Source organism: Homarus americanus, unplaced genomic scaffold (assembly GCF_018991925.1).
Source record: "Homarus americanus isolate GMGI-L3 unplaced genomic scaffold, GMGI_Hamer_2.0 scaffold36088, whole genome shotgun sequence".
Lineage (NCBI taxonomy): Eukaryota > Metazoa > Arthropoda > Malacostraca > Decapoda > Nephropidae > Homarus > Homarus americanus.
In genome coordinates this window covers 180,769-252,857 of record NW_024714488.1, presented here as the reverse complement: position 1 = coordinate 252,857, position 72,089 = coordinate 180,769, and the positions used below count along the sequence as shown (strand labels likewise).

Sequence of the window (72,089 nt, the reverse complement as noted above, 5' to 3'; positions counted from 1 at the left end):
ACTATTGATGTTAGACTGATTGGGCGGTAGTTAGAGGATAGTGATCTATCCCCCTTCTTGAAAATCGGTATTACATTCGCTATCCTCCAGGATTCTGGCACGACACCTGTTTTTAATGACATGTTAAACAACTTTGCTAAGGGCATACTAAGCTCATCCTTACATTCCTCTTTAATACTCTGACAAATATCTCATCGGGATCAGGTGACTTATTAGGCTTCAGTTTGTTTATTTGCTTATTAACATCGTTACTAGTCACTACTATCTCGCTTAATTTGTTTTCTTTACTATCTCTGAATAGAGTTGGTGCCTCAGGTATCATGTTTAAATTTTCGGTGGTGAAAACTGTTAAAAAATATTTATTCAGATTATTGCTCATTTCTCCGTCGTTATCAGTTAGCTCGCCGGTATCTGAACGTATTGGTCCAATCTTATCTCTTGTTTTAGTTTGATACATTTGGTAGAATCCTTTGGGGTTTGTCTTCACCTCCCCTGCTACCTTCATTTCTTAGTTCCTCTTGGCTTTTCTTATCTCGGTCTTAACCCTACCAGCCAATACCTTATAATACTCCCGGAGGTAAAATTCGCCACGATTTATCCTTCTACCTATAGCCTTCCTTTGGCCAATAATGTTCTTTAAATAATTATTTATCCATTTAGGGTCATTGTTGTCTGATCTGAGTTTTTTGTTTGGTATGTTCTGCCTTTGTGCATTAAGTAACTCGTTATTTAAATTGTCGAGGAACTCGGCAATCTCAGATCTCGTTATCAGGTCGGTGTCATCTTGGTTCACATCCAAGCGTGATACCCCCTCTCTCAGCTGCCTCTTTAAACTATCAAAGTTTGCCCTTCTGAAATCTGGGACTTTAATGGAATTCCCTTTACGTCTGACCTGAAAATCTAACTGGAATCTAATTTCTTTGTGATTGCTGTTTGCAAGTTCGTTCCCTACCTCGACATTGCTAATGAGGTTTTCTCTGTTCGACAGAACTAAATCGAGTATTTTATTACCCCGGGTGGGTTCGGTTATGTGTTGACTTAGGAAACAGTCCTGGATCGTTTCGAGGAAATCCTCTGATACTGAGTTACCCGTAAGGTTAGTCCAATCTATTTGGCCAAGGTTAAAATCGCCTACTATACAGACTTTGTTGTGTATAGAAGCCCTGCACATTTCATCCCTACTGTCGATTAATTCTATCCAAATTGTTTCTGTATTCCGCTCAGTTTTTATTTCCTTATTTATTTCGCACTTCAGATTATCCCTGACATAGATGGCTACTCCGCCTCCTTTCCTGGACGGCCTATCAGTATGGAACAATTTGTAATCCGCAATTTGGTATTTGTCCGGTAACTCACGTGAGTCTAGGTTGATCCATGTTTCAGTGAATGCTATTATATCGATTTTTTCGGTACATACCAAGGCCCTAATATCATCCATTTTGTTTCTCGTGCTTCTACTGTTCGTGTAGTAGACATTTAAGTTAGTCGTGTTCTGAGTCCTCCCTTTACCGCGTTTAGGTTTAAATTCCCTGTTTAATTTAGTTTTTTCATCATTCCTAACACTATTTCTTTGTAATCTTTCACTTGGTTTACCCGCTACCACTGCAGTCTCCTCCACCCCCGTGCTCTTATGCTCCCCTAGCAGTTTAAAGACTTCGATATCTTTTGAACTGCCCATTCGAGAGACCCAGCCAGGGTTGCCACCCCCTCCCGAGACAGGTGCACCCCATCCCTAGCATAGAGGTCCCTTCTGCCGTAGAAGTTGTCCCAGTTGTCAATGAATGGGACTGATATTGACTTGCAATATCCGTCAAGACGGCCGTTGACACCAACTGCCCTTGACAACCATTCACTGCCAACTCTCCTTCTAGGCAGGACACCACATATGATAGGGATCCCTCCCTTAGACCTAATATGATCTATAGCTGTCTTGAAATTATCAAGAAGCTCCTCACTTCTACACCGGCCAATATCATTGCCTCCTGCACTGAGGCAGATAATGGGTTTGTTCCCATTACCAGACAAGATATTGTCCATCCTGTCAACTATATCCCCCACCCCAGCCCCTGGCAAACACACCCTCATCCTATTTTTATTTTTACTGCAAAAGGCTCTGTCCAGGTACCTTACCTGTGAGTCACCAACAATTAAAGTTTTTATACCTTCCTTGTCAGCCCTGTCCCTGACTGTACTAACGTCCATTTCATCTATCAAGGGACTGAACGAGTTGGTACACTTAGCTGTTGTTGTCGTTGTTGTCGTAGCCTTGGTGTTTTTCTTCACCACCAGTTTAGTCGTCCCTCTCCTCACAACCTTCCATTCCCCAGAGTTATCGTCATTCACTGGCTTTCCTTGTCCGGTTTCTTCCTTCAGCGTTGCTATCTCTTCCTTTAATCTCAAGTTTTCTAACTCTAATTTCAGGGTTTTTTCCTTGGATTTCTGTAACTCTGCCCACAGAAGGGCGTAACCCCATTCACCAGTAGCACTAGCCATATCTGATAATTATCCCCGGGAGCAGAGCTAAGCAGCCGTGACCTTTCCTCTAGTGAGGTCAGAACACAATTGAGTGGGGTCAGAACACAACTAGTTTTTGCGTATTCAGTGTTAGTTGATAAAAATCACTTTAATCGTTGCTGGTATATAATTATTCACATTGAACAGCTTACCCTTAGTACTCCCATCTCAGTAAGATAAAAATGATAGTGGTGGAATGCTTGTCCGACGGTAGCTTATGTTACCAGTATGACAACTGAATATGAAGCACGAATAGGCAAGGCTATTAGCAACTTAAAATGATCCCAGGATGACTTACAACAAATATATTTGTAGTGTTAGTTGACTACTATACGTTTCTAGAATATGGATACTCATAATCAGATTAATTCTGATGTCCGGGAGGATCTGATATATTGCCAGACTGGGGGTCACTAATACGAAGGGTAAATACTTAACTCTAATCTTAATTTCTAAGGGTGGCTGCCACCAGACCCCCTCTGGACAGCATGTAGCTCGTTGGGTAGCGTGCAGAGTGGACTAGGCATTGGGTTAGGTTTTCCATTGACCAGATCGATAAGGGGAAAGAAGGGTGAAATCATAATATGTCTTAATTAATTTATTCCTCATAAAGCATACTGGTAAAAAACATACAAATGAATTGGTCTTCCTCAGAAGAATAACGAAAATGTTGGTTACCCAGATCGGCACCAGACGTCTTACATTAATGGCGTGTCATCCACATACTTATTGCATAACAATCTGTGACCACCTTACCTCGGTCATTCCTTCTTACACTACCCCTTAACACATCAGACTGCTCCACCTGTATGGAATATAGCACCGTCGGTTATCATACATAGAAGCACCATCTCAACACACCTGTTACACTCCACACCTGCAAGTATGGGACTCCTTGTAACATTTAGGTATACATAACAGGCACCTCGTTCGCACACCGTCCTCGGTGGGTAAAGATGAGGGCTTCACCAAGAGACAGCACTGACCCACATTGTGTTCACAGAAGAGGGTATTAGAAATAAACTGTCCAGGCTAAAGGTCCATAAGAGTCCCGGACCTGACATGGTGCATCCTAGAGTGCTAAGAGAGCTGTGCAACGAGCTTGCAGAGCCCCTGAAGATTCTGTTTTGTAAATGCCTGGATGAACAAATGGTCCCCAGTGAATGGAAAGTGGCTTATGTGAGTCCTATCTTCAAGAAGGGCGATAGTCACTCCACGAACAACTATAGACCGGTGAGCCTGACCAGCATAATATGTAAAGTACTTGAGAGTATTATCAGAGATGCCGCGATGGAACATCTACTACGAAACAACCTTGTAAAAGATTGCCAACACGGTTTTATGCCGGGGCGCTCTTGCTTAACACAATTGCTTAAGGTATTGGATATTTGGACCCATATTCTAGAACGGGGTGGTAATATAGACAATATTTACCTAGATTTTGCCAAGGCTTTCGACAGTGTACCCCACGAAAGGCTGAAAATCAAACTGGAAGGGTACGGAATTCGGGGAAATGTCCTAGCGTGGATAGAAGACTTTCTACATGACCGCAAGCAGTGTGTGGTGATTAATGGCACGAAATCGTCATCTGTACCTGTAACAAGTGGGGTACCGCAGGGTAGTGTATTGGGCCCGCTGTTGTTTGTTTGTTTCATAAATGACATGCCTGACGTTGTACACTCCTCCATACAAATGTTTGCCGATGATGGCAAGTTATTTCGGGAAATTAAGAACCAAGCGGACTGTGAAGAGCTGCAGAAGGACCTCTGTGGGCTCCAGGAATGGTCGAAGAAATGGCTGCTGAGATTCAATGTCACGAAGTGTAAGAGGATGCACCTGGGGCGTACCAACGGTAAGGAGGCGTATCATATGTCCCAACGGGATGAAGAAAATGCACTAGTTGAGACTGTGTGTGAGAAGGACCTAGGTGTGTATGTTGACAATGAGCTGAAGTTCTCGGGCCATTGTGAGAAGAAGGTAAATCAGGCAAATAAATTATTGGGTCTTATAAGAAGGTCGTTCAGATATCTAGACGGTCCGTCCCTCGTGACGATCTTCAGGAGTGAAGTGCTTCCCCATCTGGAGTACTGTCACCCCATCTGGTCCCCGAGATATGCTAGGGACTGTCAGTTGGTTGAAAATGTTCAAAGGAGGGCCACCAAACTGGTGCCTGCACTTCGGCACTCAGCTACCCTGAGAGATTGGAGCGCCTGAACTTGCCTAGCTTATACTACAGACGGCAAGGGGACCTAGTTGAGGTGTATAAGCATCTCAGGGGCACTACTCAGTTGAGTGTCCTTACTTGGAGCTGGCGGACGCTCGCCCCCAAAGGTCACAGCTCAAGATTGAAGAAGCCGCAAGTCCAAAAACCGTGAGGGCAAACTTTTTCGGAGTGAGGGTTGTAAACTCTTGGAACAATCTACCAGAGAGTGTTGTGACGGCACCGAGTGTGAGCTCTTTCAAGAGAAGACTTGACCAACACTGGAGCGGGTTCAGGTACATTCAGGAGCCGGTGCATGCCCAGTATTTGCCAACAGTGCGTGACAGAGACGTGACCGATCGCCCGGGCGGCTAGCGAGCCGATCTTTTGGTGAAGAATATAAATGAAAAGAGACGTGACCGATCGCCCAAGCGGCTAACAAGCCGATCAGTGGCGAAGAGGATAAAAGTAAAAAAGTAAGAGACATACCAGTACTATTTCTACGCCTTGTATTATACGTCGCTCTAAGTCACGACCGCGGAGTTTCTCACAGTCTCCTTATTTGTTACTACTCATTTGGAGTGGTGTGCTGGGAATCCACAGGTTCACAGTAGATTGGCATAGCTGGGAGTAGTCACCACCTGGTGGGACGCTCATAGGGATAATGGCTGCCGCGTAGCAAGGCACTCCGACCGCATGGGACCTGAGGTGACGGTAGAACGGAGGGTACTGAGAAATAATGCCTGATGGGCGGTTATCACACACCCTAACACATTACTATTACACTTATACATCAGGCAAAGCTTTAAACTGTGATAACTTCTATATAAGCCTTAATTATAGGGCGGGATATAGCCCGATAGGACACTGACCTGAGGTGACGGTAGAACGGAGGGTACTGAGTGCAGTGCCCCGCCGCTCGTCACCGCGTAGGCCTACAGTTTCCAATCTTTAATTTTTACTTTTGTTTCTTACGGTTCTCACCTGAACACTTTCCGGTATATGGTCACGCATGCCTTATAAACATATATTTTAATCCTAAATTACACACTAAGGTAAGGTCTTGGTTTGCTAGTTCGTGGGTAAATTCATTGGGCTATAATATCAACGCGGCACTCACTCTCGAGGCAGGTACAGGACGCTCCCCAAACAAAGGCCGAATGTTCATGGCGTGGGTATATCCACTTCACTTAAAACTGTAATTAGGGATCCTCCTCTCACACATTGCACTATTTGAACACAGACATAAACTTCTCTGATCACTGTATATGTCGTGGGTATATGTCACGTGAGGATACGAGGTGTATTAAGTTCACACCGATGCATACAAGATATTTCCTTTCAAGTATAGTTTCTGGATCACTTCCAACACCTCATATAGTACTGATGCATTTATCCTTTTTCCAGATCATTGTTCTCATGTATTTTCATATGATATCTGTGGAAGTTATGTTCGCTGCACGTTCACAGACGTAAATAGTATGACCCTCAAACCATGATCCACACTTAGTCCTACAGTACACTAGTCCGGCTCAACTGAACTTTAACATTCATCTTATGGATACCCTGAGTTCTCCTTAATGCTATGAATACATACAATTAATATTATATAACTGTACCTGGGTACAATACAACACATGATCTAGTAACATTGAGTAGGTGAGTTATCCTAAATCAATGTTTCCCGTTTTCTGAGATTCTACAAGCGCGGTGGATTTGAATATTATATAGCTTAATATGAATTAAATGGGGTTTTTAGGAATGACAGTGATGTGCGCAGTACACTGACACATTCGAATGTCAGGTTGGTTGGGTAAAAATGCCCTATGGACATCGTTTACCATCATCATTACCTGCAAGATGATCATATCCAAGCTGAGTTTGTGTGTGTGTGTGTGTGTGTGTGTGTGAAAAACTATCTGAGTGTTATTCATTTAAGAACACCTGCATGGGATCAATAATACAGAACATCCACCAGCATAGGGTCTCATCATTACAACACTCAAATTAACTAAATATGTCCACGACACAACATTTAACATAACGTTTATGTCGTCAGATGGCATCGCTGGTGGTGGTGCTGGTGCTGGTGGCAGGATCGGTTCAGCCCTTCAATTTCTTCAGATACAACTATTTCCGAAGACCCCATTTCCCAAAGAGGGACGAACTCAATGTAAGTATAAGACTGTCTGGAAGAGGTAAAGAGGCACTACAGTATCTGTTAAAAGAAACTGGTTTGTGTGTTATCTGGATAGATACAATTTAAATGTAAACCACCGCCTCCGTCTTCCGTGGACTGTTTATCTTGGTAACACAATGTCATCGAAAGTTTTAAAAAAAATTAATTTTCGCAGTAACTCTGAAGGTGACCATCGTACAAGGTTGAGACTAGTTGTATTTCTCGACGAAAGTCACATGAATTAATTATGTCATTTATATTTTTCTCTGACTTCACATTTCTACAGAATATGACGTTAATGGTGAATTTAAAATATCTTATGGATATTATAACACATGTTTGCATGAATCACAAACCAAATCTGCAATAAAAGTGAAATGGTGATCCCCTAGGTGCTAAATTAAAACATTTCACTTTGATAGGTCAACCGTTAAGCTTACAATAACCAAACCATGAGCGATTTTCTTATCATAAACACACTAGAGATATGGTACGAAAACGTGAGCCAAGCAATGGAACACCACATACCCAAGACCACTCACCGAACAATGCCACACCCTCAATACTCACAGCAATCCAGAATTCTACAGACACAATTCAGTAACTTAATAAAATGGGTCATAAAACAAGGATAAGCGCCAGAATACAGAAGACAATATAACACGCGAACAATTGAGAAATAGATCCAAAGAAGCCTATAATAACAACTAGCAGAAACTAATAACAGACACAGAAGCAAATTACCACATGGCAGCCGAGAAAATGGAAAAAGAGAGTTGGTGCCAGTGCACATCCATGTTTTATCCCTGTTTAGATGGGGAAGAACTCAAATTGGGTGCCATTGTGTAGGAGGCTAGGATAATTGCCGTTCATGCCAGCGTGGAGATGCTTCACATTGGCAATGAATTTTGGTGGGCAGCCAAAACGACTGAGGGTCTACCGGAGAGGTTCCCTGTTGACCGAGTCGAAGGCCTTAGTAAGGTCGATAAAGGCGATGTACAAATCACGACTCAGTTCTTTGCACTTTTCTATATCTGGCTAGCAGCGAAGACCATATCAGTGGTGCCACGTGATGGTCTAAAGCAGGGGTGTCAAACTCATGGCCCGCGTGCCAAATGTGGCCCTTGGGATGGTCAGGTGTGGCCAACAGGATGACGGTAAAATTTATCTTCCCGTAAAATTATGAAAAAATTTGATATAATCATGTTTATTTAGTAAAATAAATTTTACATACTTAAGATCAGACAAACCCAAATGAGGTATTCCTGGTAAGCCAGGTAAGGCAATGTGTGAAGCTGTAAACTTCAATCCTGCAAATATGTGATGTAGCACTTGTGTTGGCCCTGAAGAGGGTAACTAAAATAAGAAATGGCCCTCGAAAGGTTTTGAGTTGGACACCACTGGTCTTAAGCCACATTGATATTCTTGGAGAATGTTTTCTGCTTCAAGACCGTCTGGCAGTGTACACTACCAGAGATCCCTGTTCACTGCCAGACACTAGCTGTACACTGCCAGACACTCCGGTACACTACCAGACACTCCTGTACACTACCAGACACTCCTGTACACTGCCAGACACTCCTGTACACTACCAGAGATCCCTGTTCACTGCCAGACACTCCTGTACACTACCAGACACTCCTGTACACTACCAGAGATCCCTGTACACTACCAGACACTCCTGTACACTGCCAGACACTCCTGTACACTGCCAGACACTCCTGTACACTACCAGACACTCCTGTACACTGCCAGACACTCCTGTACACTACCAGACACTCCTGTACACACCCTGTAGAGATCCCTGTTCACTGCCAGACACTCCTGTACACTACCAGAGATCCCTGTTCACTGCCAGACACTAGCTGTACACTACCAGAGATCCCTGTTCACTGCCAGACACTCCTGTACACTACCAGAGATCCCTGTTCACTGCCAGACACTCCTGCACACTACCAGAGATCCCTGTTCACTGCCAGACACTCCTGTACACTACCAGAGATCCCTGTTCACTGCCAGACACTAGCTGTACACTACCAGAGATCCCTGTTCACTGCCAGACACTCCTGTACACTACCAGAGATACCAGAGATCCCTGTTCACTGCCAGACACTCCTGTACACTACCAGAGATCAGACACTCCTGTACACTACCAGAGATCCCTTACACTACCAGAGATTGTTCACTGCCAGACACTCCTGTACACTACCAGAGATCCCTGTTCACTGCCAGACACTCCTGTACACTACCAGAGATCCCTGTTCACTGCCAGACACTCCTGTACACTACCAGACACTCCTGTACACTACCAGAGATCCCTGTTCAGACACTCCTGCACAGACACTCCTGTACACTGCCAGACACTCCTGTACACTACAGAGATCCCACTGTTACACTGCCAGACACTCCTGTACACACCACCCAGAGACTGTGTACACTGTACCAGACACTCCTGTACACTACCAGACACTCCTGTAAACTACCAGAGATCCCTCCTGGACACTGGCAGACACTCCTGTGCACTGCCAGACACTCCTGTACACTGCCAAAGCCCCCTGTACACTGCCAGACACTCCTGTACACTGCCAAAGCCCCCTGTACACTGCCAGACACTCCTGTACACTGCCAAAGCCCCCTGTACACTGCCAGACACTCCTGTACACTGCCAAAGCCCCCTGTACATTGCCAGAGGCTCCTGTACAGTGCCAGAGACCCTTGTACGCTACCAGAGACCCCTGTACACTGCCAGAGACTCCTATACACTGTCAGAGACTCCTGTACACTGCCAGTGACTCCTGTATACTTCCAGACACTCCTATACACTGCCAGAAACCCCAGGAGCAACAGACAGCAGCGAGATTCCGCGGTAGTTGTCACAGTCTGACCGGTCTCCCTTGTTCTTATAAATATTGACGATCTTGGGGGATTTCCTCCTTCTCCCTCATATTCTCCATGAGAGAGTGGGGACGGCTGGTAAGCAGAGGTCCTCCTGCTTCATACACCTCGGCTGGAATTCCATTAAGCCCTGTGGTTTTGTTATTTTTCTTCGACTTGATGGCAATAGTGTAATGGGCCACTGTCTCATCAACAGAACATATTATATAAATGGGTCAATACATCTGATATTATATTCAGATTCACCACCCTGTAACTTTCCGCTAGCTATGAGGTGACATGTTCAATGCACGTGATAAGGTGTGCCCACGGGAAGCTGCGTCATACTATACTGAGTAAAGGCATAAGTAGCCGGCTCTCTGGCCACCTGAAGCGAGCAGTAGTTTGATATCCTTGACTAGAGGAAGACGTTATTTGAGAGCCGCAGTGGATGGCTCCGTCTTCCCTCGAGGGGGAACGACGTACCCATACCGTTCTCCCTCGATGGGTCACTACTCATGAGTCGCTCACAGAAAGTTATATCGTAAGGACGTGACCTAACGTTTATAATACATAAACGTCGTCCCTTTCTCATTCACTCCTATACAGTGGAACTTACGGTCGATCTACACTCAGGAATTATATATACAACCCTTTTATAGTGTAAACAAGGAACTACAGTTTGGGTTTCGTTATTTAAACCCAAATAATAAATATATGTGAACGGCCTGGTTAATTGCACAAGTAGCCGATTCAATAGGTACCTCATCCAGGGATGGAGGATAGTAGTGGTAAGGTAGTGTAATGGTAAAAATATGTTATGGTAGTGCTGATGAGGTAGTATTATGGTTGTTATAGTCTATGGATATCACCATTTTACACAAACCCTATAACCCATCAACCTTTGTACCATATTTGCCTAATTGTCTTGCTTGACATTTTTTGTATACAATTTAATGATGCTTTTCGGGTACACATGTACAGAACTTAGTCTTTTCTTAATAATATAAGTAAATAAGTAAGTTCAAAAGGTGTTGAGTTCCTAGTTAATCATGACTGTGTTTTGTTTACAGTATCCTCTGCCTGGCCTGCTGCCGCTAGATACAGAGGAGTTGTGGTACGGCTTCGATGAAGAGGGATACTCGAGGTGAGACCTTCCATGCGGCACGCAGGGCCGGATTTACCTACCTGTGGGCCCCCAAATTTATAGAAATGTTTATATATTTATATATATATATATATATATATATATATATATATATATATATATATATATATATATATATATATATATATATATATATATATATATATATACATATATATATATACACCTGTATATAAATTTTAATGTAATTATTTTGCAATGGCCAAATGTTATCAAATATTACATAATATAATATTATAATGTAAGAAATAAGAATTTCAACACAATGTGACACATCATTACTTTTAATCAAATTTGTTCTATATCATGTACATGTGGGGTACGAGATGTTTGGTTCGGACTCAGGATGGGATGGAGAAAGGAAACTCACAATGTGCTCTCTGTATACATGTTGTACTGGATGTACAATGCAGCTTGGTGCTGGGAAGTAGGGGCAGTAGGGAGTAGGGCAGCAAAATATAGCAACCATGCATTATGGGGGATTTCAACTTTAGAAATATTGACTGGGACAACATTGTAGGTGACTATGAATCTGAAGACTGCCTAGACGCAGTACAGGACAATTTTTTGAAACAACTAATTACAGAACCAACTAGAGGTGACAATATATTAGATCTAGTATTAACAAATAAAGAAAATATTATCAGAGATATCACAGTACACTTGAAACAAGGTTATACGCTGGCACGCTGCGCGACAAATTAGTTTCAGTGGGCCCCCAGATACCGGTGGGCCCTAGGCCAATGGCCTACTTGGTAAATCCGGCCCTGGCCGGCACGTTTCCCTTACAGCCAAATTTACTCCAACTTAACCCAGTCTAAATTAACCTAACCCAACTTAATCCAGTCCAATTATACTTTTTTCTAAGGGTAATTAATCACTGGAGTATTATACCTTCTGGCAGAAATGGTCGTGATGTCAGCCACGTGGCGCCTGACTTCAACAATATCCCGATAATGTGAACCCCAAATACCATGCTCCTTCCTGCAGGTTAGTAGTACTTCACACCCTAGACTAGACTACCATACAATCACCCTTGGACCATCTTAGTCATACTAGGACCATCATTAGTCACCCTAGGACCATCATTAATTACCCTAGGACCATCATTAATTACCCTAGGACCATCATTAGTTACCCTAGGACCACCATTAGACACCTTAGAACCATCATTAATCAACCTAGGATCATCATTGGTCACCCTTGGATCATCACTATACACCCCCAGACCATCATAGTCACCCTAGGACCATCATTAGTTACCCTAGGACCACCATTAGACACCTTAGAACCATCATTAATCAACCTAGGATCATCATTGGTCACCCTTGGATCATCACTATACACCCCCAGACCATCATAGTCACCCTAGGACCATCATTAGTTACCCTAGGACCACCATTAGACACCTTAGAACCATCATTAATCAACCTAGGATCATCATTGGTCACCCTTGGATCATCACTATACACCCCCAGACCATCATAGTCACCCTAGGACCATCATTAGTTACCCTAGGACCACCATTAGACACCTTAGAACCATCATTAATCAACCTAGGATCATCATTGGTCACCCTTGGATCATCACTATACACCCTCAGACCATCATAGTCACCCTAGGACCATCATTAGTTACCCTAGGACCACCATTAGACACCTTAGAACCATCATTAATCAACCTAGGATCATCATTGGTCCCCCTTGGATCATCACTATACACCCCCAGACCATCATTTGTCACCCTAGGACCATCATAGTCACCCTTGGATCATTTTACACCCTAGGATCATTATACACCTTAGGACCATCATAGAGCCATCCTAAGACCATCATCCTAAAGGATAAAGTAAAGTAGTGGATATAATGTGCTTTTTGAAGGTATTGTGATCATAATGAGTTACTAAAAGGTCACAGAGTTTTTTTTATAATTATTACCGTCATAAACTTTACCGCGAGTCAACAGGTGTTTACTGTTTTGTATAATGGTGGGGAGTTCCTTTTGTGCTCATTATTCCCACTCCATCTAAAGAAACTGGTTCACCTAAGGCTAGAATGACTGAACAAATTAAGATGATTTTGGCATTTCAATTTTGAGACCTTTATATCTTTTTCTTTGGGTGTAAAGTAATAGGTCATATGTAAGCATTCAAAAGTACCTGAGCTCCAAATTCAAACTTTTCATATACAATACAGTCACTCCAAAAGGTATCTTTACGATTTTGTTAGATAATATGACACAACCGACGAAAGATTTTGATAACCCTATCGAGACAACAGAAGCCGCAGTGTTCCTTCTGAAATTCATCGGACCCCTCGGTAAAGATACCGTTTGTAGTGACTGTACATCAATACTGAGTTCATTGTATAAAAATGAGCTGTCATATATTATTTGAGGTGGTATCATTTTTCCTCAGAAGAGATTTATACTTGTTATTATTGTGAATAAAGTTATTTGTTAATATTGTCAACATCAACCTGTGTCCAGGTGGGCTAATCCCCATAAAAAAAAGAAAAAAAAGAACTATTTGATAAATTTCATAACCGAATGACAGAACACATATCGAATGACAATCTAAAATAACAGTTGGTGGTATGTCATTCTCCAATTGTCACATTCTCAAACTATATGTAGACTGTCGATTTATTGTTCACGTCTGTCAACTTCATAACTTATGTCAATCACCTCCGTTAGCATGAACGAACAGTTATCTTAGATAGTCATTCGATATGTGTTCTGTCATTCGGTTATGAAATTTGTCAAATAGTTATATAGCAATGTCTCAACGGATATGTGAAAAGGTGTATTTCCTATTACAGTACTCTGCACATCTACAGACAAGAGGTGTATGTACAGTACAGGTATATGTATACCAGATGATACAACCACTGGCCTAGACCTGAACAAAATACATCATGAAGCTCTCTTCAACAGGTTATAACCGTTATAACCGAGTTGTCAATATCTACATTATAAAACAACTTAAGTAGTTATGAAAGATATGTTATCAAACTGTCAATTGCCTTCTGCTGTCTTTACATGAGTGAAAGTATGCTATAGAAGCATTATATAATACTATAGAAATATATCAGCATTAAAATTCACATCATATTAAAATAAATAGATTTACATTACACTAATAAGCCAAGTGGATGACAATCTTTTTGGACACCTAAGATGATTTTAGAATATACCTGACTTTAAATATGGCTAGACTTAATATAATTACTAATGTCTTCAATGAAAATATTGTTACTTACTATACTAAGTCTTTTTCAATCATACTTTTGAGTTATAATCAAGACATTTTATTGAAAAGGGTACAAATTATAGTAGAGTGTATTTTTGCTCTCTAGATTAGCTCTCTATGTGAAGAATCGAAAGAACCCTCAAAGATATGTCTAGGGTCTTCTGTATCCTTGAGTGATAAATTCGTTTAACATGTTTTGCCAAATACAGTATTGTATACACATTATAACGACTAGGTTTAGTAAAAACGGTGTGCTTAAATAATGTTGTTTTTTCAATTCTCTTTTGAATAATTTGAAATTAATAGAATTAAAAAAAATACAAAAATGTTGGGGAAGAGAAATAGCTACCATGATTTGAAGAAAGTTCAATAGTGCATAAGATCTAACTTTACTAACAAAATACTCGTGCTTAGACTAAGAGTGTATGAAAGCCTAGAATGTACAAAACTTTTAGAATTCAACAAAATAAATCCAAACGGCCTCAAGTTATTAAGAGTACAGCAACCTATCCCAATTTCTTCAACTAATGTAACTAATCAAAAAATTACTCTCATGCTGGGAAAAAAACAGCAGATGCTTCATCAAACATAGAATCTATGGACTGGATGTCCCATTTGTTACATCTGTGCTCTGGGTATCCTATCACCACACCCTGGTCGTGCCTTTCTGCTCACTCACGCTGATTTTATTGACAATCATTATACATAAAAAAATATTATATCATTTTACGGTAAGTAGCCCATAAACAATGTCGATATATATATATATATATATATATATATATATATATATATATATATATATATATATATATATATATATATATATATATATATATATATATATATATATATATATATATATATATATATATATCATCAATCCAGACAGCACACAAGACTTCCATAGACAAACAATACCTCACTAGTCGGGAGTCGTACCCAGGACCTCTGCATGTGAACGGGGATCACTACCACCTCGCCACAAGGACAACAAAAACACACACACACTACCTCACTAGTTGGGAATCAAACCCTGGTCTTCTGCGTGTGGACAAGCACGATGAACAGGTTTTGTGTAGAATATATAGAATGGTGTAAACTACAGTATTGGATGTAAATTAATCACTTAGTAAACATAATAGATTTTACAGTTTTAGGTTGGGGGAAGTCAAACTATTTTTATATATTTTTTCCTATTCCGTACTGTACAGTGTTCATATCTTGCATTTTAATATTTACTTTGCTTTGTTCACTGTTAATATACATTTTGCTTCACATACTTTTTGTGGTCATTTTATTTGATATTCATCTTTGAATATCTATTTGACAGCCACTAATTGCAACTCACTCCATTTAAAGAATCACCATTTCTCTTATACTCAAATGTCTTTGTCGTTAGCATATACTATACTGTATATTGTATTGTTTTTGTGTAATTGTCATTGCTTTCACTTGTTTTTCTTCTTATTTTCATTTTAAATTCCCATCTTCATTCTAGCTATCAAAGGGTAATGTACATTAGTGTTCACTATCACACAGTATTACTTGTTCCTCTGTGTTCATGGTCATCACTAGTACTGTCTCCAATACTTGTAGCATTATATTTTCATTGTGTTTATAAGTACAGTAAAGGGTACCTCAGTGGCAATAAATTTTCCTTTTCTTTCATCCTTGGTTGTGTCGACTTATAATTTGCCATTGTGTTTGCCCTAAACCTGTTTATGTACAGGATGAACCAATGACATGGGAAGAGGTCGAGTGATGTGACCTCAAAGATAAGAAGCTACTAAGGAGCATTGCCATCAGGTTATCACACAAGCATGAAAAATGGTCATAAAACAGTGTGTGTGTAGAGGAAGGTCAGAGTTTTAGGATCACAAAACCAACAGATGAAATTTTCCATTTTATAATCAAGTGTATATTCTTTATATCAGATGATTTTATATAAAGGCAGATAAAACTAAATATCTGTGTACAGTATTCCCATGTAAAGAATTTCAGAGCAAACACAAATAAACAGAAGCAACAATATAATGTACAGTACTGTACATGTAAAAAGATAAGTATCATGTACAGTCCTGTAAATGCTTCATAACCTTTTATTCTACTGGTAATACAGTACAGGTGCTCCTCTACTTACGAACGAGTTACGTTCCTGAGGCTTGTTTGTAAGTCCAACTTTACTCTTGTAGACACCAAACATATTGTAAAAAATTAAAGGATTATGGATATTTAGTACAGCTATACCCTATAGTACAGTATACAGCCTTAAAACTTGGCTCACTCTTCTCCTCTTAGGTAATGCTTGTTCTATCTGGAATTTTCTTCAAAATAATCCAGTCTCATCCACATTAAACACCTGTTCTGGCAGGTAACCCCCCCCACCCCTCAGTGCAGATGCTTATCTCTGATAGTTTGTAAGTTGAACGTTCTTAGGTTGAGGAGCACCTGTACTCTGTATGTTCTATCTTTCTACTCAACAAAAGCCTATTTCACAATATATAAAAAAATGATTCTCTTACATAGTATTCATCTTGGATGTGTTCCTTTACTGTACTATACAGAACCTTTCCCTTGTGAGACATAGACATGATATATACTGAGGTCAATCATACATATGGATACATACACAAGATACAAATAATTTACAACTATGCTAGCTCACTATAACTAACTTGACAATACCCTTATCACATGCTTATATAGGCATAAACACACACTCCAAAATACAAATATAGTCATGTGTGCTCCATACATATAAATACCGTAAAAACTAAGGCACAAAGAAAGCAGGAAAGTATGCAAATCTAAAACACTGAATTTATTTAGGACTTCTCATATACAGTCCAGTAGGGTAACATCTTGTCTAAGTAAACAACACAACGAAGCAGTAACAGGTCACAGTTTCACAGCAAGGGCTGGGTGTGGTGTTTATTTGTGATGATCACTCAGTTTAGTGGTATATAGCCATTACGGGTAATTGTAATTCATTAAAAAAAAATCATGCGTAATATTGGTTATTACAACACTCAATCACTTTGCCAGAATAATGTAGAGAGATACATGTTTGAAAATGTCATAAGCATACAAGTACAACTGCACTGTAAACAAAGGAAGTGTAATCCATGAAAGAAGATGTACACTAACTAAAAAAATATTCTGCAGCCTTGGCTCTGAAATGATCACTACGACAGAAGTTGTGAAGAGTGATATCAGATTTCTTGGTCCGGTGTGTCATATTGTATAACCCTGTAGAGGTGCAAAATAATCTTTTAGCGAGTGTACAACCTGAACCAACCAAATATTACCTAACTCAATTGAGAAAAATATTACTAGTCCATTAGTACAGGTTAGGTTGATAATTTTTTCTGTCTTTAAAAATATTACACTTACCGTACCTTGTTAACAGGACCATGACCCATTTATGTAACCTGTTTCTACTTTCACTTTTTCTATATTCTGGTATAATAACTTAATCTTTCTAAAGAAATATATATAATGTCGTTCTTTAAAATAAATTCTGCTAAACATTTTACTTGGCTACTGCCAGATTTTATTCGGCACAAGAGGGGATCCCAAACACAAGAAATTAATGATTTCAAATGGAGTTTAACTAATATGAGAATAACCTTATTCAGAAAACTTGAAAACTTACAAATTAAACAAGGCTTTGATTTCAAAAGGGCCAGATTTCTCCAATTATACTGTACAGAATACATTAAATAAAATCTATGAATCCTCCTCTAAGTATTAATTACAGAAATAACCTCAATAATGCTTGGTAATGACATGACAATTTTAAAGCAAGTTGATCTCTTGACCTTAATTAGAAAAAAAGCAAACCTGAAGAATAAAAAAAAATTCCAACAACACTTTCTATTATCCATCATTTTTTTTTAACACGTTGAAATTTCTTTGGCAGGTTAAGTTGATAAAACTCTACTGCTCTTTGCAGGTTATGTGGTTTTACACAAGTATTCAGTAGTTTACATGGGTGAAACTAAAACGTTCTTTGCAAAAATACTCGAAGGTTGTAAGTTACTTTTACCCAAGAAATTTCCCCACTTACTTGTTTCTACTAAGTTTCCTTCCTTCCTTCTAAAGCAACTCTCAATCTGTTTAAGACAATCTTAATTTCCTGTGTATCCAAACAACCACCGACTCACTGTATACAGTATAATAACTTAACCAACATGCTGAATTCAGTATGGTTTTAAAGTTGGTACTTACCAGAAGGTGTGGCAAGAGTTGGTAACTTAAGGAATATACTACATGTGACCCTGCTGATCTGTATCAAGAAACATGTAATGTGAAGAGATAAATTGCAATGTTAAATAAAAAGCCTTTAAATATAAATCACATATTGAAAAATATAGGGGGAAATATTATCCCCATTAGCAGGAACAACTGGTGCAGAGCACTTCCGGGGATGAGAGATTTCCGGCTAACCAGATGACTTTCTCAAACCCAGAAAATTTCCTTATCCCGGGAAACCTTTCTGGTTACTGGAAAACGTTTCAGTGTCTAAACTAGACATCTTGCACAGACAGACACTAGTCCACTTCCCCAGAATGTTTCTGGGTGCTGGGGATGTTTTCCTCGAATCTAAACTACCAGAGTCCATAAATGCAGTTCTAATTAAGTTAGAAACTCCATTTCTTTAATATAATAATCCAGAATAGTTTATCTAAATGTTTGGTTAAATAAATATATTTAAAAATTAAAAATCTATGTTATGGGCAGCAAAGTCACATTTACCCTCCAATGGACCCTTCCCCCTCCCTTCCTCACAGCATTGTTACAAACTTCTATTTGTGTTAGAGAGATTAATTTGATACCATAATGATCCTGAATAAATTATCTACGAGACATTTCCAATATGATATCCTTAAATGACAAGCCAAGTAGTAAGGCAAAAAATAAATATTTACTGTACATGAAAAGTACTTGTAGGAATTAAAAATTAATGTACAGAAAATATACCATAAAACTAAAGATACAGGAGTTAAGAAATGAAAAACAGAATGAAGGTACAACGTTTAAATAATGAAATAAAATAATCATGTTAAGGCATTACACTACTAAATAAAGCCCGGTTAACGAGCACAATCCATTCTAGAAGGTTGCTCGTTAACCGAAAACTCATTAACCAAAACCATTGTTTCAATGGGTTTTTGGGTAATTGGTTCCAGCTCACCGAAAATTGCCTAAATTCAACAAAAAGGGTAGAAAAGTACACTTACTTTGAGGTGTGTATGCAGAAGGCTCCTGGATGATGATGATGATGGGAATTAGAATGGGGGTGGTGAAGGGAGAAGAGAAGGCATTGGGGTGGAAGAGAAGTCACCCCATGGTGCCATTTCACCCATAAAATTTTAGTTCTCTTGGTGTAATTCAAGATTATTTTCTTTAAATCAACACTGCACTGCATTATATATTATCAATATGTAAAATAAATTTCAAAATGACCAATAATTTGCTTGCAAACACAGAAAAAAAGCATTTAGTTGAAGAGAGTCTCAAGCAAGATGTTACCTCCACTGAAAAGACAGAGATTGGCGCCTGTTTGGTGTGTTGACAGGCTGGATGGCGCGCATAAAACTAGTTTCCTTACCTTCAATTATGTTCAATAATTGTTAAAATTACTAAAAAAATTAATATTAAACTTTTAAAATTATTGAATAATATAAACTTCTTGATATTTACTAAAATGGTAAGGAAAATAAGCAGTAGAACCGATTACTGTATTGGCAGACTAATACTACAGCTGGTGGGCCGCCAAATGCAAGCAAAAACGTGTTGAGGTCGGCCCGTAAGAAACTCGTTAATCGAGGGATTGCTCGTTAACCGAAGTTAAGAATCTTATGGAAAGTAACTCGTTAACCGAGGGACCACTGTATGGAGTTTAAACCTTTTCTAAATAGATCACGAAGAGTTAACCCCTTCAACATAACTAATAACCTTTTATAGAAAAACATATACGTATAGGTATATAGAGCAAATCAAACACAAATTATCATCACCCCCACCACTTTATGGCCATCTCCCACACTTGCATGGGTTAGCCATAATTACCAGATGGTATGGTGTCTAGTTGCCATCATACAAAAGTACTATAACTACAAAAATCAACCAACTGATCATATCTAGTACAGGAGGTCCCCGGGTTACAAATGGATTCCGTTCCCGAGGATGTTCTTATGTCGGATTTGTACGTAAGTCGGAACATGTGCTATGTGCATACCGTGCTTACAGAACAATGTTTAAACCCCCACTATATTATTTCCTAAGTCCTTAAATACATCTAAAATCACTTAACTTAAAACAAAAGAAGAAGTAGAATGACAAATTACAGTAAATGTAAGTAAAAAACTAAGTCATCAGGGAAATAAAATACTGTAAATTTAAAGTTTCACCCCTTTCGTATTGGCTGGCATTCGTAAGTCAGGGACCCTTTGTACATTACTGATGCATGAACACTTAATTGAAAAATTTACATTTCTTAAGAGACCCAACCAAATAAGCAAAACTCTTTGAACACATTCTAAGTATTTTGGGGCTTGTACAGTATATTCGTATGTGTGGATGATCAGTTGATGCTAAAATGTTTGCGATACATTCATCTACATTAATACAATTCTGTTTCAAAAGGGTTCCATGCCTTACTTTGTGCTGAAACTGATTATGACTTTTAAATTTATTTGGCAAATAATCCAGTCATACATGTGGAGGGTTACTGGGAACCTTTGGACTCAACTTGCAAACTCAATGAAACAAGTACACAAGTCCCCTAATCCATGTTAAAATTTTACAATTCATTAAAAATATATACCACAGCAGGATACAATATGGTAGTTTAAAATCTTTACATACAGTATCATTAGTTACAATATATTTCTTCAACGTCTATGGGAAGAAACTAACCCACATTTCTCAAACTTACAAATGCACAAGCTGAAAGAAACCAATATCTTGACTGGATCAAGCATAAAGTATACCATTAGAATGTTTAGGAATACATATCATATAACAACATGTATTGCATAAAGTAACTTTAGTTCAAATCACAGTTTGCTTATTTCATAATGTTAGTAATGCAAAGTCCTTAGAAAACCAACAGGTACTGTATTCTCCTATTCAGAAGCCTCTCACACATACATCAATATAATTATATTTAAAATAGAGTAGCACCTCACTCTCTCCAAATTATTTCTCTTTAGTGTAAATCATGATAGTTTCATATCGTTTGAGCTGTGAAAATGTGGAATCAGATGTTGCAGGCCACTTAAACTTCAAGCAAGAATTTCACAAGTATTGAGGAATTACACATAGTAAAGTTTTGAGGAAATTAACTTCTGTCTGTCCATCCTTGTAGCTTCAGCCATAACAGCATCAGATGGACCTTCTTCGCCACTTGATGCCGATGAGGATGTCTCACTGTGACAGAGATCATGAGAATGTACTTTAGCCCTGGAAGAAAATAAAAACCCATTAAACTAGGAAGAATAGATAATTGTGATGAATGGAATTACAATGAAAGAATTATGAAAAGTGTTAACCCATTCACTATGGGGATGCCAATTTTAAAATTTTATTTGGCTAACGCTAGACAATTTTATTCAGCAGAGAGGGGACCCCGTACACAAGTGGTTAAAAGCTCACACTAATCAGGAATAGAATCATAAGATTAGGCTAGTATAAAAACATTTAAGAGTGTCACAAGTAGCTGAGAATATTTGAAGGTGACATGTGATAAGATAAAAACATGTAATTTTACAGTGATTATGACAATTGTAATAATTCCTTGGTGAGAATTTGTGAATCATTAGTTTATTAATTGTTAATGTCCTAACTACTGAATCCTTAGATACATTTCATTCCAATTTCAAATCAGATTTCAGAGTCATTCCAGAAAACCTACACTGTACTGTAGTTTTTAATCGTGAAACATTAAAGATCAATGGTTACACAAAATATGACATGGAGGATATAGCAAAAAATTCCATTTGATGGTCAAGGAGACCTACTAGATGACCACCACCAAATGGCTCTAGGTTGAGCTTGCTAGTGTCTACTAAGCATGAATGATTGGCAACAGGTTGACATTATCCATTCAGTGTTTCATTCCACATTATATGCTAAGCAACCTTCTCACCCATTTAAATATAGATTCAAATCCAGACTTTGTGGTCTTCTCTTGGAATCAGTGAGGATTCAGGCCAAGAGTTATGACTCTTGGGGGTTTACTTTGGAATACTGATCCCCAACACACTCAGATCTCTAACGATTTAGCATCTATTCTCACAAGAAAGGAACAGATCTGCAGTAGTTCTCTCATACTGTCCCCTTGATCAAGGCTGGTCCTGGAGGGGTGCTGGGCCAGGTAAATGTCCCAGTTTGGCCTACCCTGAGCAAGGGCGGATCCAGAGGGAGGAGGGGTTCTGGGGGTCGGGACCCCCCCCCCCCTTTTTTTCACCAGAAAATTCCAGTACCTATTCTTTAATGCAGTATTGTACTCAGCCATTTTTGTATGGTAAAAAGTATTTACTTTTGACTTCAGAATATCCCCTAATATTAAGTGCGTATGGCTTCAAAATGTCCACCTGTCCAAATCCCCCACTTCTTGGACACCCACCCTCCTTGATATATTCCTGAATCCGCCTCAGCAAAGACCAGCACTGCCCTTGGTTATAAAATTGAATTTCATGCCTTAGACCTAAATTTATGACCTATGGATCTATATGAAAGACCTGTGAAACTTGATCTGTTTCAGAATTAGGAGGATAATATGTAATGTGAATGTCACAAATACATCCTAAACTAGGAAACATACAGTACACCTTCAATGGGAGAAGCATAATATGGACAAACCTAAACTCACTCAGTATACAGTATATATGTAAACTCTTTCTTCAAATATATCTTTAAAAATATTAAAGATGAGACCTAATTAATCTTTTGTATAGTACTGTATGACCTTTCTGTACAATCTCCTTAAGAATGCTAAAAAGAGACCAAATCAACGGACTCACATGTTCTGGTAAAGCAGGTGTGATCCAAAAACAATTCATGTGGATATAATGCTTAGAAACTTCAGACTTGGATATACAGATAAGAATACAATTTTCCCTTAGTTTAATGGTTAGGGCAAAGATCCTACATATTATTATTTGTCTTGTTGTGGAAAAAGCTATGAAAGCAATGGCTTAAAACCTGGATTACTATAAAATCATATAACCCTAGAATAAGCATCGTAATCTACTTGTTAATTATAATGGTAAACTCACAGTTGCATTTGGAAGACTAATATGTGAGTCACCAGAGCCAGAAGATAGGTTATAAAAATTAATATGCAAAGAGGCATGCATCTTACCTGAATGCAACTAAGTGTGCATAATAGGCTGGTGTGGGAATAGAGACTGATCGAGTGCAACGAGAGTACAAATGGCACATGGCATAGGTAAGGGTTTGCAGATCATTCATTGTTAAATCACTGTCATCCCACAGTATGTGATAGTGTGTTGGTTTGCTTGTTCCTTGGATACCCTGAAAAATTTTAACACATTAATCTAAAAATGTTTCAGTTAACATTATTTTCATTTATGAAAAGACACATGCATACTATTTTCATTTAAGTAAATACAGTAACACACACAAACATACTTTACATATAAATATACAGTATACAGTCCAGTAATATCCATTTTTTTACTATGTGGGTGGCATGTGGCCCGAACCATGTCTATGTGCGGCACACTGTGTGATTGAGAAATTCTATTTAATGTGGCCCGTGGTTCAGGCAGATGCAGCCAGCTTATGGTGAGTACAGCAATATTTGTTAAAAGAATAATCTTTACACACAATTCATTACTTTCATCACCTAATAGTAACTACAAAAATGTAACAGTGAAACAATTATAAATACAGTCGACCCTCGTTAATTCAGACCCCTTTAATCCAGATTTCGGATAATTCGGACAAAATCTGAACGAACTTTTTTTTTTTTTTATAGATTTGTAGGAATATTACCTACGCGGACCTAAAGCTAAAATGCTGGTCCACCCACTGCTGGGATAAAACACCAGCGTCTTTTTGGTTAAATGTAACATCTCCACCACTAGTGTGGGGGGGATGCAACTTTTAGCTTCAGACATGAAAAATATTTACCATTTACTGCCAGTAAACAATGGAAACGTAAAATATGTACCAATTAGTAATGAAAAGTTGTGCAGTTCCTTCAGCAAATGAAGCTCACCAACTTACAATAGGCTAAATTACCTTACAACGTGTTTTCAGTAGTCTATGTTGAAGTTCTTAGCACAGGCTAACTTATCATATCATATACGGTATCACAGTTCTCATTGATCTACAAAAAATACCAGTAATAAAAACCTTTTCGATATTTCACACTTAATATAATACCCGGTAATCTACTTCAACCTCCTATTGTTTACAACGACGCATGAACGCACCACCAGCTGTTGAGTATCAATCAGCTAGACGGTACACGTGTTTTTCGAATCGTTTTCAGTTAAAAAACTGTTACATCACATGTATATTTTACCTTAACTGTGCCTGAATGAATATATTCTTCGGAAATAAATAGTAGTTTTGCTGAAACGTGATGTATTTTAATGTAAAATAGGATAAAATACATGACGAAAACAAAAGATTTTACCTAACCTTCCGATGTTCAAGAGAAGTTACTCGTTTTTTTTAATAGTTTTTGGTTAAAATACTGTTATATTACAATGGTATTCTATTCATACTGCGCTTGATATAATGCATTCACGGAAATGTAATATTTTTGCTGAAATGACGTACGTATTACAGTGGAAAGTGGGATAAAATCGTGACGAAAACAATGACAATCGCTTTCTTTCGTTCAAAAGATGTTACCGTAATCGCTTTTCGATTGGTTTTCAGTTAAAAAACTGTTGTATTACAATAATATTCTATCCTAATTGACTTGAATAAATACTACGATACCATATTTCTGGATATTTTCATTAAAATCCATCCAAATCATTTTCCTTGTCATCGTCTGCAGCACCAAACAGCTTCTCCCAGTCCTCTCCTTGAACAGGGCTGGAGGGTACGTGTTTTCCGAATCGTTTTCAGTTAAAAAAACTGTTACATCACACGTATATTTTACCTAAACTGCGCCTGAATGAATATATTCTCGGAAATATATAGTAGTTTTGCTGAAACGTGATGTATTTTAATGTAAAATAGGATAAAATACAGGACGAAAACAAAAGATTTTACCTAACCTTCCGATGTTCAAGAGAAGTTACTCGTTTTTTTGAATAGTTTTTGGTTAAAATACTGTTATATTACAATGGTATTCTATTCATACTGCGCTTGATATAATGCATTCACGGAAATGGAATATTTTTGCTGAAATGACATACGTATTACAGTGGAAAGTGGGATAAAATCGTAACGAAAACAATGACTGAAATATAATGCAATATTAACCCCTAAATCGGTTAATTCGGACAATCGGCTAAAACGGACACCCTCCCCCCCCCTATTAGTCCGAATTAACGAGGGTCGACTGTAGTCAACAATATAAACATTTTAACTTGTTTGAGTTTACGGGCCAAGTTCGGCGCGGTCTGTTTGATGGAGTATCTACTGTGTGGCAGTGGCTCAATTGGGAATTAGATTTAGATTTAGAATGCCCCAGAGGGAGCTAGTTTATTGGGCACCCCATTACATCCTGTGCAAGGTGAAGCACAGAAGCGTTTACAGTTCCCATCTGGGAAGCATACGGAGTTCATGCTTGCCTTTATGACTCATGCATTAAGGGCGTAAAAGCCTGAAGGGTCATGGGTTTTGTCAGCAAGTTACATAAAGTGACAGAATGATGAGTGTGGGGAATTACCCGGTACAATTTATCTGTTTATGGCAAAGCGTGGCAGGTCCCCAATAATGTCAAGTGCCAGGCCACTAAGGTTAGGTAAATCCAAGTGGGGTCAAAGGTAAAGGTCTCTTCCTTGTTGACAGACTCACTCTTCATAGTACCTCATCCTCCATGCCTTTCATGCTTGGCTGTCAGTTCTGTCTACTTCAAGTTTATAAGGGACTCATTTGTCCTAACTTGGAGTATTGCTCTCATATCTGGGATGGCTCTTCTTCTGTTCAACTGTTAGATTGGGTGGTATCAAAGGTATGTCGTCTAATGGTGTGGGTCCAATTTAACCCAATAACTGCAGTATTTGGGGAGTCAAGGGTACACCTATGCTGGAAAAAACTTATACTGTATGAACAATTTTTTAAAATTTAACACGGTATATAAAATTTAGAAGTCATATAAAAACTTTCTACACATTATGGGTGGCAAGTTTAAGGTCTGTGAAGTGAGGCAGAGTGCAACTGGCAAGTGTTGAGGGCTGGTTGTTGTTGTGATGACATGGTGGTGGTGGTGATGCAGCAATGGGTTTGGTGGTGAAAAGTGGGTGCTAAGCCCTTGCATAGGTGGTGAGCCAAGCTATGATGCGGGTGAGGGGCCACTAAGGGCAGGAGGATGAGAGAAGAGGAAAGAGGGTGAAGTGGCATAAACAATTCCGAATCAATCCAGGTTGATGACAGCATGTTAACCAGAGACTCCACCAGCCTTGTGTCTCACTCTACAGGGTCTACCAATCATCACCTTTCCATTCTTAAGATGATGATGATAGTTTTGGGCAAAATCATCTGAAGATGATGATAGCAGTTAAAGGATTAAGGAAGGTGCACATCATTTTTTTTTTCCAATGCATACCTGATGTGAACACAGGTAAAAGTCTCTCTCTGTGGGATGAGTAATGAATGTATCCACTGTAGTTCCTGGGGGAATATTCTTTGACCTGCCCACTCCATCACGGTCTTGGCAGAACAATCTGTAAAGGAAATTATTAATACTACTTTATACAGAAAAATGCATGGGCCTTACAGTTCTTAAGACTATTCACATATCTGAGTACTGTATAAGGGCAAGCCTTTCACAGAATAAATTATTTACACGACTTAATTTTGCATTATCTTCCCTATAGAGAAAAAATAAATATAGACTCCTGAAAATATATATCTCTACAACACAACTATCAACTCATAATTTTTAACTAATAGGTCACTCTTTTGCTATTCTTGATATGCATTCAACGCCTCTCCCTTAATGAATATGTTCTTATATTCCAGGATCCAACCACTCCATGTCTGATATAGAACAGTACAGGTATTCATAATTCACAATATCTAGTCTTTTTTTCTCCACTATATGAAAAGAACCTTCTTCAATACAGGTTAGCCATCTAGTTATAAACTGATATTTACAAGGTTTTGACCACAGGCTTTTTCATGACTAAGCCATTTCAAAGCAAGGTGAACACTTTTGAGTCAATGGCTTATGACCTGAGATCTCAATGCTTCCTGAAACTATCTGGAACATGAATTTAGCTTTGACTGGATGAGCCGATTGATTGTATCCAGCTTGTGATGTAACCACTAATTGTATGTTTAGTGGATTCTTCCACTGTGCATACCATGAGCTTTCTCAGCAAGTTAGAACTAGTAGGCCCTGAAGAAGATGTTCAGTGGTGGTATGCAAGGACCAGATAGCCAAAAGAATATCTATCATGTCTCTCTGACCTTGGAGGAGCAATATTAGTTGATCTCTTACCTTGTATGGTGTCTTTTCTGAACAACAATAAATGTCATTGCTGGAGTATAGCCTTCCTCCAACTCCGTACAAGCTGCACGCATAGCCTTCAGTTCATATGACAATACTTCTAGGAACTGTGACTCACTGACACCATCACGAAACATGATAATCCTATCTGGTTTCCGTTTTGTAGATTTATAAAATGATATCAGAAGGTTCCTGAAAAAAATAAAAAATAAATTTAGCATATTTGGTATTATTTTCTTCCACTCAACTCAAAAAGCATCACCTATCATAGTAGCAACAAAATCATGTACAGTGGGGTATGCTATAATGAACGGATCCTACTACGAATATTCCTATAACGAACGGTTTTACCTATAAAATTGAGAATGCTATAACGAACGAAACTCCTACAACGAACATTATTTAAAAAAAAAAAAAAAATTTTTTTTTTTTTTTACTAATTTATTGTTTTTTTATTACAAATATTAATGATATTCTTTATTTCAGGGGTTTAGATGCATATTTATGCACTTTTTTACAATTTTTACAATTTTATATTATATTTTTCAGTGTTAAGTGGTTGTATTTGGGGGCCTGGAACGGATTAATCCTATAACGAACGAATGCTATAACGAACAAGGTTCTAGAACCAATTAGATTCGTTATAGCATACCCCACTGTAAATTTAAACTTTCTATAATTACCTGTACTGTACTCATAAATAAAGGGAGGTAGCACTGTACAGTACTGCGTTACAGTATTTGTCACATACTGTACCCTCATTAATTCAAATCCTTGTACAGAAATTCGGATTTTGGATTAATTCATATTTTATTTATTTTTTAATCAATTGAACGATTTGAATTCGGAATGAATCTGAAATAAACGAGCGGTTCCAAAACATCAACTAATATTATAGGAATATATTATGAAATAGATTAAGATGAATGAATTATAACAATATACTGTAATATGAATCATAGTAAGATATTGTACAATACTACAATTGGGTACTTAGCCCAGGAGAGGAGGCAGCGGGTGGTGGAGGAGGAGGGAGAGCAGGGCAACTCACCATCCATATTAGTCAGACTGTGATCCCTTTATATTGACAGTACATTATGCAATTTCACCACAATTCCCAAATCATTTAGGTTCATTTAATGCCGGGTCAGTAAAACATTATCGAAAAAGAATCAATTTTCCCCCAAAAATCACATACTCCATCCCAGGTGAGGTATTGCACAGTAGTATATTCCAGGTCTCTTGTTTACAGAGTGGTATCAGCTGATCACTCCTGCTTTCCCTAACATGTTGCCAGCACTCACCATCTTTCAAGCACTATTGTTGTCTCTGCTCAAAATGGTTGGTGCTTACCACAGTATCTGTCTTGAGCATTAGTAATTAACATTGTAGAATATTTATCAGAACGTAATAAATATTATTGTACTGTAGTGTACAATACATCTCTATATGGCCTGGTTTAGTCACCGATCAGTCGTTAAGTGCAAAAGTAGCCAAATCAAGCCATTATGTATCAATTATTTTTAAATTAGAAATTAAAATGTTAAAAGACAATAATTTAGTAGTGCTATGTAAGTGCCTTGTTACCTCCTGCATCATCACCTATCTCTCACCTCGTCAGCTCACTTAACGGAATGTTTTGCCATGAAGGTATATAATGAATCACTTTAAAACAGAACAGTCGCAATCATCATATGACAGAGACTCGGAGCATTTGTGAGAATTCTTTGTCCGGTGTGTCATTTTGTGTAACACTGGAAAGGTGACAAAAGCAGATACCCTTTTTGCTGACCTACTCAACAAGCAGAAACTAGTAACCCTTGCACCAGCAATGGCATTAATTTTCATGATGTAAGCCCAATTCAAATACTGTACAAAGAACAAACCACTTACTTTGTCATCTCCTTAAGGTCCTGTATCATCTCAGTGCGATGTTTCTGATGACGGACCTCCACAGCATACTTGGAAGCAAACTTATCAGTTGTGGCTACAACTGCTGCTAGGGAAGGAGTTGATATATCAGATGCTTGAGGATGATTAACATCTGCACCCATGATCATTACTGGATTACTGAAAACCTATAAAAGAAATAACAAGACTGTACAAGTACTGTACTCTACTTAACAGGGATCTCAAAATCAAAGAATTTACAATATAGCAACCATATTAAAATCTATTGCAAGAGACTCAAAAGCATATATGATACATTGATATTAACTTTGATTTCCAAGAGGAGTTACTACAGTGCAATCTATACCGATATATCAGGACAGCATAGCTTGCCATTAGAACTTACCAAGCCATGGCAAGCACTACCTGGGTCTTTTCACACAGGTCAATCTTATCCTCCCTTTAACTGAAAAATTTGATTTTTTTCTTTACTATTAATAAATGATAATCAACTTACAATAGGACGAGAATTTACTCCAAGTACATTATTTGTGCCTCCCATCTTGGCATTAATCTTGAGCAGGATATTTCCAACAGTGGGTGCTTGATTTTTCCTGACATTTAATCCTTGAATGCATTGTGTTATGACACCCAAAACCCGATCACCAACTTTCTTTACTCGACCTGCGGTTAATGAGATAAAATATAAAACACTTTCATTATACAGTAGAATATCTATCGATACTCATACTACATATTTCTATGGTTTCCTCAGTATCTTGTCTGTCAAACACCGTACACTATGCAAATCAATGTATCACTAATGATATAAGCAACAATCTCTATTGCAAATAAATACTATTTCAAATCCTAACAATAAATGGACAGCTACATGAACATTTTCCATGAACCAATTAGCTATTTGTAGCTACACTGTAGATGAGGGGCGTGGCTTATGGGCCAGGTTAATGTGGAAACACTATAAGCTGCTTAGAGGACATTGCATTAGTCAAAACTAAGGCAAGTCCGTTCACTACAAAACAATGGACAGTGCAACACAGAGTGAGAGCATGCAGGCTGCTTCACTTGGATTCTCACTAACCACCAGCTCCTACATTGTTCATGAGCCCTAAATACATAGCGGGAGTCCATGTGTGCCTACAGTATACTGGTTCTGATTGCATGAGCTTCATACATCCAACCCGTCACACAATTTTCCCATATAAAGTGAGGGAGTGGTAGAAATAGGGTATTCACATAATAACAATAAGGAAAGTTGTATAAAACAAGGTCCATCTGCATTTGTAAGCCATACATACCATAAACATCTTTAGATTTTGGTAATACAACCATAATCATTTCAATTGTAGGGAACTTCTTCTTGATATTGGCAAAATCAACTTCAGGATTAACTGCATAGAAGTCTCTGACCTCGCGTATTTCCACTGGTTCTTCTATGGTCATCCCACGTTCTCGTCCCATTCTTCTCAGGCTTCCTAAAAACTCACTGTGCAGAAAAATATAAAAAATTAATAAAACTGCAAAATTTACATAAGGTTGTGTCCATAAGATACAGATGTCTCTTACATGTAGGTCACTTGACTGATGAGCTCTAATATTATTGTTAATCTGACCTATGATGCTTGAACTCGGTGTTTGCGAAATATATCACTACACTCAGGTATGAAGCTTTAATAGAATCCCACGTGGATCAAGAATCATAAAGACTCATATTGACTAGTGACCTATACTATTTTTTATAAAAACATCTGGTTCTTGTTTGTGACAAACTGTCTAATGATGAGATACAAATGTTTAAATTATCATCAACTATCTTGAACAGTTTAACAGTGATAATTATCTTAAATAGTTTAACAGTGATGGATAGTCAAGCAGACAGACAGGTGAATGATCAAATGAAGAAGTGCAAATACTTGAAGATGTTTTAACCATTTTACCATTATATAAGCACCACTATGTTTTCCAAGGACGGCTATGGTTTCAGTAAATTATGACAAAGGAAGGGTGCTTACACTGTCCAGTGAGGCTCACTCACCACTTTACAGCCATTTTCCAAATTTGCATGGATTAACTGTGACTACATGATGGCTGTTCTCCAAGCTGCAGTCTTTTACAGCCTCTCTGGTCAAGTTCTCATCTCTATTGTTATTTCTCAAAACCTTTCCCTGTGTCACTCCTGGTCTATCCCTTGCTTCCATCCCCTCCACATTCACACTCCTGCAGCTCTTGACATAACTGGTCTCCTACTTTCTCTCCATGTGCCTGAACCTTCCAAGCCTACCCCTGCACTGTCATTGGCTACTTCCATTCTTCTCAGCTTAAACAGAAAACTTCTTTTACATTCTGGTCTATAAATTTCCATACACTCCTTGGATCTTATGTCTGTAGAGTACTGACTAATAAAATTGACTATTCAAATATGTAATCATCTTACTCTGCTCACAATAGTGATCTCTGTTAGCTGAATATGATTGTTTACCCATTACAACTGAGCCATTTCAAAGTAGAAATAGATATCATGCAGCAAATACTAACAAAATAAAAATTTAACTGAAATTTTGATAGTAAGCTTCCTAACACAGCTGGCATTACAGACTCAATACAATGATTGTATGCAATTAATTTACATCAACCTAATGGATCATATGGAATGTGTTAGATGAAAATAGTTTGTTGTCAGCAAAAGTAGCTGCAGACTAAATTAATGAGCCCTGCCCCCAATTCAACCTTTTCCGTAACTTTCCACAAACCTCAAAACAGAAAACCACATAAAATTATATCATTATGAAGAAGTAAGTCAACATAATACTTGAGGAATAATTGTCAACCTAATGAACAATTAAAAACTTACAGCAAGAAGTCTTTCTTCACATATCCTGCATCATAATTTACAACAGCCCAACACCCTAATTTGGCACTCAAGTAGAAATTTCGATTTCGGGCATCCCACACACCCTGGTAGGGCAGGAACTCTTCATTCATCTGAATCTTTGGGGCAGGCAAAACTCGGCCATCCAAAATCACTGGCTATTAGAAAAAAAATAATAATAATAATTAAATAAAATAATTTGAATGCTGTACACTGTAAAAGAAAATTCATCATAAAAAAAAATTCATCCAATTTTACATCACAATTACAGTAGTGCAAAGTCTGCATTTTTGCAGCGTAAAAGATAATTGCTATTAACCTCAAAATATCTCCTAATATCAATTGAACATGGCTTCAATATGTCAATGACATTGATCAGATTTCCAAAAAATTTCTGGGGGGCTTACAGCGCACGCCTTCCCACACCCCCAATTGGTTGTGCTTGCCATGTTCCCCACCCACAACTTCTTGGACCCCCCCCCCCCACTTTGATATTATTGAATCTGCCCCTGGTCTGTGACCACAGTATACAAGCTGTTCACTCCCACTTCTAATTTTGGGAGACACATGAGCCTACTCATGGAGTAAAATACAAAATTGTCAATTATACATAGTGAACCACTATGCCAGCTGAGGTGAAGAAAATTACCGGTAAGTAAACCATTCAAGCTGGAAGTGTCTGGTATGTTTAGGTCAACATTCTATGCCAAGGATAGTTTATAACACTATTCCTTCGCAGTCCACTACATTGGGTTTATTTATTTCCATATTTATTATGGCATAAGTGTTCTAACTCCACACAGTATAAGGAGAATCTGGCCTTTAAGTTAGTCCCTTTCGGGCCCAAAATTTATTTCCTTACGTCAAATCTTTTTGTGGCCCTGCAAGACTTTGTTTTATGGTTCCTGTATCCGTATTAGCCTCTGTCACATTAATATTATATAAATATGGGCTAAGAACACATATTCATTATATACATTTTATCACCCAGACTATTGAGCATACAGCTACATAAGCATTTGTTCTGTCACACCTCCGAGGGTGGACAGCCCATAAACATTTGTTCTTTCACACCTTCTCGGGTGTACAGCCCATAAAACTACAGACTCAACCCTCATTGTGTGGGTAGGCTGTTCAGTTAATGTCCGTGTTGAAGTGTGGTTTATCTCCAACCACCAGGCATCAGACTCAGAGAGTTCAGCCCAGTTCTCACCAGTTCACAGCCCGGCACGATACCTTAAAATAGTGTCGAGAGACTGTGCCTCTCTCTAAATATGTCAGCTAATTACAAGCTAATAGCTAATGCTCATTAGTCTGTCAATACCAAATAATTGTACAGACATGACTACCCAATATAACTAGAAAATCACCACGAGTGTTTACATTAAACCAAGGAACAAGTGAAGAGAACAGTACCTGTGTGTCTTATTTAACTTACAAGCTAAGATAATTATAAGTACAACCCAGGACAGCTGTGACGATTTCAATTATCAACCAATCTACGACTGTATCAAAGGTGACACACCGAGAGATTACCTGATATCTCACTCAGCTGCATCAAAGGTACCAGCGACTAACCTACACTCATTCAGGCACGTGTTAACAAGTGAGATACAATAGTTTGATATCATACCACAGCTAAAACATATCCCAAACCAAAGATTGACTGATTGACTGATTGTGGTAATTACATCTGCATGCAGGATGACAGTTTATATGACAAGGAAGTGCTCCTTATTCAAAGGTAAGAGAAATTAATAGGCACAAATATTTCAAAGCTCAAAATTTGAAACTACACACAAGACAAGCAGGAAAGTTTTTTTGGACCATAAACATCCTTTCTCTCCAGACTTCACAGTGATATCTCCGTTAGCTGGAACAACTGGTGCAAAGCACTTCCGGGAATGAGAGATTTCCATGTATCGAGACAACTCTCTCAAAGTTGGAAAAAATCCCTCATCCCCAAAATTTTCTTAAATTTTCTGGGTAACGGAAAAATTTTCTCGGAAGTTCCAGAATGATGCATTATTTCATCTCTCAAAGCCAGAACAAAATTCCTCATCCCCGGAATTTTTCGGATAACGGAAAAATATTTTCTTAAGTTGCAGAAATTGCGCATTACATCATCTCTCGAACCCGGAAAAAACTCCCCCATCCCTGGAATTTTCCGGGTACTGAGAAAATTTTCTCAGAATTTTCCAGAAAATGTGCCCCTTGGAAAATTGTTCCCAAAGCTGTAATTTTCCAGAAAATTCCGGCTTTGGGACCGATTTTCCGAGAAATTTCAATTCCGGCTATCAGAGAGTTCCAGGTTTGAGGGATTCCAGCTAATGGAGTTATTACAGTATTAATAAACTTACTTATCAAAATACATATATACATAGTACTGTACAGTATATCATATGGCAGTGGAATCTTAAAAATTCCAAGCACACAAAATCGATTATGTTTAAATATGCTCACTCACCCGGTCTGATATGTTGAATTCTAAAGCTCTCATCATGGGATCGTTTGACAAATTTTGTTGATTAACAATATCTTGGATTTTATGTAGTCTCTCTGATGGAATTTTGGCTGTATTTCGAATGAACTGTGACGTCTCTGAGTCACTAAGCTTTTTAGGTACCTTCTGTCCTTTTGCGATCCTGCAACACTGGAACATTATTGAACATAAGTACTGTATATCTATAGATCATATTAAACTTACTAATAAATGTATTATGAAGCGAGACTCGTGACAGAATATAAAATTTACCAATAAATGTACCCCTTTGCCAGTAAGTACATAAATCTAAATAAAGTATATGTCACTTGATAAAGCTATTACACTCAAATCGAAACACTAAGATCGTTTTGCCTCCAATATGCTCGCAGCTACATATGCCTACCAGCTACCAGATGATTCAACTCTCCACATTTTCATACTACCTGTTCATCTTTCAACACTTCAGCTCCAAGTTAATTAGCATACAGAAATAAAAAATAAGTTTCTAGAATGTTTTGTTGCACTTTGTTTCCATATAAAACTTAGAGAACAATTGGGCTATCTGGATGGTTAGTGGTCTGACTTCCAGTGAGTGGTTGAGTGCACAAATGACTTGTTTACATTAGCTTCCACTCACTGGACAATTGTAATTACAGCATTTGGTGAGTATCTAGAGAGGTGAAATTGGGTCCTTAGGGACAGTTTCGATACAGCACACTGTATACTAAGCCTTCAGTACACAAAGAGGCAGCATGGCCAGTACTGCACTTGACCACATTCACTTCTCCAAGTTGTAAACTTAGGTACCCATTTATAGCTGGGTGAACTGGGAGTGCCCGGGAATCGAGCCGCCAACTCCAGGAACAGGAGGCAAGTGCTGTATCCACTTGACCACTGCAGCAACATGTACTTGCACATTTAAAATAGCCTGCACTTTGTTATGGTCAATTATGGTTGCCAATCATTTCTAAGGCAACATATAGTCATCAGGTAGTACATATGCCTTGTTCACATCCTGACTAACTTTCTACACCAACAGTTTAAGGCAGCAGTTCACCTGGTCAGAATGGGAAGGTTTTACCATCTCAGACATCAGTAATATCGTTGGTTCACTGAAATGAGGGAGAGAATAGAAACTGCTCTTTGAATTAAGTCCAGATGAAATTTTGTAAAATAATGACACCAGTAATGCAAATGCGTCATATCATGCAACTTTCTGTGCAGATTCCCAACTTAAGCCAGAGGCTGGTGTGAAGAAAAAATCATGGGTTAGAGTGGTTCCACACGAGTCCTTCGGTCTCTAGACCATAGGTCCACAACCTTCATATTTCCGGCTGGCATGACAGCATCCAAAATATGTGATGAGCGGCCGGCTAGATTGATCAGGTAGATAAGGCTGTTTAAACATTTGATGCAGCAAATACCTTATATGATTCTCTTTGTAAAACTAGGAAATATTATACCTGGCAGCTGGCAACACACACACACCAAGTATATATAATGCTTGTAACAATTGGTCAAAATTCATAGAGTTTTTTCCTGAAAAATTTTTGTACTAATTTATTTCAAATCCTTTTCTTTTTATACAGACGAGGTCAGTCATTGTCAGTCGTATATTAACAGGGGGAAATCTTGGAGGTGCACACTTGTTGCTTCTCGACCTGTAGATTAATATTCTGAAGCACACTCACAAAACTACAGTCATTGTTGGACCATTGAAAAAAAAAAGTGCATTAATTAACACTGAAACAGGTAGATTTCATATCATTTTCAATGTTTGGGTCAACTCAGTGTTGTCAGCAGACTTATGTATAGAACAAGTACTGTATTGCTCAGAGCTCACTGCACTCACATAAAGGAACTTGTGCAAGCAGCTTTTACTAAATTTGAACCTGATTTCATAAAAATTGCAGAGAACATTTAGTCTAAAATTATAACACATATGATTCTTAGTATTTTATAATGTGAAACATAATTTTTGGTTGCATTAATTTCTATTGCCACCCATTAGGTACTTAAAAGTTTTGTTCTGTATTCTTATCTAAATACAGTATATGATTTAGTTCTAAAAATTTTCTTAATGCCAATTTTGTTTTATATCTTAAATTTAATACATGATGCATAATTACACTGTATGATGGCTGTGGCCGATTACTTATTTCTTGTTTGTATTGTGGCCAATACTTTATAAAATTTGCGGATCCCTGCTCTACACCTGTGCTTTATTAAGTCAAAGTTTTACAGCAAAATCTTGAAAATTCTCAAACAACTGTACCTAAATACTGTACAGCCAAAACTTTATATAAAATAAGTCCAGACTTATGAGGTCTTACAGTATATAGGACAAGAAAATGAAACAACATATATATTCTCTTACTTCAATTGGTATGTAGATGTTCCTTTGAACTGGTCCAACTTTCAGGCAGTTGAGACGTGGATAAGTCAGTTTCTTCCTATAACAATCTAAAAAATACTTTTCCACTGTACACTGTTTAATTTTACCACCACCAGTGTCAAGTGGAAAGGTCTGACGGTCTGCTCCCAAAACTCCGACATCTGTGACCTTGTACGTTCGTTTGTTTTGTGAGTGTGTTACTTGTACCTGAAAAATAAACTTATTACATCACAAGTACAGTATAATAAACTGAGTATGTCAGTGGAATAATTTTACAACTACTGTATGTACAAGAAGTAGATTGTACAATACTGCTGCACAGTTCTTTGCCTCCAATTGGAATTACATTAAGTAACTGATATTCAATCCTAATACTGTACCCTATATTCTACCATGACCCATGGTTAGGCTGTTCTTGTTACAACATTTGCCAAATTTGGTGTCTTGGCCAGCATAACACAACCACTGTGACAGCTGGGGCCTAATCTTACAACAGGCTATCCCTCTGTCTGCAAGTTGGGGTCTCATTTTATGCGGGTCTCATGTGTGTGATTATTAGGTAAGCGGTTAGGTGAAATGTGACCTTAGTTATAGCTTACGCGGAAAGTCATGGGTAGCGCAGGTAGCGGTATAATGTCAATTTAGTGACCTTTTGCTTTATTAGCCCCAAATTTAGCAATAATAGTCATTTTAGTCATTGGACATTAGTTTTATAATGTATCAGTACAGTAGTACCTCAGCAGGTAGTAGGTAGCAGGCAGAGTTAAAAAGTAGCAACAGCACTGGCTAACCATTACCCAAGAACATGATCCACAAATCGATTAACATCCAGGTCCCCAATTGCTGCTGGGTAGATAGAGGCAAATGGCATAAAGAAACTTGCCCATAGTTTCACCCTGCCCTGTTGACCACTGTTTTCACCGAGATGATTGTTATGTACTGTAAAGTGTTATATGTAAGTAACCACAGAATTTGTCTTGTGAATAAAGAGAAAACTGTATACACTGTATTTTAGAGTACTATAAAGATAAAAATAAGAGGGTAGGGGTATACTGTGTGAGGGAGATGAGAGTGATCTAGGAGCAGCAGGTAGGGGGTGGTGGTAGCACGAGTGGGTTGTTCCCTCCCCCGCGATCCCTTAAAACATCTTTATGCAATTTCACAATGATTCACATATCATTTAGGTTCATTTGGTGCTACATTGATAAAATACTATCATAAAATAATCAACTTTCCTAAAATAAGAATCCCACACTCAACACCATGAGTCATTTGTTTACAAAGGGCAAACAAACGATCACGTTAGCTCCTTCACCTTTCATGCTTACCACAGTATGTCTTTAACACTTAGTAAATTAGTACAGTATTAAGTGTTGTTAATACAGAGGTGCTACTGCTATGATGCAGAGGGCTTATGGCATCTCCTAGTAATTAACATGATGAAACAGTTACTCCAAAAAGAGTATTCATGGTTTTGACCATTTGCGAGTACCTGTATTGTATTTTGGAAACCTAACCTCCGTAAAAATTCATAGCTGTGCAAATTTTTCCAGGGATAAGAGAATTCATTCGTCTCAATCCCCGCAAACACACTGCACCTGCTGTTCTGGCTGATGGGGATAGTACTGCATTACTTTTACCATATTCTAGAGAATATATACCTCTGGTCTTTTCATACACACATTTTATAACCCCAAACACATGATGATAGTCAGGGAAAAACAACAACTCTGAAGTAAACCTTAAGTTCCTTACCCTCATATTCCTGAGTTCTTTCGCAAGTTTACGTTGTTTGTCAGGTCTTAATGTTGAATTAAAATCATGGGGCTGGAAATTCAATGCTTCTTTCATGTATTCCAAAACACTCTGGTCCTTGTAAAAAGCTGTATGAGCAACTGAAATACAAAAATAAATAAGTCATGAATATTCTCAACATTTTTGCATCACAGCCATAGTATAACACTATCAACTAATTTCCTATAAATCACTACATATGCCTCATTTGATTCATTTAAATATCTTTATATGTATTTCAGTAAAGCTATTATCTTTTAGTCTCCATTATTTCATATTTAGACAAATACACAGATATTGGGTACATTTTCAATTGCCCAGCTGGAAGTAAGTTAAGATCTCAATATTCTGAAGCTGTACACATTTCTTCATTGTCATAATACTGTACAGTAGAAGTCCAAAAAGCCGGACTGCTTGGAGATTGGGTCGGTCCGAATTTTCGGATTTTCCGGATTCTCAGGCAGTACCTGTACAGTCGGCCCTTAACATACGCGGGTTTAGCATGCACGGATATGCAAATACACGGAATGCCCCGCCGGAGGAATATTCTGTACATTGAAGTACATTCAAATCGCGCGCCATTCAACTCGCACGCGGCACCGAACACGGGACACCGCCCGCTTCCGCAACCTCACACACACACGCATAGCTCTCCCTCACTCAGTCAGTCTCGCTGTAACCATGCTTGTGTTGACATCAGCATTGTAGTTACAAAAATATTACATTTCCGAGAATGTATTATATCAAGCACAGTATGAATAGAATATCACTAATATAACAGTATTTTAATCGAAAACTATTAAAAAAACGAATAACATATCTTGAACATCGGAAGGTTAGGTAAAGTCTTTTGTTTTCATGTAGTTTATCCTAATTTACATTGAAATACATTACGTTTCAGCAAAACTATTATTTATTTCTGAGAATATGGAAATGTAATGTTTTTGCTGAAATGACGTACGTATTACAGTGGAAAGCGACGAAAGCAATGACTTTCGCTTTCTTTCGTTCAAAAGATGTTACCGTAATCACTTTTCGAATGGTTTTCAGTTGTGGGATTATGAGGCTAATGATAGGATAGAATATTATTGTAATACAGTACAGTTCAACAGTTTTTTAACTGAAAACCATTCGAAAAGCAATTACGGTAAAATCTTTTGAACAACGAAAGAAAGCGAAAGTCATTGTTTTTGTCATGATTTTATCCCACTTTCCACTGTAATATGTACGTCATTTCAGCCAAAATATTACATTTCCATATTTATTTCTGAGAATATATTCATTCAGTCACAGTTAAGGTAAAATATACTTGTGATGTAATATTTTAATGAAAATATGGTATCACAGTTTTCTTTTGTTTCAAATTTAATTAACAAAGATTGATGTTTCAAATGTAATGAACAAAAATTTATGTACAGTAACTATAAATAAACTATAAAAAATGAATACTTTGTTTTACATCGTCCTGTGCATACCATACCATGCATTTGGCTACTTTGGGCTTGCTATGATGAAGCAAGAGATCTGCCCTGGCAACTGTACCGACACTCACAGCTGGTGGTGCATTGGTGCGTCGTTTCCATTGTTTACTGGTAGTTACTGGTAAATATTTCTCAACCTAACGAAACTATTACCGGTTTAGAGGTCGACCCCCAATTTTTTGCCAAATAATTTGGTCTTAAATACTCGAACTACACACAGGTATATACGGTAAATAAGGACATGGGGGGGGGCCAGCAAAAGTACACAGATTTTTAACATTCACGGGTATCTCTGTTACCTAACCCCCGCATATGTTAAGGGCCGACTGTACATTTAAAATTCAAATTTAAAGAGGAATAAAGAAGAGATGAACAGGTACATTTCGATAGTTTATTCATTAGCAAATATAACATGCTCCATTTATCAAAACGAGCAGTTTTAAAGAAAAAGCTGTGAATTCTAGAATTTTATTCTTTGCCTTTTTTATATCATAAATTGTAGACATTCCAATGTTGTATGTTTCCATTAGAACAGTATTGCTCACACCACGTTCTAGTTTCTTAATTGTTTCAAGTTTGTCACTCAATTTCAACTTGTTTTTCTTTCTCTTCACACAACGAAGTTTATCTACTTTAGGAGCCATTATTGTGGGCTTGTACAATACTCTGTAAATGGGAATAGGACTCAAAATTACATACGTTGTCACAGTTTGATTGCTCATTTTAAAGTGGCGACCGCGTGGTCGCTTGTTGTCGCTGTGCAGCTGTGGCGCTCAAGCAAGCGCACATACACACAAAAGCCCACTAAATTAAAAAAAAAAAAAAAGTGAGTTTTCGAAAAGTCAGGATTCTCGGGTGATCCGGAGTTCTGGCATCCGGATTTTTGGACTTTTACTGTATGTCTATTAATGTGCACACTATCATACATTAATTTGTTTGTCTTTATTGAATGTTTTTCATGTTGAAATTTCTATCTAAATTTCATCCCTTGCCTTGAAGGTGATGTTAGGATTGCATTTCCCTCATTCCATTAATTCTTATGGGAAAAAATTGCTTTAATATACTGCATTTCAATAACTGTCACACTTTTCAGGAACATATTCCTAATTTCAGCTGGGTTATTACTGTATCTCTTATGTATGTAAAATTTAATAATTCCTTTTCTACAGTATGTGAACCGACTGGGATCCAATACCCATGGGTATTGGGTAATGGCAAATATAGCACAAGATATTACCTTGTATCTACAGTATGCACAATTCTGTATTTCCTTACTTACAGTTTATCCCCCATACAATGACAATTATGCAGTATTGTTCAGTTCTGTATTATCCAACCTGGTAATATTCTGTGTAACAAGGAAGCACTGTTCTGTATCACAACAATAATAATGGGTCACACGGTTTTGTGAGTCAAGTTTGATTAGTGTTACAAAGGAAGAACTAATAACTAGTATACAGGACACACCATACCTGATATTTCAGATTCAAGGTCACCAAGTCGCCTATAGAGTAAAGCCTCGAATAACAACGGTAATGTGTCATCTAACATTGCAGTGTAAGATGAATCGTCGTATCGTGAAGCATTAATTACCATTAAAATATAGCAATAATAATGAGATGCATTCCCTATTGTGATCTTTTCATATCTTTTGTGTGGCTTTTTACCTCTTCCTCCCCCCCCCAAACAATAAAATTAATACAAAAATAAACTAATTTAAATAATGTTTATGAATGTACTTTATACAATATAAATCAATAATAATATGACCAAACAAGAGGAAATGGGACGCCATTGTTGTTGTCAATGCTTACACCCATAATGACAGTTCTCCATTTGAAACTGAAGAATGTAAGACCCTAGTTGTTGCTGTAGTAATATTAATGAAAACAAAAAATATGCATGTATTAATGTTATTTAATGTACAGTAGAAACCACTGATGGTATACAAAAAAAATGCGAGAGACTGATATCGAAGGCCAACGATGTACTCTATGTACGCACTCAGGAAACATAGTGTCATTTTCTTATTTAGAATACCCTGTATTTACAAGATTCATTATTGTTTACTTCTGAATATCTATTTGATTGAATCCATGTTTATGTATGCAAAATGAACAATATAATTTATTAACAATACATAGAATATTAAAACACACAAGAGGAGACAAGATGCATTGTTTTTGTTAATGTTTACACCCAAGACGATGTTCTCCATATGAAACTGAAGAAAAGAAAATCCTGCTAAGGTGCTCCATTGTTTCCCTTTTCCTGTGTGGTTTTATCGAGATTTATATTGTCCATGTTTCCATTGTGGATGGATATATACAGTTGTAACCCGCTTAACGGGTCAATTGAACCCAGGGTACGTTAAGTGAAAACCGCTTAAGTGAACAACAGAACATATGGGATGAATTCCAATAGACTGGCCCGACCCCAAACTCCACTTTCTGACGACACTATATGTTAGTAAAAATATTATCTTAACTTTATGATGGTATGCACACACAATTAATAATTAAGAAATATCAATAATATTAGGTTTTTAACACTTACATTAGTAGAAAAGAGGCAGGGATGGGAAGTTGGTTCGAGGCAGAGGGCAGATTATTGGCCCTCACCTGTATCACTTGTATCACTATCCACAGAGGCTTGCAGGGCCTCTTTGTCAAACCCTCAAAGTCCATATAAGTCCATATCCTCACTATAATTATCACTATCACTGACTTGGGCCAGCTGTGGTGGGTGGTGAAGAACTATAATGTTTTGATGACTATTGTATATATATATATATTATACATATATATATATATATATATATATATATATATATATATATATATATATATATATATATATATATATATATATATATATATATATATATATATATTTATATATTTATATATATATATATATATATACATATATATATATATATATATATTTATTTTATTTTATTTTATTTTTTTTACATATTGGGATTTAGTTATTATTTAACTGGAAATGTAATTTTATTTTACTTTTTATTTTATTTTTGTCGTACATATGAATAAAATAAGGGAGTAAATTGAATCGGCTCCTAAATTAACCAGGGTTTTAAATATGAATCGTCGTTAGTAGAACTGTCGTTATTCGAGGCTTTCCTATACCAATGTCATACGTCCTAGACAACCCTGATAATTGACAAGTTTTCCTCATTGTTGGCCCCAAGGATACATAAACTTGAAGCAGTTTTATTAATATGAATGCAATGGCATAACAAGTCAACTATGGCATTAAACTTTGTTCACAAATGCATAATTAAAAGTTTTGTGAGAAGTGTGAAAACACTTGGAGTGTCACATGACAACATAAAATAATTATGTTTACTCTGCTATGACTACCAATACCCATTTGGAATGTGTTTACAATTACAAATTTTCTGTAATTTAGCAGCTGGCACCTTTACTGTATAAATTTCAATTCAACTTGGCTTTTTGGGAAAGGGAATGCCTTTAGATACAAGGTTACCCCCCCCCCTAACCCCTCTCTTAACAGTAATGTAAAATTACAAACAATACAGCCTCTGAGATATGTCTTATGGTAATTTCATTACTTTTTCAGAAATACTTACCATCAATATTGAGTAAAATACATCCATCTTTCCAAGCAGCAGGTCTCAGAGAGCCAAAGAATCCCATCAGAGCTTCCTTGCCACCACCAATGTCAAATGAAGGACCAAACTCTCCTCCCATGGGATAAAAGCAGTTGCGACCAACTCGCTGATACCTCAGGCTGGGGTTATGTTGAAACATTACCTCAATCATCTGCAGACACATATTTATAAAACTTTTTAATAATTGCATAGTTTGCCTCACTGAATTTTCATACAATATAAAAAACTATTTCTAAAAGTATAGTACGTACCTATACACCCATTACAGCACTTATTTTAAACCTTACACTTACAAAACTTTAGTTATGTCTCTCAGGATTCATCAAATACAGTACCTGTTGAAACGGTAAGACATTTGAAGATCATAAAATCCGCAATATCCAATAATCTGGTTCAGTCTCAGTTCCATGGTTGCCGGATTCTGACCACTGAACCAATATCATGAAAATTGGAAACCTTATTATATACGAGAAAACTGTGGCTGAGGAGGGAATACTGTTATAAAATGTAACTGTGTGTACTAACCTCCATAGTCCAGCAACGTCATTTGTTTGATTGCTTTGATCGTTTGTTAATTTGTTTACCCTTAAAACCCAGATGACGTTCCTGGACATTTGCCTAAGCGACCCGATGAAGTTCCTGAACGCCTGAACATTCTTAATTTTCGTGACATGCTTTGAATGTCCAGGTGGGAGGATATATACTTTGTATGGGATATTTGTGTAATTGGTAACTCAACTCGCGTGTATTTGTCTCAAGACTCGTGCCTCATAGTCAATTACCCGCCAGATATTGTGAGGGATGAACGCCCTTAGACAGAGTTGTAAAAAGTACCTGTACCAGACTTTGTTACTTAAGTAATACTATTGTTACATTGGCAAAATGTTACTCAAGTTGAAGTAAAAGCATCCAAAGTTCAATGTACTCTTGTAAAAGTAAAAAAGTATCCAATTCATAAAATACTCAAGTACCTGTAGTAGTAAACCCTCGATAGCTCGGCATTTGATAACTCGGAAAGTATTACAGTATAACTTAGGAAGTGCCGAGATATATACGAGTAAAATTATCTGGAAAAATCTCGGCATATCTGGCCACCTGTGTCCCCTACCATGCCTCTGTCACAGACCATGCATCTGTGTCACCCACTATGATGTTTCATTCTTCACCTGCAGTGCTGGTAAGTGTTACTTTTTTACACTTAGTAATTACATGTACACATACAGTGTATGGGTCATTAATTTTTTTTATGGGGAAGTGCCTCGATGAGTCAGAATTTGCGATAACTCGGCAAGGCCAGAGCCCAATATATGCGGAGTTATTGAGAGTTTTCTGTAATGATAAGGTTTTTACTGCCTAAATATTCCTACAGTATTTTAGTTTTTTTAAGGAAAATAGAAATATTTTGTTTTGAAATAGCTATAGGATAGAAATGTGATACAAAAGGGCCTTCAAGTAAGAACTGTATGTTGCAAGTGTGTGTCAAATTCACTTCCCACTCACTGTGAGCTGTAGCTTCAAACAAGATCATCTTTCATCACTCCTGACAACTCTCCAACTATGAAAGTTGAATTTAAGTTCATAATCCTGGTATTTTTCTTATATTGATTAACCCTTTCATATGATGACAATGGAATAAAAAGAATGCGTTTTTTTAACGAAATATGCCCATGTGGGGGTTCAACGGGTCTTACAATGCCCGGGGTCTAAAGGTTAAACAACACACTTTGGAAAACTAATTACTGAAGAGTTCAATTTCCTAAATTTATTTTTTCCACCATTTTCTGCTTACTAACTGCTCAGGCACTCAGTCTGTTCTTTGTTATAACCTTCAATGACCAGTGTTAGGTGTTAGTGCAAGAGAATACTACACAGGAAAAACCTGCTATGTTTGATAAAGTCACATTGGGTAACACCCTTCTCACATCCAAAACAGGGATTGTACCCACGAGACAATGGTGAGTGGCAAGCACAGCATTGCTGTTTATTGCTGAACAGAATAAATAATAAGAGGAGCAAAGAAATTAAAACAAATACATATAAATGTTGTAGGTATAGTGAGCAATTGACCATTGTTTTATTAAACTGGCAACTCACTCAGGTGAGAGACTGCATCATCATCAACAAGGCAAACAGCCCAATAAGTTACAGTATTACTCAATGCATGGCACTTCAAGGCTTGAAGATATTTGGTTCAGTAATTCATCGCAGTTAATCTCAATTTTCTTACAAAAAATGAACATGATTCAGTACTTGTTATGACTTAGAAACAAAAATGAATCTGCTAAAATAATGCAGAAAGAAAGTAAACATACACCAAGTAAAGACAGGAATAAGAAGTACATTTGTCCATTTTCACTAAAAGCTCAATAATTCTTAAGGCCGTAATATGTCATAATTCAGTTACTTTTAGAAATTCCAAAACTTATTTCAACCTTTTCTAAATCTTGGCAAATAACTTTGTCCCTTAGCTCAGGACTAATGGAGTCAGTATCCATCAGTTAGCATTCCTTAAAGCCTCACCAAAACTGCAGTATTGTACCTTATTAGCTGAATTAAGTTAAAGGTATCCCTCGTTTAATGAACATTTGATACAAAAATTCGCTTAAACAAATTTCCGAAATTAACACCTCTTTTTCATTTAACAAAAGCTTCTCCTCGCTTGTAAGAATTTGGGTTCCAGCAAATACTATATTGCATTCAAATCGCACTACCCCAGAGAGATGGGCAGATGTATTCTAACTCAATGATCTCAGCAAAAATCCCCCTCCCTCCCACATTCCCCCCAGCCCACATCTTTCGTTCTGCCATTCCCCACCCTTTGTGGTGGGCCCTGACTGCCCTCCCTTTAAGTAATCGCTCCATAAAATTGCGAGATATTTACCAATTTTGATGATCACGGACTCCCTTTGAAGCAGTTTGTGCAGATTAGAAGTGCCTGGACTAAGGGCCAGGCATGTGATTTTTCATGTCCATGTACCAAATACTTGCTTAGCAAAGAAGTTAATATTTTGAGAGGTAAATACCGAGGGAATTTATCAGGTGCTGTGTGACCCTCACCGTACATGTTTAACCAGGAAGTTCCATCAAAAGGCCACTTGTCATCAGTGTATGGGTAACCCCCATGATATGATATCCCGAGATGGGGTATTTCACTTTAACAATGGTTATAAATTAACACCATCTCCGTACATACAGTATGATCAAAACAACTCGCTTTAACGATATCAATCAATTAACCATCAATATCCATACTGATAGGAAGAAAATTTGGTTCTCTTGTGCGAACTTTGGGTTGTTTATACAGTACTCAAATTAATCGCCGCCTTGCAAAGATTCCAGCAAAGCAGTTAAATTTTTCTACGATAAGATGGTGACATTTTAAAGGGAAACAATATTTAACCCTATGAACCACGCTTCTCTACCTTCACTTGTCAACCTACCCACGCACCATTACACACGGCCAACCCGCGCACTACAGTCCTGTGTCTGATTCTATGTTGATCGCAAAACCCGCCATCGCAATGCTTCCAAGCTCTCACATATGACCCTTTGAAAACACTGAAAAATTATCAGGTAATAAAGACAAGCCTGCTAAATGTGGACCATGTATAGTACTATGATAGAACATGAATAAACCTTTAAAGTCCATACAGTACATATTTCTGGGACCACGGTGAATTTGTCACTCTTGCACAGAATGCCCCTTATCTATCATTAAGTACATTTATCTACCAAATAATAAATGTTAAAAATTTAGTAATAGAATTAAGGCATTCTTACCTGGAATATGAATTGTGGCACATCTTCTCTCTTCTCAGGTGGTTTTCTTATAGCTACAAAAAGGTCTTTTAAGTACCCTTCATTCACCTTTGTAAGTGTTACGAAGAACTTCGTTGTTCTGTCACCTTCCTCCTTAAAGTTAACCTGGAAAAAAACAGAGAAAAAAGTTCACCTTGCTGAAACAATATAATGTATTACAATGATTTCTTATCAAAAGAAAGTACAGGAGGATCCCGACTTACAAATGTCCTATATCAACGGGGTTAAACTTGAAATTTACAGCACAATATTTCATTTACCTGCAGATTTGTTTTTTACTTTCATTTATTGTATTTTATCATTATATTTCTTCCTTTGTTTTATATTAAGTGATTTTAGATGTATATAAGGACTTAGGCTATGATATAGTGGGATTTTAAACATTGTTTTGGAGGTATGGTATGCACATAGCACGTGTTATGACTTACGTACCAATCCAACTTACGAACTTCCTCAGGAAAAGAACCGACTTGTAACCCAGGGACCCCTGTACTTATGTGCATATACAGTCTGCGCGGAATGGTAAGTCGCGATAGGGCCGACGAACTAAGTTCTCGCAATAATAAGATCGTATGTTGTGAAGCCTGTCCTGGGATGGGAGATGTCAAAACGCTTGGTTTGTTGGCAAGTGCTGACATTTGGCAACTGAGAACACGTCACGGCTTGTAGTCAGTGCGCCTCTGGCAGCTGTGAGGGGAATATTTATTGTGCGGGTTCCCGTGCCATGTGGCCATGTTTTGTCTAGTTTAAGGTGCATTAACCCGACATAGTGGCCATCAAAGATATCCAGGAGGGTTATATAAGAGACAATATTGCAGCAGTGATTGCATTGTGCAAAGCGAACCATGTACTGAGAGAAATATCGGCTCAAACTGGTGTGGCATTACGAGTTGTTCAAAATCTTGTCAAACGTTTCCATGAACCTTGGAGAGGACGAGTTACCAGCTCCATTACCTAAGTCTGGTAGGCCTAAATTATTGTCTCCACGGACACTTAAGGTTATTTCTCGACAAGTTCGGTCCAATCCCTCACTCACAGCACGTGAAGTGAAAGAGGGAACCCCCCGTCTTTTGAGTCACGTCTCGTTACGTTGTGTTCAACAAGCCCTGCACGATGACCTGGGATTTAAGAGCTTTCGTGCCCGCCGTAAACCTCTGTTGACAAAGAGACAGAAGGAAAATAGAGTGAAATTTTGCAAGAAATATGAAGTGTGGGATTTTGAGACATGGAGGAGTGTATTATGGTCAGATGAGGCTACGTTTTCTGTGACTGGGAGTAATGGAGGGAGGGTGTACCCCCCCCCCACTCAGAGGCGCACCTCCCACAGTACACTGTAAAGACTGTTAAGCACCCTGCCTCGCTTATGGTTTGGGCTTCCTTTACGTATTATGGTGTTGGTGAACTAGTAATCCTCCCTAAGAACCAGATAATGAATCAGTACAACTATCTTGAACTGCTCAGTGATTTCTTACCTGAATCATTTGATAAAGCTAAGGCAAGCCTTTTCATGCAGGACGGTGCCCCATGCCACACTGCTAAAAGTGTCATACAGTGGCTCAAAGACTGTGAGGTACCGGTACCTTTCTTTAATGACTGGCCTGGCAGTAGCCCAGATCTTAACCCAATAGAAAATTTGTGGTCTATTGTTAAGCGTCGTCTGTGCGACGCTGACACATCATCAATCCCGAAGCTAGAGGCAGCCATCAAGGATACCTGGGCTAACTTGCCACCTGACCTCTTGCAAAACCTTGCTGACAGTGTTCCTCGAAGGCTAAAAGACTGTCTGAAGCGCAGAGGAAACACTACAAAGTATTAATTGAAGTGGTAAGTGTTACTTGACTTTATTTATATAACATAATCGTAAATATCAATATTTTTTCAGCACACTATCTAACATTCTGCGCAGACTGTAACTGTAACAGAAGTAGCACACATCACAAGGTTTTAGGAATGAAACCTTTGCAGAAAACAAAGGTTACCTGAGCTAAAAATAAATATTTCATTCACACATTGCATTTGGAGAATCAGTGCAGTAGTGTAAAAGGTGTTGCAGTGTTAAAAGTGCAATGATGAGTAAGTAGCAGTAAAGGAGTGTGTTATGCGTGCCATTGTGGGAGGTTGTGTAAGTGATGTGTGAGCAGCAGTAAAAGAGTGTGTTATGGGTGCCACTGTGGGAGGTTGTGTAAGTGATGTGTGAGCAGCAGTAAAAGAGTGTGTTATGGGTGCCACTGTGGGAGGTTGTGTAAGTGATGTGTGAGCAGCAGTAAAAGAGTGTGTTATGAGCTGGCTTCCCTAGATCTGTGATTCATCCACCTGGCCTTATTTTCTCTTCTCTTTGTTTTCCAGGGTATACATTCCTCTCCTGTTAACTCAAGGATTTCCATGAAGTTTTGCATTGATTCATCTGTGCGTGACTCTTCTTTAACGATTTCCTCCAATTTAATTCTCTTTAGTTTGTCTCTCATGAGCTGGTAATCTCATGGTTGAGGTCAGAGTGTTCCTCCTCAACTTCTTTCTATCAACTGTTAAAGTTTGTATTCCATCTTCGTATGTACAGTAGTGGTCGCTGGTTGGAGTTAGTTTTGCCGACATGATACCATTGTAATTCTGGTTACCAAAGCTGCAGACAGCATAATAGGAAAAAAATGACAAGAGAAAAGACAATTAAGCAAACCATCATTCTATTATAGGTACTTGTAAACAGAATAAATTTCTACTAAAATTTACTTACTTCGTATTCAATTCCACCTTTCTTCTTGGTTTGAGGGATGGCATTAACACTGTAGGCATTCTTTTCTGAGTCAAATGCTACACGGAAATTTTGGAAAACTTGGGGATAGGTCTTCTTCAGATCCTCAAAAACTGCCCTGTCATAAAAAAGAATCAGAATGCATTTAACTAACTTCATATTGAAACATCTAAAAGACAGAGATGGATTATCCTCCCCCACACACAAAAATAAATAAAACTGGTCACCAAATCTCAATTTTACATCTGGTTCAGAAATGAAAATATGTGTATTTAGCAAATTTACATAACTTGAGTATGAATCAACACTTAGTTTTATTGTATCACATATATACTTTTTACTTTTACTTTTATCCTCTTCGCCACTGATCGGCTTGTTAGCCGCTTGGGCGATCGGTCACGTCTCTTTTCATTTATATTCTTCACCAAAAGATCGGCTCGTTAGCCGCCCGGGCGATCGGTCACGTCTCTGTCACGCACTGTTGGCAAATACTGGGCATGCACCGGCTCCTAAATGTACCTGAACCCGCTCCAGTGTTGGTCAAGTCTTGTCTTGAAAGAGCTCACACTCGGTGCCGTCACAACACTCTCTGGTAGAATGTTCCAAGAGTTTACAACCCTCACTCCGAAAAAGTTTGCCCTCATGGTTTTCTGGACTTGCGGCTTCTTCAATCTTGAGCTGTGACCCCTTGTGGGGCGAGCGTCCGCCAGCTCCAAGTAAGGACACACTCAACTGAGTAGTGCCCCTTGAGATGCTTATACACCTCAACTAGGTCCCCCCTTGCCCGTCTGTAGTATAAGCTAGGCAAGTTCAGGCACTCCAATCTCTCAGGGTAGCTGAGGTGCCGAAGTGCAGGCACCAGTCTGGTGGCCCTCCTTTAAACATTTTCAACCAACTGACAGTCCCAAGCATATCTCGGGGACCAGATGGGGTGACAGTACTCCAGATGGGGAAGCAATCACTCCTGAAGATCGTTACGAGGGACGGACCGTCTATATATCTGAACGACCTTCTTATAAGACCCAATAATTTATTTGCCCGATTTACCTTCTTCTCACAATGGCCCGAGAACTTCAGCTCATTGTCAACATACACACCTAGGTCCTTCTCACAGACAGTCTCAACTAGTGCAGTTTCTTCATCCCGTTGGGACATATGATACGCCTCCTTACCGTTGGTACGCCCCAGGTGCATCCTCTTACACTTCGTGATATTGAATCTCAGCAGCCATTTCTTCGACCATTCCTGGAGCCCACAGAAGTCCTTCTGCAGCTCTTCACAGTCCGCTTGGTTCTTAATTTCCCAAAATAACTTGGCGTCATCGGCAAACATTTGTATGGAGGAGTGTACAACGTCAGGCATGTCATTTATGAAACAAACAAACAACAGCGGGCCCAATACACTGCCCTGTGGTACCCCACTTGTTACAGGTACAGATGACGATTTCGTGCCATTAATCACCACACACTGCTTGCGGTCATGTAGAAAATCTTCTATCCACGCTAGGACATTTCCCCGAATTCCGTACCCTTCCAGTTTGATTTTCAGCCTTTCGTGGGGTACACTGTCGAAAGCCTTGGCAAAATCTAGGTAAATATTGTCGATATTACCACCCCATTCCAGAATATGGGTCCAAATATCCAATACCTTGAGCAATTGTGTTAAGCAAGAGCGCCCCGGCATAAAACCGTGTTGGCAATCTTTTACAAGGTTGTTTCGTAGTAGATGTTCCATCGCGGCATCTCTGATAATACTCTCAAGTACTTTACATATTATGCTGGTCAGGCTCACCGGTCTATAGTTGTTCGTGGAGTGACGATCGCCCTTCTTGAAGATAGGACTCGCATAAGCCACTTTCCATTCACTGGGGACCATTTGTTCATCCAGACATTTACAAAACAGGATCTTCAGGGGCTCTGCAAGCTCGTTGCACAGCTCTCTTAGCACTCTAGGATGCACCATGTCAGGTCCGGGACTCTTATGGACCTTTAGCCTGGACAGTTTATTTCTCATACCCTCTTCTGTGAACACAATGTGGGTCAGTGCTGTGTCGAACCGTCTGTCCTCAAACGCAGGAAGGTTAGTTCATCCTCTCTTGTGAACACTGAGGAAAAGAAGCTGTTCAATGCCTCAGCATTATCCTGGTCAGAATCTGCGTAACTGCCATTCTTCAAGCCTCAGGTCTGATACTCCTACTCGCGTTTTCAATATCGACTTTGCATAGCGGTAAAACGCCTTTGGGTTTGACTTGACCTCGCTTGCAACCAGCCTCTGGAACTCCTTTTCAGCCCTCCTGCACTCTATCTTTGCTTGGTTTCTGGCTCTTGCATACATCCTCCTGTCTTGCTCATCGTTTGACCCAACCCACGTCTTGAATTTCTGGGTTTTCTTCTTAATTTTGTCAACCGCCGCATGGTTCATGTGTAGTGATCCCCTCGTATTCCTAGAAGCACTGGGTTTGGTCTTGGGTATACAGTCTGCGCGGAATGTTAAGTCGCAATAGGGCCAACGAACTAAGTTCTCGCAAAAATAAGATCATATATTGTGAAGCCTGTCCTGGGATGCGAGATGTCAAAACGCTTGGTTTGTTGGCAAGTGCTGACATTTGGCAACTGAGAACACGTCACGGCTTGTAGTCAGTGCGCCTCTGGCAGCAGTGAGGGGAAGATTTTTTATGCGGGTTCCCGCGCCATGTGGCCATGTTTTGTCTAGTTTAAGGTGCATTAACCCGACATAGTGGCCATCAGAGATGTCCAGGAGGGTTATATAAGAGACAATATTGCAGCAGTGATTGCATTGTACAAAGCGAACCATTTAATGAGAGAAATATCGGCTCAGACTGGTGTGGCATTACGAGTTGTTCAAAATCTTGTCAAACGTTTCCGAGTTACCAGCTCCATTACCTAAGTCTGGTAGGCCTAAATTATTGTCTCCACGGACACTTAAGGTTATTTCTCGACAAGTTCGGTCCAATCCCTCACTCACAGCACGTGAAGTGAAAGAGAGAAACCCCCGTCTTTTGAGTCACGTCTCGTTACGTTGTGTTCAACAAGCCCTGCACAATGACCTGGGATTTAAGAGCTTTCGTGCCCGCCGTAAACCTCTGTTGACAAAGAGACAGAAGGAAAATAGAGTGAAATTTTGCAAGAAATATGAAGTGTGGGATTTAGAGACATGGAGGAGTGTATTATGGTCGGATGAGGCTACGTTTTCTGTGACTGGGAGTAATGGAGGGAGGGTGTACCGCCCCCCCCCACTCAGACGCGCACCTCCCACAGTACACTGTGAAGACTGTTAAGCACCCTGCCTCGCTTATGGTTTGGGCTTCCTTTACGTATTATGGTGTTGGTGAACTAGTAATCCTCCCTAAGAACCAGATGATGAATCAGTACAACTATCTTGAACTGCTCAGTGATTTCTTACCTGAATCATTTGATAAAGCTAAGGCAAGCCTTTTCATGCAGGACGGTGCCCCATGCCACACTGCTAAAAGTGTCATACAGTGGCTCAAAGACTGTGAGGTACCTTTCTTTAATGACTGGCCTGGCAGTAGCCCAGATCTTAACCCAATAGAAAATTTGTGGTCCATTGTTAAGCGTCGTCTGCGCGACGCTGACACATCATCAATCCCGAAGCTAGAGGCAGTCATCAAGGATACCTGGGCTAACTTGCCACCTGACCTCTTGCAAAACCTTGCTGACAGTGTTCCTCGAAGGCTAAAAGAGTGTCTGAAGCGCAGAGGAAACACTACAAAGTATTAATTGAAGTGGTAAGTGTTACTTGACTTTATTTATATAACATAATCGTAAATATCAATATTTTTTCAGCACACGATCTAACATTCCGCGCAGACTGTATATTTATCGATCAAATGGGTCATTTTACTAGTTATGATATTCAGCGTAGTGTCTGCGTTCTTGTACCTTAATAAGTCAGGCCAGTTGATACCCCTCATCTCTTCCCTCATCCCATAGTAATTTCCCTTGTAATATTTGCACCTTGGCCTGGCCTTATCTTGAACTAGGTAACAGTTAAATCTGAATGACAACACTGTATGGTGACTGGTGCCAACTGGGGCAAGGTGTTCCAGTTTGGCCACCATTCCCTCCTTGTTTGTTATGATGAGGTCAAGTGGCTTGGGTGTTTGCTCCCCTCTGTAATGTGTCGGGCCTCTAACATGTTGGAACAGAAAATTATCTCTTAGAGTTTCTACGAAAAGAGTAGCAGGGTTATTCAAGTCATTCGGGGTGGACTTGTTTCTCCAGTCGACGTCGCCAAAGTTAAAGTCCCCCATGATAAGGAGGTGGCTAGGGTTGAGCATCGCCGCGTTGTTTATTAAGGTTCTTAAGTTCCTTTGATTTAGTGGGCCACAGTTTGGGGGTCTGTAGATACACCCGACGATAAGTAAGTCCCCTCCCTTTAATTTAATTTTACACCACTTGGACTCTTCAAAAACATCCTCTCCCTGTACCCTCGCCTGGCTGGCTCTAAGGTCTTGCCTAGCGAAGATAACCACACCCCTTTTGCAAGTTTCTTGAGAAAGGTTCGTAAATGAGTCATATTCAGCAATACTGAACTCACATTTCTCTGGGTCGATTCTCCTGTTCTTGTACAACAGTTCTACAACTCCTACAATATCTGGTTGGTGTACTCTTAGTAGTGTTTCAAACTCCTCTCTCTTTTCAAGGAACGTGTCAGTATTAGTGTACATGACATTCAAGCCAGAATTTGTTCTCGGTAACGTCTCTGCTCTTAGCAATAAACCCGCTCTCCCCACATTCTCAGAAGCTGCAGCATTTACTAAGTACACTGTATTTTGCAGGGTGTGGTTAGAAATGTCATTGTTTACACGGCGCTCGTTCCCTCCTGGCCGGTAGGCTGAGCTGGTGCCTCCTCTCGGGTGGGGGGTTGAGTGGGTGGAGGGTGCACTGCTGCCCCCTGGCCCTGTGTCGGCACACTTGTTTCCACTACCCTCCCCCTGAGTATAACCCATGTACACCTGTCCCCGTTCCTCCTCGACTCCTTCCTCTTCTGCTTCAAGTCCTGCAGGAGCTTCTTGTGCTGTTCCCTCTGCATTCCCGTGCGGTCTGGGTGAATGAATACATCCCGAAATGCCTCGCTCCTTGCTAAGTTTTTTGCCTGCCGAATAACTTGCCATTTCTCCTCCTCACTCACTAGTGTGATCCTGAGGGGGCAAGGCTTAACCCCCTGCTTTTGTCCCAGCCTCCTCACATCCTGAGGGGTTGATGGAATCTTCAGAACCTCTGTGCAAATATTTTGAAACAGCACCTTATCGTGTGTTTCCTTACTCACAGTTCCTTCCGCCTGGCTCTCTGGGACTCCAAAAACAATTACATTGTTCCTGCGCTGGAGCCGTTCCTGGTGTTCCTCCTCTCCCCTAACAGTAGGTCCGTTAATTTTCATTTCTTCGACACACTCTTTCAAAGTCCCGAGCTGCTGTAGAACCTGTACTGATCCTGCATTACTCTCCGCCCCCTCCTGTGGCCCTCCTAATACGTCAGCATAACTCCTCTTAGCAATCACCTCCATTCTATCTGCTACTTCCTCAGTCTTAGCAAGGATCTCTTTCCCAACTTGCTCCAGTTTGTCAACCAGCAGGGCTCCAGCTTCATCTATTTTCGTCCTGAGAGAACTCGTTCCCTTATGGCTTGCAATCGCTTCATTCACCTTGACTATGCGACCAGAGCAATACCAGCAACAGCCATCATGCTTTACGGCAGTTAGTAACTTCCTAAGCGTTGCATTAGTCAGGCCTATATCCTCCATATCCGACGTCTCCCTGCAGTAATCACATATCAAACTCATGGTTGTTGTTGTTGTTGTGGGGGGGGGGGTGCAGACTGTGTATAGATCTACACCTATTTAAAAAAGTAAAGAGAGAAAAAGTACTGAGCTACTCTCTGTTGCCTATAGAGTTGTCGTCTGTGACTGCGTACACTGTATCTCCCTGTGAGTGGTGTATAGTAGACACAGTTTCAGTCCTTGAGAAAGCACACAAACAAAATAAAATTTAAAGTCTCTGTGGCACCTATGACACGAATAGGCTGGCAATTGTCCTCACCAGCTTGATTGCCAATATGTATTCACTTTAAGTTATTTACAGTCTCTTCTGCAGTCACTGATGACACTATGAACTGATTTAACTAAAGGCACTCCCTGGTTGGCCTTTATCACAGCCGTGACCACAACACCTTAAAAAAATAAAATAAAATAAAAGCTTTGTCATGTGGCAGTGATTGTGTGGTTATAGGCCTGTGACCCTGGCTGTACCTCCAACTCGGTGGAAATTGAGTTTTCAAAAATACAATCGCGTCTAGCATTAAAAGTCCTACATCGATTTTTACACAGGGGCCCCCCCACCCCAAGTTCGCGGATTTTTATTTTGTGCTGCTCTATTATTCGCGGATGACACCCTGGATGTACCCAAAAATGTCTGTGGATAGTTTTAAAGTTGCCGGCATTTTTGCAGCCGAGACAGTAATTTCCTTTGCCTGTATTGTAAATATGTGTGTGTGTGTAAACATACACACACACACAAAACACATACAAATAAATAAGAATTGGAAAATCCTCTCACAAATAATCAGAAACAAATTTATTAAAAATGTGAGTCTACCCTAAAGTCCGTGCTTTATTACTTTATCAGCCAATATTTCTCAGTTTTCCTAAACCTTGCACAATGTACTTGTTTTTAAAGCATGACCATACTCATTTCTGAAATATGAAGGGTTAACAGACAGTAGATATACTGTACAGTATATCTTTCATTGTCAATATGTAAAATAAATTTCAAAATGACCAATAATTTGCTTGCAAACACAGAAAAAAGCGTTTAGTTGAAGAGAGTCTCAAGCAAGATGTTACCTCCACTGAAAAGACACAAAGACTGACGCCTGTTTGGTGTGTTGGCAGGCTGGATGGCGTGCCACAAACTAGTAACCCTACCTTCAATTATGTTCAAAAATTTTTAAAATGACTAAAAAATTTAATATTAAACTTTTAAAATGATTGAATAGTATAAACTTCTTGATATTTACTAAAAGGGTAAAGAATTTAAGCCCTAGAACCGATTACTGTATTGGCAGACTAATACTACAGCTGGTGGACCGCCAAATGCAAGCTAAAACATGTGGAGGTCGGCTCGTAAGAAACTCGTTAATCGAGTGATTGCTCGTTAACCGAAGTTAAAAATCTTATGGAAGGTAACTCGTAAACCGAAATCTCGTTAACCGAGGGACCACTGTATACAGTATTTTAAATTACTGGAAAAACATGTAAACAATAAATTTTAATAAAAAAATTCAAGAATTTTTATCTTATAACTTTGGGAAATCAGTACCTCTTATTGCTCAAGTGAAACTTGACTTCATAATATCCAGTATCTTTGTGAATTTTAACTCTTAACCTCATAATATGCATCCAAAATAATGGGTTACAACTATAAAATCATAGAATTTACAACCTTGATCATATTAAATACAGAGGATTTTTTTTACTGGGGGGCAAAAATGTAATAATAATAATAATTCATAATAATTAAATTTATAAAAAATAAAAATAATGAAATAATATTGATTAGCAGACTTGAAAAATTGCGCCAAATTCAAATTCGCCAAATGTAAATAGTACATAAACTAATGGGAAAAATAACAATATAGACTGGCCACTCTGTATCAACCTCTGATTTTCCCGTTTATAACCTCCAAATGATACAAATTCTGCCTTTGTTGACCTGATTGTGCTTTCCGGAAACTAGTTTTTAGGCCTTCCTCAAGTAATTTAATCACACACTGCTTTTCCTGCATCGAGTACCTTATATACACGTGCGTAGTTCGAGTTTTTATGACCAAATTTTTAAGCAAAAATTGGAGGTCATCCTCTACATGGGTAATAGTTTTGTTAGGTTGAATCCGTGCATGATGGGAAGGGCGAGGAGCAACTTTTAGCTTCAGACATGAAAAATATTTACCATTTACTGCCAGTAAACAATGGAAATGTAAAATTTGTACCAAATACTAATGAAAAGTTGTGCAGTTCCTTCAGCAGATGAAGCTCACCAACTTACAATAGGCTAAATTACCTTACAACGTGCTTTCAGTAGTCTATGTTGAAGTTCTTAGCACAGGCTAACTTATCATATTATATACGGTATCACAGTACACATTAATCTTCAAAAATACTGGTAATAAAAACCTTTTCGATATTTCACACTTCATATAATACCCGGTAATCCACCTCAACCTCCTATTGTTTACAATGATGCACGACGCACCACCAGCTGTTGCGTATCAGCTAGACGGTACATGTGTTTTTCGAATCGTTTTCAGTTAAGAAACTTGGCAAACTTGACTCCCTTATGATGGTCCCGTTTCTCCTTTTCCTTATTTGGCCGCTTAGGTGGGTCTGTCCCACCAGCACCAGTAGGACCCCCAGTAGAGGTACAGGCCATTATTTTGACTTGACAGGTGGTAGCACCACCCAAAAAAACCACACAATAGCAGCCCAGTCGGTCGCTAGGATGGCGCGGGCTACAAAGCGATAGTAGCGTTCTTGTAAACATCTTTTACATTCACCAACGACAATTCAATCACCAGAACGCTTCTTCGGAACATTCTTCTTATACTTTGTCTTCCCGTATTCATCGCTAACACAACAAAATTGGAGAAAATAGCAAAAATCACGGAGTAATTGACAGAAACAGTGCGATTCAACTGATCACGTGATGTAAACAGAGAGCGCCGGTGTATACCGTTATTAGTCCTCACTGCAAAACATTCTTTTTACTTATTCTTTTCATTTTAGTATTTATGGGTAACAGCTAAATTTGGAAAAAAATAACAAAATTTACAAAGAACCTCTCAAAAAACACTTCATAAACAAAAGACACGAATCAATAGAAAATGTGATGTCAAACGTGAACTCTAAACATTGCATAATGCATAACCCCGTGCCATGCTTAAAACGTTGAGGATGGAATCAAAACATTGAGGATGGAATAGCGCTATAGCCAACATTCGTATGCAAAAGTTCGCGCTTTACAAATAGCGTTCCCCTATTCATCAATCGCGTTACAACCAATTCGCGTTGACAAAACACGCGTTGTCCCCTGCCCACCTCGCGCAGTCCGCCACTACAACAAAATTCAGCCCATAAGAGCCCGTACTGATAGATATAATAGCACCATCCTATCTATTGTTAAAATAATAAACAACTCCTGATTTATGTACTGTACAGCGCTGTAAATGTATTGAATGCATATTATTATGTCTAAATCACATGTAAGTTTGTATATTTTCAACCACCGGCTGCAACTCTATTAATAAACCGTTTATTATTATTATTTTATTTTTAATGGACTGTAACTGGTATGAGGGCTGTGAAGTCATTCAAGACGGTGGCCAGCATTCAGCTGGCTGGATCTCACGAAACTCACGATATTTTACGCCAAATATAAGACTTGGTTACATTAGGTAGTGTTTGCGAAATTCAACAACGCGAAATATGAAATCTTACTGTATATGTACTTTTGTTTTGTCAAAGTAGGAGAAACAATTGAGACCCTGCAATTGCGTGTAAATGAGGCAGAAATTCAGATCAGCAACCTGGGACTTGGCCACAATTTTTGTGATGCCATATGGCAGCAGGGTCTACCATTAGACAACACATTATAACGGAAAAACTTACAAGCGTTTCCTCTTGGGGAGTTGGATATTCTCTTTCTTGAAATTCTTGATTGAGACATCATAATGCACCAGCTTAACTTTTTCATTTTTCACATTAACGGCAAAATAGTTGGCTTTTAGTTGGATTTTACGTCCAAGAGTACCCAAGTCTTTCCGAGGCGGAGGATGGGGTTCTGAAATAATAATTTAAAAAGTCCATTATCATCCATTAGACTTTCATTAAAAACAGTACAAACATACTCAATGCTTATGAGAAATACCAAGATAGTGTACCAATTCAAGAAATAAATTAAGCTTGAAATGAAGTGACTGATCCACATTATCAACCTATATTTGAACAGATTTTACTTAAATTCTTACCTTATTTATGTGATGGACACAAAAAATGAATCGGTAAACATGGTTTCGAACACATTCAATCGTGTTCACATTTTGTGGAGGTGATCAACACAAGACCAAGATAAAACAATATTGACAGGTTTTATGCATGCGAAACACATTTTTGTGTTTCCATGGCAAATTTATACTTTTGAGTATTTTAACTGATATTACCAACAAAGTTTAATATTTACGACTAACCTGCTGACGAGTTATTTTTATTAGTTTATTCCCTTACTTTATTTTTATCAGCGAGTTCTGTTATGTTTTCTTGTGCAATTTTTTTGTTTCAAAGATAATTAGACGCCTTGGCGCGCACTAATTTGTCTTCCCAGCGGTAATGAGGCGGCGCTCTCATGGTGCTGTGCTTTTCCCCGGGATCACGGCAGTTTCAGCATGATGTGTGAGGGTTGTCGCCAGTCTTATATGTACTTCATAATTTGCGAATTCATGGTTAAACACAACGAGACCCTTCAATTGTTCAAAGACCGCGGCGTTGTTCCTTTAAATAAAGACTGTCCACACTACGGGAATCCCTGTGCTTTCAGACCGGAAAGAAATTTGTTCATCACTTCCTCAACGCCGTGGCACGACATTTCCCGCCATCATAATATATCACTCCGCCGCCCGGGCAGCATAAGCACCAATGCAATCATATCACATCCAGAAAATGTCTCAAATTTTGTTATATCATAGTAAGTTCTTTCTGTTTAATATACTGGGTAGTCCGGGGGTCGGTGAGAAAATTAAGTAAGGTTAGGTAGGTTTGTTTGGTTAGGTCTGTTCTTCATCAAGTAACGTTTATTTTTAAAAAATCTATTTTTTAACACATTTGCACAAACTACTATAAAATAACAGTGATAATCCAGCATGTGAAGGTGGTGTTGTTTTCGGTGTTCAGATGAGGGATACATAAACTTGAATGCAATTCTTAACCTTTTTATAGGTTAGGGAAAGTTTTCAAAGGTTTGTTTGGTTATTTTGGGTATTTTACCCCACATTTCTTTTCTACTTTAAAGTCCTGCCCACTTTGAACAACCAATATTGTTGGTAATTGGGGAGCGGTAGCCAGGGAGGGAAGGGGTCATATAGGTTAAAATACTCGAAAAATTTCAATTTGAGACGAAAACGTAATAAATAGAATCAAGTATTTTTCCTTTTTTGTTAATATTTAGTCGTTCCCAATACCTACTTATATATATTAAGTCATGTGGGAAGTAAAATAATTTTAAATAAATTAAAAAGAATCTTAACTGGCCCCCTTCCCACTGCATGGCCACCTCCAGGTAAATAAGGTGAATAAAGATAAAGTGGCGTCCAACACGTCCACCAACATCCATAAACATGAACAATCCCACGCTAAACTGTTAATAAACCGAATGCCATATTAAAGATCCTGTGACGTTTAGTATCCCCCAACATGGGTTATCATGAACGATCTCTTAAGTTACAACACAGATAATCTAATGAAAAACAGGGCGTGAAAACTAACTAAGTCCTCACTCTCTGATCTGCCAGTGACTTTCTATATTATATTACCTTCGCCCAAGGGATGCCACTTCATGATGACTTTCGACATCTCGTAATAGTCCAATGTAGAACACAAGAACCAGCAGTACTAAGCTGTCACGCCAACGGTTGTTGAGGTTAGTTCCTACATGGGTCTCCTGTTGCGTCCTAGCGTGAGCCTTGAGTCGCGACATACACAGGTTTGTTTATTTTCGGTACACACCAGACTATCGTACACCTATACCATAGTTGTTGTACAGTAGGGTCGGTCACTAACACTCAATGTTTTAATATTTTTATTGCATACAACAATAATCAAGATTGTATGTGTATCGATAAATTATTCGTTTACATGAATATGGTTAAAACTTCAAAGGGTTATTTAAAAAAGTAAATTTGCGTTTTCAATCAAAATGGCTCTCGAGTTGTTGAACAATGTGTTTTTCTTTTTTATTTTTTAATTTATTTTATCCTCTTCACCACTGATCGGCTCGTTAGCCGCTTGGGAGATCAGTCACGTCTCTGTTACGCATTGTTGGCAAGTACTGTACTGGGCATGCACCGGCTCCTGAATGTACTTGAACCTGCTCCAGTGTTGGTCAAGTCTCGTCTTGTAAGAGCTCACACTCGGTGCCGTCACAACACTTTCTGGTAGATTGTTCGTTTACAACTCTCACTCCGAAAAAAGTTTGCCCTCACAGATTTTGAACCTGCGGCTTCTTCAGTTTTGAGCTGTGACCCCTTGTGGGGCGAGCGTCCGCCAGCTCCAAATAAGGACATCGGACTAAGTAGTGCCCCTTGAAATGCTTATACACCTCAATTAGGTCGCCCCTTGCCCGTCTGTAGTATAAGCTAGGCAAGTTAAGGAGCTCCATCTCCCAGGGTAGTTGAAGTGCCGAAGTGCAGGCACCAGTTTGGTGGCCCTCCTTTGAACATTTTCAACTTATTGACAGTCCCTAGCATATCTCGGGGACTAGACAGGGTGACAGTACTCCAGATGGGGAAGCACTTCACTCTTGAAGATCGTTACGAGGGACGGACCGTCTAGATATCTGAACGACCTTCTAATGCAGTGGTTCTCAACCTTGTTTGCCCCATGCACCCCTTTCACCATATGTCAGAATGTCATTCCCCCCTCCTTTCCAAGATTGTCTGCCTCAAAAAGTGCATTCCAAATAATATGAATATAATACTGAAAATCCTTTATTTTTTCCATATTAGTACATATACATTTACAATTTTACATGGATTATTTTTATAGTGGAGTTTTACAAATTAAATGCCAATTGAAAATGTTGATGGATTTATAAAACTTGAATAAAAGTAAAATAGTTTTTTTATATTTATAATGAATTACTTAACAGACCAAACTGAAGCATAATGCAATAAACAAAAAGTTCAATAGAATACCAGGATATTGTAAATTTGTAATTAATTTTATTCAGATGAAGATTACAGTCAATGAGAAACCTGTGATTGTTTTTTCTTCGCCAATTCTGGGATACGCGGAGGAGTGCTTGAAAGGGCACAACGCAGGTCATTTTCTACCTCTAATCTACTACGTTGCTTCGTTTTAATTTGCAACAGAGTTGAAAAGCCTGACTCACAAAGATATGTCGACACAAACGGAAGCAATGCACGGATAGCTCTTTCTGCCACTTTTGGGTAGGAATCGCACATCAAGGGCCAAAATTCTGTGATTGATTTCTCATCGAACATATCTCTTGCTCCCGAATCAGTTTTCCCCCCCTGAAAACCTGAATTCCCCCCTGGTTGAGAACCCCTGTTCTAATGAGACCCAATAATTTATTTGCCTGATTTACCTTCTTCTCGCAATGGCCCGAGAACTTCAGCTCATTGTCAACATACACACCTAGGTCCCTCTCACATTCACTCCCAAATAGTGCAGTTTCTTCATCCCGTTGGGACATATGATACGCCTCCTTACCGTTGGTACGCCCCTTGCAAATGGCTTAAATATACCAGGGGATGCAGGGAGGTGGATGTTAGGTTAGGTAATTTTAGGTCATCTGCGAAGGAAACGTCATAGAAGAAATAGGGTTTAAAATTGTCCAAACCATCGGAAAAACACATTGTTCAACCCAAGGCCATATTGGTTGAAAACGCAAATTTACCTAAACAATAATTAAACAATTTGGAGTTCATAATACTTCTCTCTCTCTCTCTCTCTCTCTACATATATATATATATATATATATATATATATATATATATATATATATATATATATATATATATATATATATATATATATATAGTTTAATAAAAATTAAAGTGAACGAGTTATATTGGGAAACTCGTTGAATATCAGAAATAATACTTGTTCTCCAAGTTATATGATAATCATCGTACAACGCTATGTCCCTAGTATAGTACCGTATTTCTTTGCCACTCATTTTTTTCTTTCTGGTGTAAGAAGAGTAAACGCTCAATATGTTTATAAAAGAATAAAGTAAAAACTATAGTAACTAATAAAAGCGCTTAAACTAAATATTTACTATATAAATACAAGATGTGGTGCAACACATTCTAGAATATCACCAGACAGGTCTAGTTCACGTCCCTTCAGTAATACTATACGTCCTTACAGAAACACCTTCCGTTCAAACGGTGAAACATGTTATAACACACACACATTCTTTATATTTTACTGAGGAACACCAGTCTTATGAGTTTTTATTTAACACTTATATATATTTTAATATTTTAATTCAAGAATTATGCTAAAATTTAATTTTTCGAAAAAAATAAATTCAAACAAATATATTTCGAAATTATGCTGTAGAAAACCGTCTATGGATCCCTGGGGAATAGGCGTACAGAAGGTGGTATAGCAACGGGGGTGATTGACCCCCCCCCCCTGAGTTAATAAATTATTCTAAATAAACCATTTTAAAACAAGAAAATAACAAAAATAACGATAACGAAATAACTTAAAACAGTATCAACAATAATTGGTAAGGTCATCATGAACTTACGGAAAAAATATTAATTATCTCGTATTTCAACAATACCACGGTACGATTAACTCAAAGTTCACCCCCACCCTTGGCAAATTTCAGGGTACAGTGTAGTGGATTTCTCCCCTACAAACGCTGTTTGTCGCTGAGAAGCCGACCCCACCAATTCCCCAGTGTATGCCTCGTGGTCTAGGTCAACCAGCGCCGCCATACATCACGGAGCGGGGGTCAACTACTAAGCCACGCCAACCCCCGCTATTTAAGACCTGGCCTCGTGGTCGCCCACCACACAGAACCAAGAACACCACGTGGCCCGTGGAGGTGAAGCCCACGTGGTCAACCTCACCGTCTCTGACTTCTTCCACACCTATGAGAACTTAATACACGAGGAAGACGAACAACAAGACCCAAACACAAACGAATGGACACTCCAAGAGAGCAAGAAGAGGAGGAGAGTGAGAAGAAAATCGACATCAAGCTAAGAAGACCAAGACATCCCCTCCACACAAGAAACCAACACACACAATCAAGCCGACCAAGCACTGAACATCCATTGCCCAACCCAACACGCACCTGACGCTTGACCTGACGCTAGCCTGGCCGTGTCTTGTCGCCTCCCGGCCGCGTCCAGGCGAGTTGCTGCTGCCTCCATCTTATAATCCCTCACGCAAGCGGTGTTTAGCCACTGCATCTGTTCTCTCCTCCTAAAATTCACTTCAATCCTCCCTTTATTCTTCCCCTGAGCCTCCTTCCCCCCTGTCACTAGCATTTTTGTATTGTATTGTGATCTCCCTCTTTCTACCTACAGCCGCAGCCTGCAACACACCTCCTCCGCCGCTGCCTGCCTGGCGGTCCTCTCTCCCGCCGGCGAGCATGGCGACCCACAAGCTGTCCTTCTCTGAGCGTCCTCACCAACTAGCTCTCTCTACATCACACTTGTAACCATGCCAAGACTAATCCCGGGCATTAGGAACCTTGAGTATAGAGACAGGTTAAAGCATCTTAATTTGCACTCCCTTGAGAGACGTAGAGCGAGGGGCGACCTGATAGAGGTGTATAAATGGAAGTCAGGGCTAAACAAAGGGGACATTACAAAGGTACTCAAACTATCCAACCAGGAGCGAACTCGTAACAATGGTTTTAAATTAGACAAATTTAGATTTAGGCGTGAAATAGGTAAACACTGGTTTGGAAACAGAGTAGTGGATGAATGGAACAAGTTACCAAATATCATCATCAACTCGAATACGCTGAATTGCTTCAAACATAGGTTGGATGCTCATTTGAGCAATAGGGGTTGGGTGTAAACGGGACTGTCCAGTATGGGCCAATAGGCCCGCTGCAGTTTCCTCCATTCTTATGTTCTTATATAGAGAGCACATTGTGAGTTTCCTTTCTCCATTCCATCCTGAGTGTGAACAAAAACATCTTATATCCCCACAACAGCACACCTCTGTTGGGGAGTACATGATTCCAACTCACTGCAACTTAACACACACATGGGCAGCTTTGGATTCTTTGAACAGTGGGAGTCCAGTCTTTGAACACATTATTGGTTCATGTAGAAAATTAGTAAATACAATAAGGAAAAATGGCCATAATGTTCAATTTGTATGGGTCCCTTCACATGTAGGCATTGGTCTTAATGAAGCAGTAGATATAATAGCAAAAAGAGCCACGGAAAAGGCCGAGATCGACATAATATGTACTAAAACCTTGAAACAATTAAGGAGCAAATTACGGAAAATACAATCAATAGAAGATAATTTCAAAAGGAATGAAATATACGAGAAAAGTGAAACAATGAAACATTACCATCATGTTCTCATGAACACAAAATTTACATATGGGAAAGATAGGAGTAGGTGGAAAGATTCAGTGTATATGAGGTTAAGATTAGGATATAAATATTATTGGGAACTTGGAGCTGAGAGAAGTGAACAGGATAAAGAATGTAGAGTTTGTAGAACATCCAGATCCCATACCCTGCCACATTATATACTGGAATGCCCATTGCTTAATGTATATAGAAATGCCCATATAAATAATGTCCCCAAGCAAATAGAGTGGATGTTTAAAAATAGGAAAATAGACGAAATATTAAAGAAATATAGAAATTTTGCATCTAGAATATAACTATGTACTATAACTGATTATATGAAATATTAGGGATTTATGTGAGTCCTGAGAGGGACATTCCTGGACTGGGGTTGGGATGACATATGTCACTTCATCCCTTTGAGATGTATTAATGTTTTTTGTATCTCAATAAACGTATCAATCAATCAACACACACACACTCTGACTCAAAACATGGCAGGTGGCCTCCTGCCTGGCTTGTCGGAGTGTCGGCTACGGCGTCTTCAGCCGGTGCCTTGGCAGTGCAAAATCTTTTTACGTTTCTAAAGCAATTTTGACTATGGGAGTAGTAAAGAACTTAAGAATTCGAATATCAAATAAAATATTTCCACAATAAATTATATAAAAAAAAAACAATACGACCATGTTATAAATAACTAAAAATTACCAGCCGGGTACTCTGGTGACCGTCCAAACAGCTGCGATCTGTGTACCTTTACTGTTGATGTCTAGTATACCTGTTGGCTCTCCTTGGTCGAACTTCTTTATTGTCTGCATACCTGTACTGTCTAGGTACAGTACATGGAAAATTGTATACCTGTAAGGTCTGTGTACACTGTATACCTGCATTGTTTATACAGGATATACTTATGTTTTCAATTCCACTGTAATTTATGTCTATATAAATAAAAAACAATAAATAAATAAATAAATACAATTAATAAACATTGAAGTGATAACCGTGGTAACATAATGAGATGTTCTTATTACCACCATGCTATTGTACTATTCCAGATGATATTAAATGTTACATAATACTTCCTTGAGATAAATGTACAGTATATATCAGGTGCCTCAAAGAGAGCTCAGGTTCTCAACTGGCTCAGCCATGTTAATACTGTCATTATTATCCACTCAGTATCTGTTTTTTCTGGCTAAATAAATTTTTTTAATTCAATTCAATTCAGTGCTGAACTGTATATCTGCAGTGTCTACATACTGTTCATGTAGAACTGTTGTCTACAGTATATACACGCTGAATTGTATACCTGCTTTGTCTATACAGGATACATGCTGAACTGTATACCTGGATTGTCAGTCCAGAGTATTATTATTATTATTATTATTATTATTATTATTATTATTATTATTATTATTATTATTATTATTATTATTATAATGACACCAAACTTTTGAAGTATGACATTTTAAATGATTATAATATACACCCAAAAATTAAATCTCAGATATTTTAGTTGACTATTGTTAATATGTATAGTTATTCTCATATAAATTTACAGATTTATTGCTTATTTATGTGTTTACCTGCCTACACTCCAGGAAAGACGAACCAATAACGTCTACTTATAAGCGTTCACAGTGGCCGGGTGAAACATAAAAGGCATCTGATGATCTTGTTGTTAATGTCATTAATGTATATGAATGAAGTTGTCAATAGTAGCGTTCATTGTATTATAAGACCTCATGAATGGGATGTTACGACTTTCAAGTGTACAAAATTAAGTCCTTGTTGTCAGGCTTCAGGTGTTCTCGCTCTACGTCTTGTCTGGTCCACACATTTAGAAATTGAAGATATATAAAGCTTCCAGTTGTAGGGAAGTGTGCAAACATTGATAGCATTTCAGCTGGCTGTGGACGTGACCTGAATACAATAAGGACGTGCTTGTGCATTCTCGGATAAGAAAGCTACAGGTTGTGTGTCTCTCAGTGGCTATGGCGTTGATGACCCAGGGACGGTGGCGTTGATGACCCGGGAACGGTGGCATTGATGACCCAGGGACGGTGGCGTTGATGACCCGGGAACGGTGGCGTTGATGACCCAGGGACGGTGGCGTTGATGACCTGGGAACGGTGGCGTTGACGAGGAAATTCAAATTTGAGTTTCACATCTGTGGTCACTGAGGGCTACACTACGTTATGCTACATCATAACTATTACAGTTAAAAGTAATTACTACAGTTCTGAGTTTATTTACTGGCTGTTGCGTTAGTGTTAAGGGTCACAGTTTCATAAATCACTGTAACCGTGTGATGTTACTGCTGAGGACGGCATGCACAATAATACTAATTATTATTGTAATAATAATAATAATAATAATTCTAATAATTTATATTCAGTCAATTGACTAAGCACAGCTGACAAAGCCATGAGAGGCTTGTTTTCAGTAGAGTCCTTATACCAGCAGCATCTGGTGTTCTCGGGGCCAGACGGTCACCCAACCAAGCACTAACCAGACCCAGCGTAACTTAACTTTGCTGACTGGGCAAGAAGCGTTGTTTTCAATGTGGTACTACTGTCTAATATACTTATACTAGTCTAATAGTGCACAAATTTATAGGTTCTAGGATTGCCATAATATATTGTATGCATGTATATCAAGTAGAAATAATGATGTCACAATGGTCACATATATTAAAAATATAAATTATAAATAACCGGGGACAGAATATACTGTATGCTGTACCTTGCCAGAGCCATTAAGCATTTCTTCTGGAAGGGGTTTTCGCATCCTCTGAACCCCCCCCCCCCTACTCCCGAAGACGCCCTTGTTGTATTAGGTAAATTGGTGAAACCTTATACAGTACTGTATACCCCTGTAACTAGACACGTAGTAATCCATTTTGCTTAAGTTACCCATTTTAAAATTATTGCCAGTACCATTTTCTATATTAACATCTTGTAACAGTAACTACGGAAGAGTCCTCATATGATACTTTTTTTTTTTTACTTATACTTTTTTTTAGTTTTATCCTCTGATCGGCTCCTTAGCCGCTTGGGCGGTCGGTCACGTCTGTGGTACGCACTGTTGGCAAGTACTGGGCACGCACTGGCTCTTGAATGTACCTGAACCTGCTCCAGTATTGGTCTAGTCTGATCTTGAAAGAGCTCACACTCGGTGCCGTCACAACAGTCTGGCAGATTGTTCCAAGAGTTCACAGTTCTCACTCCAAAAAAGTTTGCCCTCACAGTTTTCTGGACTTGCCACTTCTTCAACCTTGTGGAGCAGGCGTCCGCTCACTTAGGTCAATTAGGTCTCTCTTTGCCCGTCTGTAGTAAAGCTAGGCAATTGCAGGTGCTCTAATATCTCTGGATAACTGAGTTGCCGAAGTACAGGCACCAGTCTGGTGGCCCTCCTTTGGACATTTTCAATCAACTGACAGTTTCTAGCATATTTCGGGGACCAGAAAGGGTGACAGTACTCCAGGCGGGGAAGCACCTCATGATTTGCTTGATTCACCTTCTTCTTACAGTGTAGTGTCCCCGAAATGTATTAAAAACTGCCACTTGATTTGTCGATCTTTTCTGTACTGTACTGATAACTTTTTTTAGCTTGAGACTGTGACCTCGAGTGGGGTGGACATCCATTCATTAACTCCATATATGTGCACTTGGGTGATTAATGTCCTTTGGGATGCTTACAGGCACAGCATAATCCTCAAGTAAGTTGCTCCTTGTCCTTCTGTACCACAAACTAGGTAATTGTAAGTGTTCTAGTCTCTCTTGGTAAGCAATGTCCCAGTGCCCACACCAATTAGGACGCTCTCAGTCAGCTAGTGTTCTTTGGTACATCTATGTGTAGAAGCTTTGTTACGTCTACCTTCAGTCAGAGAAATGTCTTCCTCACATTAGGGAGAGTTATACCTGTGTGCTTGCTTATTAATTTTGAGGCTCGAGATGTTAGTGAGGAAAGTGTTTTATACGCGTTCCATTATCTCAACTTTAGGGAGAAATATTAATTCCTAACACAAGAAACACTGAGAGTTGGGACCCTGGTGAGGAGAGAAGCCTTCACTCCGTCCCCAGAGCGGCTCTCGACCACACAACTGCTCAGCGTGCCAGACTTGATCAAGAGTGTTGTGTCTGCTTGCTTGCCTCGCTGGTAATTGCATCACGGGTGTCCTCGCCGCAGCTAACGAGGGCAGAGTGGGAGCCACGCTGAGCCATACCATTACGGCCGCTCGTACCGTCACCTCCAGACCAGATGCAGGGTGGAAAGTGGTGCTTGGCTCACCCTCTTTAATTATAATGGGAATATTTAATTTAAACTTTCAAGATAAAAAGCTTTCAAGATGTCGGTTTGTTACTATTAATCGATTCGTTCAGTTACACCCGAGAAATAATCACATATATTCCTACAGAACAAGATAACTGACCTATACTATTACTATAAGCAAAAAAGATCGGGTACACAGTTCCCCCAGGCACATATGTAGGTTCCAGAGATTCACACACACACAAACACTCAGGTGATGATGAATATTGCTAAAATTTTTGTTCTTCTTATTTTTACTCTGACTGCTTATGTCAACTAAAAACTTAATGGTACTTTGCGTGTCTGAAGCTTAGCCAACTTGACCTTTATAATGACAGATGGATAGCTCTAAGCAGGCAC

At 38.8% G+C, this 72,089-nt stretch overlaps 1 protein-coding gene across 1 annotated transcript; it reads right to left on the bottom strand.

Annotated features, from left to right (window-relative positions):
* Positions 1–20,591: 20,591 nt before the first annotated feature.
* On the bottom strand, positions 20,592–62,816 carry LOC121878871 (protein argonaute-2-like). The gene is made up of 16 exons (XM_042385297.1): positions 62,646–62,816; positions 60,730–60,901; positions 51,007–51,142; positions 48,237–48,380; positions 44,415–44,607; positions 39,279–39,418; positions 37,506–37,730; positions 35,111–35,296; positions 32,626–32,801; positions 31,073–31,260; positions 30,271–30,437; positions 29,757–29,941; positions 27,855–28,055; positions 26,958–27,075; positions 23,562–23,734; positions 20,592–21,658 (listed from the first exon to the last, which is right to left on the bottom strand). The coding sequence occupies exons 1-16, from the start codon at positions 62,683–62,685 to the stop codon at positions 21,511–21,513; spliced, it is 2,592 nt and encodes an 863-aa protein (XP_042241231.1). The 5' UTR covers positions 62,686–62,816; the 3' UTR covers positions 20,592–21,510.
* Between the last annotated feature and the right edge of the window lie 9,273 nt (positions 62,817–72,089).

What these genes read in the sequence shown, in the direction of transcription:
- LOC121878871 (XM_042385297.1), bottom strand. Translation starts at nt 62,685, where the DNA reads ATGTCGAAAGTCATCATGAAGTGGCATCCCTTGGGCGAAG. An exon ending in GACCTTAAGGAGATGACAAA is followed by an intron (nt 28,056 to 29,756) that starts GTAAGTGGTTTG and finishes TATTTTTTTCAG; the next exon opens with GAACCTTCTGATATCATTTT. An exon ending in CAGAAAAGACACCATACAAG is followed by an intron (nt 27,076 to 27,854) that starts GTAAGAGATCAA and finishes TTTCCTTTACAG; the next exon opens with ATTGTTCTGCCAAGACCGTG.